The 72,089-nt window shown below is 32.2% G+C and overlaps 1 protein-coding gene across 1 annotated transcript; it reads left to right on the forward strand.

Moving 5' to 3' along the window:
• The first annotated feature begins 7,687 nt into the window (after positions 1–7,687).
• Positions 7,688–33,152, forward strand: LOC124360258. Its single transcript, XM_046813701.1, has 13 exons — positions 7,688–7,821; positions 8,837–9,219; positions 11,599–11,823; positions 12,484–12,645; positions 13,079–13,430; positions 15,969–16,099; positions 16,401–16,628; positions 18,554–18,803; positions 22,955–23,167; positions 24,888–25,059; positions 25,508–25,660; positions 30,032–30,191; positions 30,717–33,152. The coding sequence occupies exons 1-13, from the start codon at positions 7,770–7,772 to the stop codon at positions 31,485–31,487; spliced, it is 3,252 nt and encodes a 1,083-aa protein (XP_046669657.1). The 5' UTR covers positions 7,688–7,769; the 3' UTR covers positions 31,488–33,152.
• Positions 33,153–72,089: the final 38,937 nt, after the last annotated feature.

The raw sequence follows: 72,089 nt of genomic DNA on the forward strand, positions 1-72,089 counted from the left end.
TTCACTGTTATTGGCCCGTTTAAACAAATTGAACTGTAAACAAAAACTTCTCGGAAGTAGTGTACAGCATTGCTTGTTTAATATCATGTGTACACAATTAATTATTATAGAATATGAAAATATAACAAATGAATATTTAAATGTTCCATATTACTGTTTATTTATTATAACTATTAAGTTGAAATATAACAAAGCGTGCAGAGTTGTGCCATATGTTTACTCTCAACTACGACTAATATTTATTGTGGCGTTCGTACCACGTGAATCATGAATATTGCATTCAACTTACATCATGTGAGCAAGATTTATTGCGCGCCAGTTTGAAGTATTACTGGCCACCTGAAGACGTCATTTCGTTATCAGGTCGTGGGTGTGAGTGATGGGAGACATGAAACTTTGAGTGATACATCTACCTGCGTCATATTTCATCAGACACCTGCTTTTTTTAAATTATTTACAATATTTTCAACAAAAAATGTTTTCGGATAATTGTTAGAATGTGATATACCATTGTCAGTGAAATATTATTTTTTAATTTGAAGGTTTTGACATCGAACATTTTTTTAATTGTTGTGCTTTTGTAATATATAGATAGTGCATATTGGTAAAATAAAGAAATATATAGTTATTACTATGAAATTTAATGGAACTTAACTTAAACTGTTTCATTTGAAGTACAGTATGTAAATTTGTTTTGCTATGTAATGATATTTGTTTGCTTGCATGCAATTATTATGGAAATTTCGAAACTTACAGGTCAGTCAGGTAGTGTATTGAGGTCAGAGAAAATAGTCCTACCTCAATACACCTCTAGGACACAATAAACTTATGTAGCAAGTTTAATGTCTCTATCTTTCATTGTTTTTATTAAGAGTTTATGAATCAATCAGCCAATCATAAAATTAGGAAATCACACTTTACAACAGTCATGGTTGAAACTACCGAATCATAAATATTTTTTTCGTAACGATTAGCTTTACTAATGTTTTATATCAATCGCCACATTGTATTGGTATATGAACAAAGGTAAGATAACAAAGAACTGAATCAATTACTACATGGCAAATGATAGGAAACATACAAAAAGTAAGTCTAATGCCACGTCAGTGTTCGACCAGTAGATCATGTTTGTGGTTGGTTAGTGATAATGTGTATATTATGAGCTTACCGAAACGTCTCAGATGTTATAAATTGCTTGTTAACAGTAATAATTAACACTTCAGTTACGAGTTGTCACTGTAATGACAATTTCTCTTGTCACTTGCTTATGACAAAGAAACTGACAAGAAAACGTGTACGCAGGGGATTACAAAACACCCATTTCAAACTTCAGGTTAAAATGAGAATCTAAAAACAATACACCCAATTTTTTAAAAGGCTCAATATTAGTTGAGCGAGTTTCTCAGTTATTAATGTGTATTTCTTCTAGTCAGAGCAGTCTTCTTGCTGTGCACGATCACTTCACACGGAATGTCATCATATCACATGAGAAGTTCATGAGTGCCTAGTGTATAGGATGTAGATGAAAATGAAGGGTCAGGCTCTACGGCCTTATATTACATGATATAAACTTGGAACGTGGAATAAAATAGGCAGCAAGCTGCCGCACATGCGTAGGACAATAATTAATTATTGATCAACCTTTTTACACGCGATAATTGGTTAATTAACTAATACTAGAGATATTTTTAAGTTAGTAATATCTCTAATTACGAAAGATGTTAACTTAGTTAGTACGTACGTAATTAGTTAGTATTACGTACAAGACAACATTTAGTTAGTTTATAACATAGAGCACAAATGAAATTATAACACTAAATCATAAGCATATAAAGAAACCAAGTATTGAGAGAAGAACCTGTCAAAAATTTGTCTCCAATCTTATACGTATATAGTTTAATTTCTGTATGTTCTGGTGATACCAAAAATACAACGTTAACGATTAAATAGTTTATCCCAGGTAGCAGATGCCTGATGTTATCACGAATAAGATAAAGGAAATCACGCTCTGTTGGCGACCTAGTTGTCGTTTGTGGCTGTTATCGTTGTCTGCGCTCAGTGTGTTGTCTCAATTGTTTTCAATACCGTACAAAGTGTCGCTTTGTAACTGTATCGTTTTGTTATCGGCAGTTAAACAAAACATTACATTAACAGTTTGACTGCTTAAATGTTATGATGTATCTGAACTGTTATCGCACGGAGGGCAACACAATATCAGTGGAAAGCGAACAGTTTCTATTTGATCTAAATACTGCAAGCGTAATCAGACTGATCACCAGGGCTGAATACCGCTACGGTTCTGCTCCACTGATAATAAACAGTAACTATAGCCACTAATGAGCTGTCTCGTATGAAAAGTTGTGAGGTAACCTGTAACGATTTACACACAACAGCTGTCTGCTCAGGACATACACAAGCTCCGTAAGACCTTGTCCTCGCATAGAAAAATAGCATTTTCAATACCTTAATCATAGCGTATATATATATATATATATATATATATATATATATAATGTCTTTAAAAAAACTTGTATTTCATTTTTACGTATTGATTTTTAATCAAATGCTATTTTGGCGAGATTCTGCTCTATGGGAAAGAAATGCGAATTAAATATTGGTAATCCAATATGCAATGCAGTAATGACCACCATAGAAATAATTCATAAACTGGATCCTAAACATAGGTGCTCTTATAGTCTGGGTGCAAAATGTGTGAAAGATAAAATTGGAAATATCTTCGTACACAAGTATAGGAGGGGATAGCGCAATAAACAATATTGTCAGACCCATGCTGTCTTGGAACCAACGTAAATTGTGATTTATTTTATGTGCAGCGCTGATGAGCTCGCTTGAATGATAATAAACTAATAAACTAAGGAACACCAGGAGCATTGATATGGCTCAACAGTGATCCTCAGCACTTTAACAATCGTATTGTTGCGTAACGTTTAAGATGTGACTTAAATAGGAGAATTAAAAGAGGATTAAGTGAGGGGGGAATAACTAATAATAGCTTTATTCTTATAGATAATTAGGAATGTGAAATGAGCATATATATAAATTTCCCTTCTAATATTCTGAATGGTCTCATAAAAATAATTTAAAAAAGTACCGACAGTATATATTATGGTGATATATATTGTATGTCAAAGCCTTCAGACGTCTCACTTAATATATTTAACTTACCATAATACTACGAACCGAACCGAAGATAGGCGTAATGATTGAGTGTTACGAACAGGTAGAAATCGAAAATAAGTAACCATAAAAACGTTTTTCTATTTATGATATAAAACTCAATGCAGGTAGAAAAAAGCAATCAATGATCTTATAACGAATGCATTGAGCACTCAAGATACAAATATAAAATACACCCCAAGCTGCAGTATACATTAAGCAAAAAATGAGATTTAAAAAATACTAAAAATCATTTTCCGATAACTTTGTTGTCGGTCGAAATGGATATGACATTTGTGTGTGTGTATGTGTGTGTGTGTGTGTGTGTGTGTGTGTGTGTGTGTGTGTGTGTGTGTGTGTGTGTGTGTTTTCCTAACGCAATAAATCGCAAAGCAAAGAGAATCTTAAACTCACCTTCACTGGTAGTGTTTCTAAGCTATTGTACTAATGCATTAAACTTACAAGCGTATATATTGTAGATTTTACGTTAAAGTTGTTAAAATCAGAGTATAAAATGATAAAGTTTAATGTTCATAATACACAAAGGAAATATTTCAAATGGAGGAAATATTTCCTTGTTTAAGTTTCAAATTCCCTATAATTCAGATTGCTATTTCCTATAATGAATCTAAATAATTCTGGGTATGCATATCTCCCAGTTTTTGTTAACTTTTGTTAAATCGGTTATCACAGTGATTGTAGTACTGCATTAAAAAATATAACTATATATAGCAGATGCACATAGGAATGGAATTTGGGGGGGGAGTGTCTCGCCAAAACACATATACATGCTTTTTAATAGAACTTCTCATCTCGATTACACGTGGTTCCAAACCCAAGCATTCGTTTAAAATTTAAAAAGAGTTTTTTTGTGGTAAAATTCATAAGGAATCTTAACACTTTGAGCTCCCATGTTTTCGTTATTAATAGAAAAATAAAAAAAGTATCAAGGATAAAAACGTCTTAAAATTATTCCTGCTACAAAAAATAATAATATTATACTGGGTATAATACAAATACATAGTTGACTACTATATTTAAAAATAGAAGCAAATTTAGTTTTTTCTAAATTAATTTTGCTGTCAGATTAATATTCTCCAAAACCACAATGCTAGTCCTTTTATAAACGTTATCTGTATACAAATAACTTATAATGTGTAGCAGCACGTATTAGAAAACGATAATCTAGGAGTTTTTGAAACTTAAAATTAGCTGGAGACAAGTTGTTAGTGTATATCAAGTAGTGGTAGGATAATACATACATTTGCAGTAGCGCAAGCCTAGTATTACTGCTACCTTCATTTATCACTATGCTGTAACAACTTGTCAAGTTAAGCATAGCTTATCCTTGAGACCAGTGTCCGCCACTCCAAGGAGATTAGTCTAAATAGAGCATTAAAACTAACCTTTATGGTAGTCGAGTGTTTCCATAGTTTTGAAATCTCACTTGAATAATAGCAACATTCTGTATATAAACATCAAAGGATTATAAACTTCCTACGATTAGAAAAAATAGATTTTCCTAAATGTATAACTTTAAAATATGGTAATCTTTTTGTACATGGTCATATTCTAATATGTTATATTCTCCGGCTCTCCATATATATATATATATATATATATATATATATATATATATATATATATATATACACACAGATTTCCACTTATATTTTTCTCTCCATATATATTCTTGATTAGGATACGGAAGAAACTCAAACACTGCACATGAAATATCTTAATACTAGAAGTTAATTACAATGGCCGAAAGTTGACGCTTTATGATCTAATTAGGCTACTCAGACCTGTGTATGGGAATATATTTTCTTAATCGGAGATATAAGGCAAGCCCAACTATAGCTCCAAAAATACCTTATACCAGAGTAAGTTACAATGGTCACCGTTTTTTATATTTTCAAGATTGGGACAAAAGGGCAAACTCAACCTTGACGTAGAATAACTCTTTCCAATCACAATGCTCATAGATTTACACTCGCAAAGACCTCATACAATTACACAATGGTCATTCAAAATTTAGCTTAACAGTTCTGAAGCTGTTAGCAGTAACCACTAAATAATATGTACGTAAAATATGCCTGCTTATTTTTCTAAATTACGTAGATCGCAGTTGTGATTACCCAATTTTGTAATTAAACTTACAAAATGCATTAAATGTAATTAATATCTTTTACACTGTATTGGATATTAAAGAAAAATCTTGTATCTCATTACTATTATTAATGCAGTGTTTTACAACAGAAAAGTATGAGGTATTTATATAAAAGTAATAAAAATGCAAGATGTGTGTACGTAGGTGAAACGGGATTTAATTGAGCTGACTCTCTCTCCTAATTGAGAGCTCTCTCCATTTCCGTCCAAAGCTATCCAATTACGCGCGTGGTCACGCTACAGCTGACTACACAGACACCCTCCCCTCACCATTCCAGTAACTACAACGCGGGTATTGATCACCAGTTTACTAAACCAGAGGAAATGAAGAGCATGCTATTCTTTTTGTAAGCAATAATTGGTATGATGTGTCATTAAATCTTTTATTCTGTCTGAGTATGTTGAATAAACATGACACTTGTTCAAATCGACATTCACATCGGATTTGATTATATTTAAGATGATCGTAAGGAAGACCCTTACACGTTTTTCAAATAAACTGAAATTACAAGATTAAAAATCTTTGACAATAAAGAAATTAGTTTTCTTATTTATAGTAGGCCAACCATTAGTTCTTATATAGTAACAATGTTACATTACTTTTGCACATTTTACACAATAAAAACAATTCAGTAGTGTTAAAACGCGTGATTAAATACTATCCAATTATTAACAAAACTTACTCATTTAACGTAGTATGACAGTTTTTATGAGGATCACTGCAAAAAGTGAGTATATCAAACTTATTCATATAATTACAGAATAATACATGTTATTATATTTTCATGCTTGTGGGGTCTATCTAAAGTGTTTTGTGTGTACTGATTACATCTCTTTAATTCAAGGAGAACTATTGTACACAGGTGTTATGACTTTCATAAGAATTCAATGCCAGAATCCGTACTGATAACTGGTATCTTTATAGTAAATGTAATTTTCCTAATGTGGTTGTCTGTGAGTTATCTGGAGTACTCGAAAATTTTACACGGATTATATTTAAAATAAAACTACAAGAAAGCTAGTAACAGGCGATAGCATTTTTAATTTAGGTATATTGGATATAAGCATAAATTATTTGGTAAACAATTATATTTTGGGGTATGACATACTTTTTTATGTGAGGTTTAAATCTCTGAAATAGAAGGGTTACCTAGTTTTTGAAGGCGCATCATAATGCTGCCTTCATTTATATTCTATATATATATATATATATATATATATATATATATATATATATATATATACTTATGTGTATATAAAGTGCTTGATCAGTGTAGTGTAATACAGATTGCAAGGTTATTATCTAATTTTAAATTTAGATTGCACCAATGAACAATAAACCATAGAATCCAATTGATATACTATTTATATGCTGTTATACAATTTCATTTTAGGTGCAAAGCTGGGAATGTTGGAACTTAAGGTAATCCGGTCTAGTTAGATCGAAAGTAAATTAAAAGAGGCTAAAGAAGACGCTTTATGATCGAAGTTGGTTTTCGTTGGTATATATTTTCATGGTCGGGGCACAAGGCCAACTTCACAGTAGTACTTGAAGTATCTTAGTCAGAAAGGGAATTTAAACAGGCGGAGTTTTATTCTTTATAACTAAATTAGTTTATCGAGCCTTATCTATATAAAGGTTAGTGCCCTCAACTACTTATCAATGCCTAACAGAAACCTTAATAGATAGAGGCATTAAATTTGGGATATTTCGCTCTAAAGGCTCAAAAACAAACGACTGTTCTATACGACATCAGGGCTGGTGATAAAGATGTGAAAGCTGCCATAAGATATTGCAGCGGGCATTTCATTTATTAAAAGAACCTGTCAAAAAGTAATCAACTGCTCTATTTACGAATTAAATTATTATAACATAATAATATGTTTAAATAATTTAAGTATAATTTTAAACGTATTGATATTTATTTTTTTATAGTCTTAAAACTTAGCGTAAGCGTATAAATAACATAATTTCTTATTTAAGTATATTCTGTAATCATTTTTGGAGCACAAAGGTTATCCTTGATAATAAAACTGGAAATTGTAGTAAAATATACTTTGAACTATAATTCTTAGTAAATATTCAGTATGCAGCCCTTGATCAGTAGTTAAATGTACGAATTAATGATAATGTTATTATATAGCTTTTGCTACAGATTTTAAAACTTTTATAATACCTTACTTTGGTGTTTTTTGTGAAAAGGCATTTCTTACAGTAACAATAGGACAAAGGAGCAGAGATCCCGGTCGAGGAAAATGTTACAAATATGTAGCCAAAACATGTACTTTAACTTACTGTAATGCAATGGGACCACTAATCTCATAATATGTGAATGTTTGCAGGCAGGAGTAGGCCGGTGTGGAGAAAGATGTGACCAACATGTGACCGAGGAGCAGGACCTCGAGCGCGGGATGTCCGCACTATGATTACTGTCACTTCATCTTGGATACTCCTTCTGTTCCTAGCTGCCTCTGGTGAGATGAACTCGTTAAGTTTGCCATTTACATGGTCTAGAATATAAGTTTAACCGCTCTCCAATTTTCAACGTGATATAAATTTCCAGAGCTAAAAATTTGTTCGCTTTAATAAATATAGCTTTAACGTAAAACATAGATTTCAATAAGAGATATATAAAATGGAGATAAATAAAAGCTAATTTATGATACATTTTAAGGGAATATTAGACTATACTTGAGCTTTACCAGAATTGAGTTAAACTGTGGGATACTAACAGTAGTAGCAACTCACGCGGAGGGTTTATCCCTGGCTGGTATATATCTTCCAGTAGAACCTATAATAGGTACAGCAAAAACGCCATGTTTCATCAGGGCAATCTCATGTCTAAGATTGGTACATTGCTATCCTTGAATGTAGAAGTAATGAGGTATAAACGTTGATCGACTGGTGTATTAACTCCTTTTAATATTAAAGCCTGTTACTAGCCTAAACATTAAAGAAACTAAACGCTTTGATTGGAACAGAGCTAGCTTTCCCTTCTTCCAAGGTGACATGAATGGGATATGGTGTCCGCTACAACCTTTTTCAAAACCTTGAAAGGAGGCGGCCCCTGACCTTAGTCTTACTCATATCCTGAAAATAAAAGAAAGCATAAAGGTTTTTTTAGAACTAATAGCAATGAGAGGTTTTTTCAGCATACTTTCTTAAGTAAACAAAACTTCCAGTAGCATACGATATTGTGTTTCTTTAAATAGTTTGTTGGTTAACCACACGAAAGCTTTTAATTTTCAACTATTGGCACCGCAATAAATTGAATGAATAAATCTTATATATTTTTACATTCTTTTAAAGATTCTTGGATTTTATCTTATTCATAATAAATGTTGTTTTTTCAATATCCAAAATAAGTTATATATACAGACTGTGTTGTTGTAATAACTTTCAGTTGGTCGTATTCCGGGTGAACTAAAATACTGTAAGGTAACTATGCAATCATGTAAACAAACACTGTTACTTGTGTCGTTGTTGCAGAGTACACAATGTGCCTTTGTGGTGAGATCATAGTACCTCACGAGTACACCGCTCTGTCCGGAGATCTACAGGTAGACGTACTCGGGGTCACCACGTCCTCGTGTGTCCAGCTGCTCGAGAGGAGCCTGTACCCGCCAGAGGATGAGACAGAGTACTCGGTACTAGGATCTGCGGTGGTCCAGGGTTCGCGGGCCGGAGATCCTTCCCTCGCACTCAGTGTGGTGTTCCCCTGCGGAGTCATCGCCAGGGGTGGTCACTACGGCCTTAGACTCACCACACAACTTGTGGACCACCAGTGTATCTCAGACCCCTCACCATACAGCAGTTCCACTGTGTGGGACAATGAGGCCACGGAGCATCACCTTACAGTTACCACAGAACCTGTGAGTTGTTACACACTTTGTGTGTTGTTTAAGTAATTACTACTTTAATGTATGAAATACACTGTTTAAGTGAGTAAAAGTGTAAAACCTTTTAATTTCTAACTATAATTTATAAAAAGGGGAACATAGATGAGAGGAACTTTGTATCTTGTACCCACTAAAACTATGTATTGCTTTAGCCAAGTGGCTTATATTTTAAAATATTGCAATAGATCCAGCAACACAAGTATTTTCTCACACTTTGTGGAGCACAGAACACACACACACACACACACACACACACACACACACACACACACACACACACACACAGAGTCAAGGCAGTATCATATAAATCAACATCGTGTAGCATTCAGCATTATTACGTTTTATGCAGCCTCTATGAATTCAGTGCCAACTTTATAAATAAAAATGGCGGGGAATTTCATAGTAAAGTTTTATTGTTTGAATGAAGAACTGCTTACTATTATAGCCTAAAAATAAGTTCTTTTGCTATTCTTAGTCTATGGGAAACAGTATTGATAAACTATTTTAAAAGTATTCTTTTACCTTAATACTATAACTTTAGTCGTGCACTGAACACCCGCAAACGTCAAGTAACGTTCTCAATTGAATTTAGAAGCGAGTACGTCCTTGTACTTATATTTCCTTAATAATGCTGAATGCGATACGATGTTGGGTGCTTTATATCACGCTGGCTGTATTGTGTTTGTGTGCTCAAAAGCAATATAATGTTATACAGTCTGGAAAAGAAATAAATTACTTCACTCAATCTCAGGTGATAAGTGTAAGAACTGAAATTTTATACATGCATTTTATGGTAAAATATGCAGATAACCAATCAGTCTAAACTTTGCCTGAACATTTCTATGTCAAGACGAGTTACATTATATTCTTAATATGCACAATATCTTGGTGTGGATCTGCATTAGCAGAGGTTCGGACTTTAAGCATCTAAACTTTTGGATATCTAGTGAAATCAATACAAAAAATTATTAACCTACCATCATAGTTTTATAGCAGTACTGGGTATAAAATCATCTCTTCCAGGTGATACAGAAGAAAGAGAATTAAACAGTGGTATTATTGTGACCTCCAGTTACTATCCTACAATTATTTTCCTTCTCTATGTGCGGCCTTACTTAAATTATTGTCATTTATCTCTAAAGGAATCAATGGTAATAACATAAAAGTAAGACTGAAGGAACCAATGCCCCACAAGGAGCAATAATAATTCACATTGTTCTTGCTATGTGATTCATACTATCACCGAGATAACTGATATACTCATACCGATAATAGTTGTGAAACAGATTATGATATTCAGGAAAATTGTATTACGATACTAAATAATCGTACTTGGAAATTCCCTGAAGTAACAATATGGAAGATGGTTACTCGCACTGACAAAATAAAAAGAAATTTTCCTTAAAATAAATGTTGAAAGTTCATTATGTAGTGAGTTTTGGATTATTTTACCGTCATATTGACAGTTCAGCTTTACGCTTCTATTGAAAGTAACTAACCTCTAGATATAAGATAAAAATATCTCAAAAGATCACATTTTTATTCTTAGAAATAATGCCATGGATAATATACATGGCATCTCACGTACGGCATTTATTTATTTATTTACATTCCAACGGTATATATAATACTTAAGATGACTAGAACAGTAATAAATTCTCATAAAAAAAGTACACTATGAAAAATCAAGTTCTGCAAATGACCATGCCTACGACATAGTGAAATAAACAGATATAACAAAGACAAAACTAAAACAACGTGAAACATAACGAAAGTGGAACCAATAACAATAGTGCAATAACAATAACAAGTAGTGATATAACAAGTAATAAAAAATAATAATACAACAATAACAATAATGATAACAGTAATAGACTCAAATATAACAATGGAGTAACTATTAATGTAATACTGTGCAGGACTCGACAAAAAATACAAAACTACTAACTACTAACTTTTTAATGTAATACTGTGCATTTGATTTAAAAATGCTAATCCAATGTTTGTAGAGGCCATATTATGTTAGACATGATTCAATGTTGGATATCAAGTTTGTAATCAATCTGTTGGATGTGAGAGGCCCGAAAATGATCACTAAAATAACTTTTGTGGCAAAGAGGACATATCTAAAAACCCTGAATAAGGCTATGAGTACCAAATAAGGATAAAGTATATGGTTTTCAGTATTGCACGTATATAACGATATTACTGAGTAGTATTTAACAATTTCTAGAGGGCAAGTACAAAATAAGGATATTAATCTAAAACAAGTTTTATTAATGAATGTAGAATATTCCAAAATCCCGGTGATGATCTGGTCTGGAGCATACAGACACTTATACTTTGTTGCAGGCGGAAGACGAGATTGTCCCTCTGGATGTAAGATGGCCGGGAGTGACGCTCGACATAGAGCCTAAGACAATACAGACATACCCCGAAGTGCCAGTTGTAGCACAGATACGGTTCCAAAGCACTCACTGCCAACCTGCTATAGGCTCTCTGGTACCGGAGACTTGGCTGGACCTCGTCTATTGTGGACATTCTCCTGCCAACTGTGTCAACTCTACACTCAAACAGGTACAACTCATCCGTTTTGAGAATAAATATATTTTTTATAAATATCAAGGTAATAGGAGAATGATTGTTTTAAATTTGATGATTTGAACTATTTTTAATACACTCTTTGCAATGAGTATCTGTTAATTATTATTGTACGGTTAAAACTTATTCAGTATACGAGAACTGTTTGTATGATTGTAAACAATATACTTCAATGAGAGCGTAAAAATCCAACTAATTTCATGAAGTTGCTTTCGTAATTTTTTAATAGTTCAATCTATTTTCGTAAATTTCTTACTTTTAATTACATTACCTTAATCTTAAATTGAACAGTAGATGATGTGCTAGTGACAATATTCACTTAACTTCAATTTTAATTAAATAAAGTACAAGATGTAAAGAAGACCTGATAAATCCTTCTTGAAACCGTATAATGTTTCTTCACATCTGTTCGATAACTCTCACTATAAATTCCCTAATCATGAGCCTTGGTACATAGGTTCAACTGATTTAGGATCAGAGGGCAGCAAAGTTGCACACAATTTATTGGTTTATTTCCAGTTAAAGTGTTATTCATGAACTTTTCAGCATAGAAAGTCAATGTGATATATTGGAAGTAGAAGTTTGATTCTAATTTTAAAGACAGTTATTATGTACTACTTTTGAACAAATTTTCAGCTTTTGTACTCTGAACAAATACGGGGGTATCCAAGCCTGCGAGAAATCACGCTTCCCTGCAACTCCTTCGGGCTGGCCGGTCACTACGCTCTAGCTCTACGGTCAACAATGATGACAATGGGTCCTCTCATCGCCTTCACTTCGCCAGAGAATACAGTTAAGGTATGTGCTTGTTTAATTTTATTTGGTATACATAAACGTCTCGTATGTTGTAATAGGGAACTGCTAACAGTCATGTTTCTCACTTTTACCTTATATATTGTCAGAATTAAGAAACTGTTGTATATGCTGTCATCATAACTTCTTGTTTTGTACTACTATTTTGAATCAACTTAGCCTCGTATAATAAATAGCATGCCCACGTGAATATGTTTCGGCCAGGTGGTTAAGAATCCCTAGTTATATTCGATCTTTCCACTTTGAAAATTAAATTAGGATACATTAATTTGTTACATCTTTAATCACATATGAAAGCATTAGTACATTAACTGATGTTATGAGTTATTTCCACTGTATAGTATATTATAGTATAAGAACTGCTTTTAAAATGTAATATTAATCGTATTGTGATATCTTTATTTTATTTTATTTCCAGGCTGTTTGGAGCGACAAGTTCGTGTTTAACGTGCACGCTAGGAGTATCTTCCCGTGCGACGGTCACGCGGGTATCAATGTGCTCTTCCAGTACCCGGGGTGTATACTGGAGAGCGGAGACCGTGTCCGGGTGTTCGGGCGGCTGCGGGCAGATGTGGCGGCCGTGGCTCCTCCCTCCACCCTCCATTACTTGGCAGAGCACAAAGTGTCTCGCGGGCAGCACGCCCTCACTTTCGACTGCGACCTCTTCACCGAGCGCTACGTCGAGTATTGCTTCGTCTACGTGAGCCAGGCCATCAGCGGAGCCGTGAGTGATGTGCGCATGGACTGCGTGCCCACTCTCCCTGTTCATGGTGAGCTTCTATCGATCTATAAACTACTGTCGACATAGAACAATCAATTTAATTAGAAATAAAGCACTAGCTACTAAATACCAAAGTAAAGTTAAACTTTGCCTTTGTAAACTTTAACCAAAGTATTGACAATGTTATTTAGTTAATGAGTTGGCCTCAAGTCAATTACCATAATTTAGCACCGTCACTAACGTAACTAAACGAACAACAGTACAACACTATAAGTTAAGAAGATTTATAAATCAATAAAAACTAATATCTTCTTAAAGCTATAATATATTAATTTGGGTCGCATAATACTTTAGAGTGTATATAATTATTTCTATGTATCACAACGATATGGTTTGAATCGTAAGTAGATTTAAGTTTTACATATTACTTTGTTTCAATGTGTGTGCATGCAATATTATGCGAGTAAGAATATATTAAGAATATTTATGGAAGTTTAAAAGTATGACGCATAAGCAAATAACAGATTCAACTAGGTTTTTTTTGCTGTTAGTTATTTTGTATACTCGAAAAGTACGGCTTTGACGTACAATCTAGGGTTATGTACAAGATACGAGATACAGTACAAAGTTAATATTACTGAAAACACGTGCTGTACGATCGCAAGATAGGAAATGAGCCTGCGTATCTATAAATCAGATCTAAATCTCCGAAGTCATAGACCTCTCTCTCTTTGTCTTCAGATCCCTTAAATAATTTTAAAATATGCATTTTATATTTGAGACATCATTTCACTCTAACGAAGCGTTTTGCCCCAAAAGCGTGTTAATAAGTGAAAATTAATTTGACAAAATATGCAATACAAATTCTTGAAAAAAGAAACTTAGAAATTTTGAGGCTAGGTTCAGTCCATATTATACGTTCCCATAGCTAACGCAGTAAGAAATTAGTTTATTTATAACTTTTTATGAAAAGAATTTAAATATATCTCTCGTACTAAAATAAATACAGAAGTAAAATACCACTTTCGCTTAAGCCTACGTTAGAATATTTAAACTCGTATGACATGAGGTTTGCATGCTAATGGATGCAAATAAACTAATAAGTAGTTGGATCGAAAACATATATAAATAAATAAAAGTGTGTTTAACAGGCTACTTCAGTTTTATTACCTAAATTAAATTATTAGGTATTACTATAACATAGATTGTCACAATATTAAACTTTATTTTCCCCTTGACATTAGATGATACTTCTTCTCGTATTCAACTTCTTGTGACTAGATGCCAAATCTACCAAGAAAGAAATCAAAATGAGAAATCCAACTAACATTGCCTCTCTTATTTTGAAACCAGCAGGCGCTTTGACCTATGTCTCGGTAGAGAGTACAACTAGGAGGCAGTGTAGATCAACTGTACATGATACCCAATGACTTATCACCGCGGAAACAAGCGCCCAAACGGATAAGGATCAAAGCATCGTTAGTTCCGAGTTTTGTAATGTAAATCCAGCTCTTGGAATTCATTCTCTCTAAACTAATTGTGAGCTTACGAGCTGAGCCAGAACCTTTGAATATCATCGTTCTGGCTTTGTTTTCCTTTGTTCTGTCCCAAGGGAGGAGCTGCGATAAAATAAAATCCTTTGAAGTATAATGAGATTCATTTTGATTTAACAACTTTGCTTATATAATGATTGTTGGTTTCTTTCTGTAAATATAGCTTTCAAATAAATTATCTTATTAATGTCTGATATCTTAAAAGATTTGCAGTGACGGAATGTGGTGTGTTTAGTTGTTTTGCATTATGTCCAACCTAATTTAAACGTAAAATGTTGCTGTAAATAGAAACTAATTAATTAGCAGTGTTATCGTCTAACGAAATGCATTCTTGTGTAGGAAATTCCACAAGGAAAACATAGTTGTATTCGGTTCGTAGTTATACTTAATACATAGTGATCAATTCCTGAGAAACGAACAATTATGATCTCTGATTTGAGAGGTCTATCCTTCCAAATACTGTGTTCAGCGCAATATTTCGATAGGTCCTAGTAACTTATTCAGTATACACTGTCGAGCCTCACTGCTAAACTCTGTTTATCAATCCTAGTACTAACTACAGAGAGGCCTATAGGCTTGGATTATAATGTATTGTACACGAATGTCTGAAAAACTTAAATGTAATAAAACAATAACCGTTTCCCCCAGAACAATAACCCAGAAATGCTGGAGTTTTCATCTCGTGCATGATATTCGTGAGGGATCCATTTTCAGTATTATTCTACTATAATTTATTTTGCTGGTTTTTATTTTGTTTGTTGGTATCGTAATAGTGAATGAGACACTTTATGTTTAAACGCTATATTCCACGGTAATCGCTGATTTCCTGGTGTGTGGGTTTTATTTTATTTTAATTTGATTTTTAACAGTAGGGTTGAACCTCTGGCATCGTTCATTGAAGACTCAGAAATTTCTCACAGGTTCAACCTGAAGGCGAGTTTCAGTAATAATTATTTAAGTTTGATAAACAAATCTTCCTTGCTGCTTTTTTCAAATTATGTATATCTTTTAATTTGAATTTACTAATATTACAGAGGCAGAGAGTGGAGGTTGGGGTTCATGGACCTCCTGGACAAAGTGTACCACGACATGCAGTGGGGGTACCAGGAACCGGTACCGTCTTTGTGATTCTCCCCCACCTCGGTATGGTGCCAAGTTTTGTGAGGTAAATATCTATATACACAATACTATTTTATCACACAGTACTAAAATAAAATACTACGGTGGACTCAGGGGGTCTGGATGTGCCGGCAGAGCGGCCGAAAGTGTTACTTTGTTTACTTAGGATATATCTGATTGTAACTCGTGTAACAGGGTCACGCTCTAGAAACGGAAAGGTGTGGCGTGGCTGTAGGCTGGGACTGCACATTCTACCAGGACTCAGGGGGTCTGGATGTGCCGGCAGAGCGGACCGAAAGTGTTACTTTGTTTACTTAGGATATATCTGATTGTAACTCGTGTAACAGGGTCACGCTCTAGAAACGGAAAGGTGTGGCGTGGCTGTAGGCTGGGACTGCACATTCTACCAGGACTCAGGGGGTCTGGATGTGCCGGCAGAGCGACCAGAAGTGAAGGCCGAGGTGGGACCAGGATGTCGGTGTGGCTGTGTCGTCCACTTGGGTCTCGCCAAGCCGCGGAGACTTGTGGCATCCTCTTCCCAAAGTTGTCCGGGAAGAACGTTTTGGCTTATACAGGTCAGAGATAACTTTAGCTAAGGTTTGATTGTCACGGCCATTTTATGAATGAATGAAACAGTATTTCATATTTTTTTTATTACTACACCCAGTTTAATAATAATAAAAAGAGGTGTCCAGTAATTAATCTGTTGAATTTTCCTGTACATTAGAAGGTATGAAAATGAAATTACGATATTAATATTATATATTAAATATTAATCGTAATATTAGGTATTAAATATTAATCGTAATTTCATTTTCATAACTTTATTCACTGGCAGGAATGTCTTTGTTGTGGTGATTATAATTAAGAGAATTCTTTTAATTATCTAAGATAACTTAAAATATGAAAACATGTGACTGTTCAAACCAACTAAAATAACAAACACCAATGAATTATTTCATCAAACAAAGGTAAAATTATTTTATTTATTGTATGCATTGTAATTCTAAATTTATATTTTAGATTGCCCAATCGCTCTTTTTTCTTCATGTATTGTAATTGTATTCAGTTTCCATAAGTTTTCACACTTTTCAGGCCTTTTGTTGTTCTTACAGATTCTAGAAAACACTTCGTAAACACGTATAATCATATCACAGCCTTTTTATTTAATCTCAGAACTATACGTTATATATTTGTTTACCTGAATTTGGGTTTATCTTAAACTTTTAAAATGAATATAAGGAAAATAAATGTTTACCACAATATTTAAAAACGTTGTTTACTGCCAAATTGGGTTTTTTAGTTCAAATAGTTTACAAAGTAAAATATTAAACAACTGTACTTCAATGCAACATAAAACTATTATAGTTTAAAAATAAATAAATAAACATTTTTTGTGCATTATATATCACGTTTTTTTTAGTGTTGGACCACCATAATGTATAAACATAAAAAATAATCACCCTACAAGATATTATCTTTTAAGGTTTCCGGTGCAGGGTGCTTACACAATTAGAAATTTGTATTCTTGGCGTCATTGTGAGGAGTAATATTTAGTCCAGATATGTTAAACTGAAACCGAAACAGCATAAGTACTTGGTCGGCGTAAGTACCAGAGCTATTATACAATAAATAATCAGACGAGGAGTATAAGGCTTAATTCATAGTTACTTGGAAATCTGTGCGGGGATTTGCAGACAGCAGACAATTAGCTATTTAAGGTAGACATATCCTGAATGATAAAATTATGTGTAAACATTTAGATACATACAGGTTTTATTAATACTGCAACAAGTACTTAAGTAAGCAGATGTTTATAAGCATACTGATACTGTGAGCCCATACAGTGCAAAGTGGGTAGTACTGAGAAAAACTTTACCGGTCTGAGCAGAAATAAATATCTAAGCTATCTCAAACCTAGACTTGAAGTGGGACGCTTTGGAATGCTCGGCAACAAAACTTTATTAATTATTTAAATTTATGCTAGGATTAATTCTTCGTTTGAAACTATATTTTAGTAAAGCAGATAATTATTAATATAAACACGATAAGCTGATTGAACCAAGAAAAGAGACCACTTGTTGGTGGAAGATAAGCCGACTTAGACGTGGTAGTTATGAAAAGCTACACTCTTTTACAAGATCTATTTTTCTTATTTTTAAGAGAAAATTGTCTAAAACAATATTTTATTGTTTTTTTTGGGATACAGGATTATAAAATAACGATGACTGTCAAATGCTTGGCCTGCTTAACTGTTTCGTAACTAAAACGCAACAAAATAAGGTTCCATGTTTTACTAAGTATAATAATTCGAAATAAATGTTAAAAAGACTGTGAATAAGTCTAAAATATTTTACCTACAGTCACAAGACAAATTACATTGCAGAGTATATGTACATGATAAATAGTTCTTGTATTACGTATGATAAGGAAATTAGCTTTTGTAAAATGAGGGATGCTTAAATATTTAATCATTATGTCATATTTCGTATATGTTTAGGCTGACAGAAATCAGGTCATCCGCCTATCACTGGAACAATTTCGACTGCCTTGTAGCGCTCAGTGGCTGAAGATCAGAGACGGAGATGCTCTCTCGTCCACTCTCCTGGCTCATCTGACGGGTGTCCTGACTCACCATCCCGTTGTCAACTCTTCATCCAACCTCCTCCTACTGGAGTTCTTCTCTGATGAACTGGCTGCTGTGGGCGAGGAGTGCTGGGGAGGCTTCCTTGCTCACGTACAACAACTCGGTAATTCCTGGTTTTGTTGTTTGTCAATGAAATTTTTCTAGTTCAGGAAACTTAGAAAAAAGATTACTACAAAAACAAGCCATTCTGCTGTACCTTGTGACTTATACTGCATGTGTATTTAAATTAAAACTAAAGGTAATAGTACATTTTGTTTTTCAATAGTTCAGATTTACATAAGTGACATACCTGACATCCTTAAATTAAAAAAAAAAATATATATATATATATATATATATATATATATATATATATATCAGCCCACAGAATGACACACAAACACATAACTACTCATTTGTTCATCAAAATAAAAATCTTTCATTAGTAAACCAAAATAAAAAAGAACTCGTTCTTTAAGAGTTTTGAGAATTTTAAAATAATAATTAAAATATTAACATTTCCGTATAAAATTTAAATAGTCCTATCTCTTGAATAAAACGAAAATCTAATTTTAATTCAACCTGTCATTTAAAGGTATTTTACAGTTACTCAAAGCATTTTCACAATTATTAGCACTTTACTTAAGTAAATATGAATACTCTGTTGTTCCTAGTTATATTTATCAAAATGGATTACTAATCACTCTCAAAGCTCACATTCTGAAAGTAACAAAAATAGTTTTATAAAAACAGTAAATTTCTCTAGAGACGAGTATTTTAAAAACAAACTAACAGTATTATAAAAGAGCGAAAACACATATTTATATAGATCTTTTATCGACATTTGAAATTAAAATGTAAAATACTTACGCTTATAGAGACGACGCCAGCTCACTATAACATATCTTTATTTAGTCTGCCGCTTAACTGGCCTTCCTGTACTTAACTAACGAGATCTCTTCAAATAAAATTTTTTTTCCTTAAATTAAACCTTATTTAATACTTTCCTTGGTTCTACGACTTACAGTAATAATGAGCCTAACGTCTCTAACAACAATATTACTAGCATGAAAACGGTAAGCATCATCTAAATCATTACGCCTAAGATCCAGTTTCTTGATTTTTCAATCAAATGTAGAGAATATGAATGTAAATATGAATATGAATATGAATGTAAAAATTGAATTTTTTATGTTATATGAACTCAAAATATCATTAATTACATTATAATAAATAAATTATATAACTTATAGTCATTTAAGTGACGACAAACTGCTAAGTAACAATCAATATGGTTTCTAAAAAAATAAAGGCTACTGAATAAGCTTTGGAAAACTTTGTAAATATACCACATAGCGCGCTGGATAATACAAGCAATGCACCAGCGTTATTTGAAAACTTTCCAAAAGCCTTTGATACTGTTGACCATAGTGAAATCATAGCATATTTAAGAAACATTGACATAGAAAGAAATTTCTTAACCTGGTTCAGAACGAATTTATAAAACGTTATAGAATGTCTGGTTAAAATAGGAAACCAATATAGTGAAAAAATTTGTAAAAATTGGTGCACCACAGGGAAGCCAACCTGTACCTATGATGTTCTTGATTTTTACGAACGATATTTTTAGAATTATTGGCGTTACATAATATCTTACTCTGATAACTTACTCCTTATAACAGTTCACAGAAGACTACTTGAAACTGCAGCTAAAATTATTGAGGATGAATTTCAGTTTTTATCTAAATGGGGACATGACAAAAAAGTATTATAAATACTGTATTATAATAAAAATAGTATGTGACTGCTTAACTAGGTCAAGTAATAATGAAGATAACTACACCTGCGAAGCAGTGCAGGAAGTAAAATTATTTAAATACTTTGGATTAAAAGTAGACAATAAGTTAACATGGAGGGAACATTCTGCGGAATTTAGAAAGAGATTAAGGTCTTACATTGTTTAAACTTGATAGGTCATTAACTCAGTAAAAACCATATTTACGTACTAAATAAGCTACCTTAAACCTGTGCAAAAAGGCAGTATATTATTGGCTTTTAATTTATTAAATATAGTTCATACTATCATCTACTCCAGTAAAAACTCACAGGCAGGTTCAAAATTGTATTCACACATTCCTGATTTACCCTTTCATGGAAATGGTTTCACACAATTATAAACATAACCTAGAAATGGTCATGTATTTGCTCTCCAATAGTTATAAGCTGGTACTTTCATTGTTTATGTAGGTATTTTAAGCATATAACTATCGTTTATACAGGGTGCGGCAAAATAACAATCCTATTACAATCCTATCGTAAGATAATTTACTACAAATTAATAACAATTTACTTCAGATAAAGAACCGTTCCTATGCAAATACGGTTTCTTTATATCAGTTATTTTAAAAATCTCACTACAAATCACAGAATTTCATCCATAAATAGTGTTGACTGTTGAGTTGTGGAAAGTAATGTTGTGGTGTATCAGTGTGCCACCAGAGTGCACTGCATGCAGTTAGTGAGCCGTGTAACGTGATTACCTCCCTCACTAGACGCTCACTGGACTGACACGGTGCGGGTTGTTACAAGCCGTACACAGAAATTACTTTATAACACATGATATTATATGTCGATAATTCAATTCAGGAGCAAGTTTTCAAACACTTGTAAAAATGTTTCACTACTTATTTGACAATTTTTTTAGAGATGGGATTCTACTATCATCAGGGGACAAAAACAATACTTATTGATATCGCAGTATTCATATTCATACTCAAAAACAGTTTTGAAGAAGCCTATTTTCGTATAAAACCAGACTTTGTAGCAATGTTTTTACGAAAGTCACAATCTGGATTAATAATTATTATTTTGTTTGAGTTAATTTATTCTGATTCTTATCTACATAAAAATATATTTTCTTTCATGTTCACATATACTTTAATCTTCACAGATTATAAAATCTCTGAAGGATTGTTTAGAACATCTCATTATACTGTACTTGGTCATCTATATATTTGGAGCCTGTGGAATTCCTGGTCCTTTATAATTTGGAATTTACGGTGAAGACTGTCTGAACAATTAATGTTCCTTGGAATATTGAGAAGGATACAGACAATGTGAGTTTTATCAGTTTAAGCAATGTTTCCCAGCTATATCCTGTATAATACTCGACTGGTTTACTGGGTAAATAAATGATATGTATTTATTTCAATAGTCATCGCCGATTTTATAGGTCCTGATAGTAGGATAAGTATTCCCTATTCCTTCTTTGTTCTAGATTAAGAAACTACAGAAACATAGACAATGTAATACTTATTTTGTTGTTGTTTGCTTCGGTTACGCATATCTGTTACGAATTCGCTGATATTGTGGATATATTAACTATAGCTGCTGTGTTCAAAACTTTTGTTGTTTGCAGTTATTATTACAACTATATTTAGCTTTGGTTATTCATTATTTTTATATTGCTGTTTTATTTTACTGGATAATTATATTCTATTTGATATTACAAACATACACACAAATGTATAAATATATATATATATATATATATATATATATATATATATATATATATATATTGTGTTACATTACGTCAACACTAGTAAGGTTGTATTTTTGTATATAGTGAAATCTTTGCACAATGAAATTAATTCATTAAGTGCAGTTGTTATGAGAATATATTACAATAGCATAATTATTTTCGATATGAGTTCAGAGGTCCAAATTAAAAGATAATCTTTTAGAATATGTCCTATCCACAAAGAATAGGCACTGCTAGCTACAGAAACTGTTACAGCAAAAAATATAATAAGCTGAAATACGAATTTGTACATAACACTAAGGAATTTGTCAGGATATAATAGCACCCTGTAGAAGCAAATCTAATGCCACGTTTTTAATCTCGACGTTCAACCGATGGAACTTCACATAGGTATATTGCAATTATACCTCTATTTTATCATACTGGGCATTGTAGATACTATTGAGCCTAATTAATTATTAACGATATAAATGAGTACTATGTTTTGAAATATTATTTTATATTTTAGAATACTACCTCTACATCTAAAAATATCAACGCTGTTCAACAAACCTAAAGGAGTACGCCGAGTTACCCTTTGTAAAAAAATACTCCATTTAATATTTTCTCACTGTTTTATGTAATGTAATATACCAACAGTTTTATTAGTAGTAAACTAATAAACGTTGTTGGTAACTAAACCTACACATATCTCATGGTGTTAGTATTGAAATGTAATGCTTGTTGTGTAGCGCGGACAGTGAACAGCTTGGCTCATACCGAGGTATCAATGGTGCCGGCCATCAGTCCCTTGGAGCGGCTGGCCCTGGTCCATATCGCCGTCATTCTCCTGCTTATCATCGTGCTGCTGACCTCCACCTGTCTGGGAGCCCAGTATATGGCACGTTATCGCAAGTACCAGTTAGCAGCTGCCAACGAGGACATGGAGTCCCTCGCCATCTCTTGTAAGAGGAAATATTTTAAATCCGTGTTCTATAGAGAAAGGCATGCATAGTTTTAACTGTCAATTTCAAAATATCACGAATACAGACTGGTTTAATTCCTGGGGCTCTGTAGTTTAATTCATCTACTTAATAAATATACCTTAAATACATTTACCTGGATGTTGGCCTATTTTTAATATTATCGCTTTAATTTTAATTTATAGAACCCCAGATTTAAACACGATTTTAAAATTGATACAAATATCATAATAGCTCTAATAATTCGATGTTCAATTTTATTTTACACAAATATGATGTAGTTGTTACAACAAATTTCAATCAAAAGTCAAGAAATATAAAAACATTAAGATTACCAACGTAAGAATAGCGATGCAATCAATACAAACATTCCTGAGAATTTTTTCTTTAATACGTCAAGTGGATTTAAATTTTGTTTCAAATCCTCCTAATGTATTATGTGATAAACTGTAATAAATCACTTTTTGGTGGACTTCTCAAAAACCTGGATACTGAAATTATCCTTAAAAAGAAAATTTACAGATATTTGTTACGTTTTAGGCAATACAAGTATCCAAGATCATAAATTTTCCCTAACCTGAAAATATGTAATAGACTCTATATTTCTATATTTATGGACTTAATACAAATTTCCCAATGAATGGGTTTTATTGACTACCTTATTTGTAATCTACTAAACATAAAGTACGTACGTAGATAATAGCCTACTTATACATAGCTGGAATATACAATTTGGATGTAAGTAATTGTTTCAAGATGGCGTCCGTTTGAGTTTGTAATATGTGTTTTACGATTTTTCTACAGAGACTATAATAATATGTATATTAGAAATTATAAGCAATTCCAAACAAATATTTTAGTAGTATTTTACATTTTGTATTTTCTTTAACAGTTTATCCCAGTTTTTAAGCTCATATTTACTTTTTTACACAAAGATTTTATATTTAGTGTAGCGGATTAACTCATATATTAAAACTATCAACACTCAACAATCTCTCTAATATACCCATTTCATTTATTGTCATAAAATTCAGGTGTTCGGTTTATACCATAGTTTTGATGGTAATTTAGATATTCTTTTTTTAATCACTCATTATTCTGACTTGTAGTCTACTTATGTGAGATTAACACTATAGTATGTATACATACTTATATGTTATAAGTATAGTATCACTAATTAATCAATATATTGTTCAGATAAGCAAAGATGAACTCTCTGCAGCTATTAACTAATTACTTCTGGTCTCTGAAAACTTAGTAAGAGTTTATTTTGCCTTTAACTTCAGATTAAAGTTTATTGACAGCGTTGTTAACACCAACAGAGAGTTTAGCGTTTCTCTAGAATTACCTCTTTCTACTTAGTCACGTAGCTGAGCTTTGGTTTGGTATCGAATAACTCTTTAACTGTCATTAACATCATAATCTTGTAATAAGACACTTTTAATATAGCCTTAATTATTACATTATTATTAAACTTACAAGATCTGTAATTACTCATCCAACATACAACCAGAGATATTAATGAAGGTTATAAGTCGAGAATTGTGCTCAATGTTTAGCTCATAAAACACAGTCAGGTTTCAACCCTTTGTTTTAACAACTGTCCAATATAAACATCTTTCATCTATTACCTGCTTTCATTCTATTTTTTTAAATATGAAACCTTCAGTGCAAGCCTGTTTATGACGTTACTATGATACAGTAGGGGAATCAGTTGGCAGCCTTGTACCGGCCCGTAGTCGAGCAACCTCCAGCACGACGTTGCTGTCCGAAGTCATCTCCCTGCGGCGGTTTCGCCCCCACAGACACATGCGTCTCGCTGACCACGACGCTGAAGAAGATGAACACGAATTCGACTCTGCTGAATCAGTGAGGTAAGTAATGCAGAACTTCTTCCCTTAGTTTAAGTGTTTTTATCCTGATTTTATTCATGAAAATATATATTCATTTTCTATAACTGTAAAAAAATATTAAGAAAATCGAAAATATACTTCATAGACAAGGCATATTCCAGAACTATGATTCTTTCCTTAATTGTGTCATCTATTAAGCAACTTTGACAATGATGTATGTAGGCTGAACCTTTCACTAGCATTTATTTGTTCGCTCAGGATTAAACCTTTTTACTTTACAGATAGCGGTGATTTACTTTAATGTAGCAGTGATTAATAAATAAACAAATTCCTTGAAAGAAATGTAAAACAAAATATCACAGATAACTACTTTTTCTCTATATCTCCGAGTACATTTCCGTGAAGGTGTACTATTAGTTCTTTCTGCTTATATCTATTGTACAGCTATTGCAATACTTCATTGTATTAGGGACGATGAAGTGAGAGAAGGGGATGGTGACGCGAGGGTGGAGTTGTCAGAATCTACCGCTGACGTGGAGGTGAGACCTACCTCACTGGATGTACCTCAGCAGCGGGCACGCAACCAGCCCGACACTCCAAGGATACACAAGCCATATAACAAGTGAGACTTGTAGAAGTTTTATCTTTAACAATTAAGGATATTGTAATAATAAGTTTTATAAGACTGTAATAGCAAAAGCATTTTTTTATAAAACTACCAATATCTTTAATTATATCGTAATTAACATTTGAGTTACTGCAAAACTAAACAGTTAAAAATAAAGCAATGCACAAAAGTTAATACTTCAACTTATACATTACTGATTTCACAGTTCCATTTAAGATTCAGTTCAAATTTGATGTAGTTTTATTTCTACCAACACCAGATTTTGTAGAACTTTACATTTATACAATTTTGTTATAACCTGTGCGACTATTAATACCTTGCATGTATTATACTTTATACCTTCCCCGATAAGATGTTCTGTCATTAATAGCAACGTGTGCTCGTGTACTTGCAACAATCCGAAACTATGAATATTTTATAATTGAGGGTTTAAAAAAACTGTTTTTAGTGAATAAAAAAATAAGTTAATTTGGAACTTTGGTTTTACATTTTAATAATGAAATCAAATTGCGCCACAATTTTTCAGTAACTCCAAGGATTGTGAAGAAATTAAAAATATTATTAAATCATAACTGGATTTCCCTCTAGAGTAGAACATTACTACGCAACCGTTTTATGTTATTTTTACTCAGAACTGATCGAATATGAGTTCAAACCAAAAAGACGTTTTCCGTCAGCAATGCACTTCAATTCTGATTAGATTCATTGTTTTCTAGTACATGTTTTTTGCTTTGCTTTCTTAGGACAAGAAGCTTGTAAATTGCACGTAGTTCTTTTAGGACCTGTACTCTGCTTTCGGAGTGACAGGATATTCAGGATGGGTAAGGTTGGGAGTAGGGCTGCCTTCTATTGAGGTCCATGAGGAAGACTTTGGGGCACTAATCTCAAAGTCATGATGTCTCGAAAGAAGTGGAGGCAAGCTCTGAACCAGCCTCACCAATCAAAGCAGGCAGAGGTAGCATACCCTTGTTGAGGCTAGCAAGAACCTCTGGCTCTTAGGGAACGAACCTCACCAATTCCAACATCTCTCGTTGTAGATTAGACCTATGGAATTACCGTCAAACAGGCTAACTTGGGACAGTAGGTTAACTTGGGACGTTTTGTTGTTTTGTTTATTTTTTTTTACTGCTCCCACGTGGAGTTGAGTTAATGAGCTTTGAAGAGTTTGAGTGTGCTGTCAGTGTATTTTTACTGGTTTTTTTCATCACATTCTGTACTTTTAATCATCAGGTAAGTGTCATTCAGTAACTAAAACATGTACTTATAATCTTATCATTAAAATTGAACCTTGCAAAACTTTGCTTGTACACACATTACTCTTAAATGTATTAGGGTTTGAATTGGTTCAAAACATAACCTCAAATATGTAGTACACTTTCAATGTCTTGATCTTGCAGTGCTGCCAACTTTTATTGACTAGTAAAAAAAAATTTCCACAGGCACTGAGTGGTCTAACTTGGGACAGTGTCCCAAGTTACCCTGCTCTGTCTTTTTATGTGTATAAAAGTGTATAATAACTAATAATGTGTTTTATTGTTCCAGATTGACTAAAATGGATGGAAAAAAGAAAGAAAAGAACTTAAAAAAGAGAAAATATAAAGACTTTGATCATGAACAAATGGAAAAAGCACTTACGGAAGTTGGAAAAGGCATGTCCTTTCGTAAAGCTGCTGAAAAGTTTGGTGTGTCGAAGTCAACTTTAAACCGATACAAAAATGAAAAAAAACACTGGGAAGGTTGGGCCGTCCATATGTGTTTTTGATCAAGAAAGTGGAGGAAGTAATAGCAGAGTGTACAGCTTTGGCTGGAGATTGGGGATTTCCCTTTACCATTTTTTTGATATTCGACTAGTTGTGAAATCATTTTTGGACAGGCAAGATGTAAGTGAAAGGCGCTTTCAGAACAACATTCCAGGCAGAGATTGGGCTATTTCTTTTGTTAAAAGATATTCAAATACCGTGACAAAACGCTTATGTCAAAATGTTAAAAGATCCAGAGCAGGTGTGAATGCTGAAACAGTGAATCAGTACTTTTGATGAACTTACAGCAACACTAAAAGACGTGGACCCTCATCTAATTGTTAATTATGATGAAACAAAACTTGACAGATGACCCGGGAAGAAAAAATGTTATAGTACGGCGTGGAATACGCCACCCCGAGAGGATAATTGATTCGTCAAAGTCCAGTACCTCAGTTATGTTCAGTGCGGCTTCAGATGGAAGCTTACTACCACCATACATAGTGTATAAAGCAGAGAACTTGTATAGCTCTTGGTGTGAAAATGGGCCAAAAGTTACTGTGTACAACAGATCAAAAAGTGGTTGGTTCACTATGGGAAATTTTTGAAGATTGGTTTAAAACAATAGTTTTTACCTTACTTCAAAAACTTCAAAGACAGTCCTAAAGTTCTGATTGGAGACAATTTGGCGAGTCATGTTTCGCCTTGGGTTATTGATGAGTGTGTAAAGAACAAAATAAGATTTGTTTTTCTACCACCTAACAGCACAGGTATTTGCCAGCCGCTTGACGTAGCATTTTTCAAACCCCTAAAGGTTGAAGTGGAGAGAAGTTTTGGATGAATGGAAGAGCAAAAAATCGTGGAGGAGTTTTCAAAAGATGTTTTTCCCTCGTCTACTGAATAAATGTTTTAGTTTCTATGGGCCAGGAAGCAACTGTCAACAATGTTAAGTCAGGTTTCAAAGCATCAGGTGTTGTTCCTTTGAACAGAGATCAGGTTTTAAAGAGGTTGGCTAAGAAAAAAGAGGCGCAATCTAAAGACAGTGCAATAAGTGGTTCTAATCACTCTGTCATTGTAAAACAGCTTTGAAGTTTACCTTGAAGAGGCACGAAAAAGTGAAACAACTCCACTAAGAAAACAAAAGAAGAATAAAATTGATGTTGCTCCAGGAAAAAGTGTGATCCAGGATGACTTAAATAAGAACTCTAGTGAACCTGAAACAACAGAAGCAAAAACTACTAGACCAATCAAGAGAAAAAAGCCTACAGCTGAAGAATCCAGTGACGAGGATTCAGATGGACACTATTCTCTTCATGATATGTCTGAATGAGATGCACACTTTTCCTCTGAGGATGAAGATGTCAGCGAAGAAAAGCAGCTTGAAAGACCAGGTTGTAGTGGTGCGCTGCCTAAAAAAACTGTGCAACTGCAAGATCTCACTCTTGATTCTTTCGTAGTGGTTGAAGTGTTGTATGACAAGGGAACTAAAAAGGAAAGTGTAAAAAAGTTTATTGGCAAGGTTTTATCTGTTAAAAACTCTGATGTTGTAGTAAAGTTTTTTAGAAGATCAACCAAAGCCATGAATGTGTATATTTTTTCCAGAAATCGATGACATTATGACCGTGGATTTCTCACAGATCTTTGGAGGAAGTTAAGCCCATCAATGTGTCAAGGGGAAGATATATTTTTTCCATATGAAATGGACTAAGTATATAGTTTTAATTCCCATGTGTACTATGGAACACTTTGTTTTTTCAAATTAAAATAATTATGTATTTCACACTTGAGTCTTAATTTATTTTTTCCACACGTTTCTTTGTTCGTTTCATTTGTTTCCCAGTGGGGAAAATATAGTACTTCATTATTTACACCATTAACATACTGTAAAAATTGGTTGAATCAATGTTATTTTAGCATGAACAATGTTTACCACAAAGTTCTCAGTCCCAAGTTAGCCAACCTTCAAGGGTAACTTGGGACACAATGTTTTAAATTTTTTTTTTATCAACCTGGGTAATTTAGCAAAAATTTGAAAAATGTGTTTTTAAAGTTCTAACTAAGACCTAAGTTTTACATGAGAAAGCAAAACTTTCCACTAAATTAAGAGTAGACATAAAACGGCGGGAAAAGTTGAAAATTGTCCCAAGTTAGCCTGTTTGACGGTACCCCTGCATCCCAGAATCTCAAAGTTTGCAATTAGTGATGTGCCACTCCTGGTCATCTATAAGGTTGCCCGGATTTATGTGATATGTCGGCTTTTACAGTGCCCAGTGGTAGGTTTATCTGGAAGGTATAAACCAGCCAGAAGTGATCCCTGATGGCTTAAAAAAGTAGTTGTTATTTGCATTCAATTCACTCGATTATCGGGCTTTTCTTGCATTCATTCTGTTAGGTCGGGTTGAGTATTGACACGTTATACCAATATGTTACTGCAACTTGGCTCTTGATCTCGCGAGAGTATTCATGTATCCTCATCCTATCCTTGAATTCAATACAACACTAATTAAAAAAAACATTTTCTAATCCTAACCCATATATATTGTTTCTGCTATCTTCAACTTTCTATTTTCATGCATATATTTTTTTACTGGAACAGAGATTTGATTGCTACAATCATATGATTTAGATACAAGTCACCCGTGAGTCCAGTGGAAGAGAAGCCAGAGTCACCAGAGGCAGTGGACACGGACAACACACAGCAGCAATCCAGACGTTCCAGCAATGGCGGCGGTGGGACTGTAGTCAGATCTAGTGTCAGCTCCAGTGTGTCGTCATCCTTGACTAATGTGAGATGGTTCTTTCCATAAATACAGTCTTTTGTAGATTATACAACAATTGCACACATACAGTCTCATATGTGTGCAATATAAAGAATATAAATTTCAAATACAAACCCAACAGGTTACGTCACTATTAATAAAAGTACAAGTTTTAAACGAAAACTTTATAATATGTTTAGACATGACATGATAAGATTTATGATAATCATAAACAAACTTTATTAAAACTTAAATATAACAAAATATAATTCAATTACAACTTTCATTACGTAAAATAAATCATTAACAATATTAATAATGTGGTTTACGTACAATACAATACAATAAAATACAATAGCAAAATAAAATACATTTGTAAGAGAAGCTCTCTGTTAATTCCAGTTAAATCATAGTCATTTTACAGTAATTTAAATAGCAATTTGCATTATTAACCAAATGGATATCGAAATTAGGTTACACTTCAATCAGTTAACAACAACTTTATATAGTCAAATAACAGTTATAATAACTATAGCTTGCTGTTATTTACAGGCATTATCATCTCCAGCTTCCAGTCTACGCAGCAATCCCAAGGAAACTAAAGACAAACGAAACCGTGAGCGTCTGCTAGCGGGTTCAGAGTTCAGTTTAGCGGGGGACCTGGAAATGGATTACTACGACTACAACGTGTCCAACGCCAGTACAGTGCCGGGATCGTATCTGGGCATGGATCCAGCTTTCTGTCTCTGGATCCCTCCTTTTGCACCGGGTCGCTGGGATGACGACGAGGACGATCGTCTCCTGGGACTCTCGGATGGAGATGACACGGAGCTTCATGACCTCTCCAAGCTGAGTGAGCGCACCGTCAAGGAATACTTGGGAGACGAAGGGTTAGACGCCACTACCGAGTTCAGTGGGAGAGAGAAAGACGAAGGGTCTGGTGCTTCTACTCCAGTCAATGTTGATCAGGACAAAGACGCCAAAAGTGAAAAAAGCTACCACGATTGTTACAGCCTGAAACAATTTTCTCAGAACGCTCGACAGCAAGAGGTCTTGGAAGAGATCCCGGTGATAATGGTGGAGAAGTTGGTACCCAACTCGCCCGTTAAAGTTCACAGAGCGTACAGAGTGAAGGAGAAAGAGACGGGACTAGAGAAATCTCCAAGTGACGAAAGTGAGTACTACGATCTACTGGACAACGAGGAAGAAGACGACATTAAGTTTGCTGATGATGATGACGAGGAAGATGTTGTCAAGAAAGGGGCGTTGGATTTGGCGGTACCACAAATAAAGAGCAACAGAAGCTCCTATTATGACGTATAGTATAACTCTTAGAAAATGAGACTTTTTGTCAAAGTCAATATTGCAAAGATAGAATTATTTTTATCAATTAGGTATTGTTTATATTGTGTAAATTTATGTAAAAATAGAAATGTACCCCACAAATAACATATTGTATTAGCTGAGTTTAGGTTGTTGAATAGAAACCTTCAACTAACATTTCTAAGGTCTGCTTTGGTTAAGATATAAACATATTATTATTGTATGTAAAATGTTTGATATTTATTATTTAATTCAAAGACCAAACATTCAGTGCATCTGACTGCATATTCTACTTTGTGTTATCAAATTATAATTTAATAATAACACAGTTAAAATGATTAGACATTAATACAGAGGAAAGGAAGTAAAAATTAATTTGACATGATCATCACTGAATATAATACATAAATCTTTGTGAATTATCATTGTATATCCCTAAATTATAAATCACACAACTCAGTACTTATAAACCTTTTGTTTAAAGCCTTTAAGCCTCATCTTTAACATAATGTATTGGTAGCATATGAATAATATTTCTGTGAATAAAAAAACTAAAAAGGAGAACTCAGTGTAAATGATGCGTTATATAAAATAGGATCTATTTTGTTTAGTTTGTTCTTAAATCACGTTGACATAAATTAATTAATATAAATTAGTTTATTGCTTCAAAGAAAAATTAAAACTCAGTTCACACAATGCCATGTGTATAACAAGATGAGGTCTTAACACTTTTGAAGTTTAATATTCGGAATTTTTCACACTGAGGGCCAAAATGTACTGCAATCATATATTTCGTCATATCATTAATTCATTTTACGCAATCACATGTGCTTGTTTATACCAATGATGAACGATCACATATGTACTATATTAGTCTCTTCTCTAGTATCTCAAAAGTATGCCCAATAATATACTTTCTTAGGATTGTTTAGTTGTTATTCTAGTTAAGTTTGTGGTCCATCAAAGTACTTCATTGACTGTGAATAGACTGCCTTTCGAGTCCTAGTCATGTATGAGTGCAATGTTAGTGTAAGTTTGACTGAACCTTGACTGATTGTTTCTTGGTTTGCTAATAGAATTATTGCTAGTTGCTAAATATTCGCTAATTGTTTAAAGTTAGTGAATTACGATCTCAGTTACCATTATAGTTGTTTAGATCTGTTCGCTTTCAAATCACTTATTATTCATTGTACAAAATATCCCAGAGATTATTTATACTCAGTTGAAATTCTAATAATTCGAATTCAAAACACAGGAAATGGGAAGAATTATTTAATAGAAGCGTATAAAGGGCATTATCAAAGTTTTTATTTGAAAATGTGTTATTGTTAAAACACAATATATATCAGTTCATATATTGAATAGATAAAAATAGTTCATTTCTTTTTACAAGGAAACAATTGTATTGCAAATGTGAATATGCCTAATACAGTTTTTTTTTCAACTGAATCATTAAAACTAACCCAATTGGACGGTGGGTTTGTCATATCACAGACTAATACCTTGGTAGGTTGTGATCCGTCATATCTTAAACAAGAGGTAACGCTACTATCACTCCTAGGGCTAACTCAGTGTTATCACCTTCTGACTGTAAGTATTACTATACAAAAGAAAGTGTTGTATACTAAATTGTTTATATTAAAGAAATAAATATTTATAAATATTTATTGTAGTATTCATAACCTTCCCTTACTTATTTTTAATCACTAGTTAATATTAATCTGTTTCGTTGTTGAGATATGAAACAAATTAAGTACTAATACTTAATTATCGTATTTCGTAGGTGGAATTTATAACTATTATTGTAAATAAATCTGAAAAACTTCCTTTATTCTCAAAACGTTAAAAATTAAAATTTATGACACTATACGATTATATTACCATTTTAACGGACACTAATTAATTAATTTTAAGTACTCACAAATCCAAATTGTAGTACCAATAAAGTTCTCATTTGGAATCGGTACATCCAAATACTCCATATAAAAGAATTAGTATTTATACTAATTTTCACTACACGAGTATTAAATAATATAGCATTACTATATGTTATTTGGAGGAAATGATCGCGGATAAAATTCAACTCATCGTATTGCTTTTTAAAAATCATATTTTATTTCTTCTGATTTCTATCAATACTTCATGCTGAAATTAGGACTTATTTGTAGAAAACGTTTTAACTATTTATTTATTATGTCTAATTAAAAAAAGTTATAAAATAATAAACAAGAGATATGATTTAAACAAGACTCGACCGCTGAGCGGTAACTGATGGAGTATAAGAGTAGAATTGATGGTCTCACTTGACCCACCAGCCCAGGTCTTTGTAGGAGAAGACTTATGGGTCAGATAAACTTCGCTGTTGTACCCTAAAATATTACAATACCAGTGTGGTTTATACAGTCCAAAAACAGCTTTTCATATTTCAATAATTTTTAGGGGGGTTAAGATCTGTGTTTTATTGCTACTATGGGTCAGATAAACCTCGCTGTTGTACCCTAAAATATTACAATACCAGTGTGGTTTATACAGTCCAAAAACAGCTTTTCATATTTCAATAATTTTTAGGGGGGTTAAGATCTGTGTTTTATTGCTACTGTGGGTCAGATAAACCTCGCTGTTGTACCCTAAAATATTACAATATCAGTGTGGTTTATACAGTCCAAAAACAGCTTTTCATATTTCAATAATTCTTAGGGGGGTTAAGATCTGTGTTTTATTGCTACACAAAATAATTCCCCATGACTTCTAGTCCCTCTTTAGGTATGGAGACCATCCCGTCCTGACTTTTGCTACCTTACTTACAAAATACAGAATCTACTTTCCTAGCAAACGACACTCTCTGGTCTTGCAGCACGCCTACACACACCTCTTTGATGCATAGTATGCTCGAGGCATTACGAAAATGGCTAATACGAGAGACCATGATAAACAATTTGATATAAAACACGTGTCTAATTACAGAGTTCTGCATTGTCTGGATTTCACATTAGCCTTATTTTGAAATATTGCTTAGTTTCCATTATGCACATAACGGACTTATGTAGGTAGGGTAAAGTGTTAGAAAATGTATTAAATTATTTTATAGTACGTTACAGAGAACACGTACGTATATATTGCCTTATTATTTCAATAACTATAGGATAATAATAATTAATTGAAATATGACTATTGCCATCGCCATACTGACAAAATTTTCCAGAAGATTGTTTACAATCTCCGTTCATGACCGCCAGAATCCGAAGGCTCCATAATGAAAATAATAATAGAAATTCATATATATGTAAATGTTTTTTGTTAGAAAGCCTTTGGATTCTAAGGCCCATAAAGTATATATGGGCTTATAAAATAACACGCAAGCTTGTGAACACGTAGTTTTTTTCATTTTCAGATTGCATTTATTGCGAAGGAAGTACTTATACAGTACATAGTTGGATGAGTTCGTTAGTTAGTCCTTACCAATTACAGATTGCGGCGAATTGCATTTGATAAGACTTTTATCTCGACCAATTCCTAAATTAGATAAGAAAACTTTAACATTTAAAAATATCTAAGCTCAGCATAAACAGCTTATTATCAAAATTGTTTCCATATTTTTAAAGGACACTTCCTTATATTTAGGTTATTATGCAGTAATGAGGCTAAATAAATACAATTTTCAAGTTTGCATTTGGACAAAATTATAATCTCGGGCATTTCACAACATAAATAAAAATTAACACTTTTCTTAAAACTGTAAAGCAATTTTACCATTTTGACCACTATGAAGTAAGCGTCATATATGTTCAATAGAGTGCTCTATCGGCAGCTGTAATATGTAAATGTGAGTACGAGAGTTTTTAAAATTAAGTTTTATATTTACGAATATCAAAGAAGTAAGGTTTATAACGATCAAATCATTGTATCTGTGTAAAAACCACTGCAAGCCTACTATAATACTTTTATTACTCGAATCATTGATTTGTGCATACACTTACAATAGTGGATAACTACTAGAACTGTTTTAATACAGTTGAACTGTGAGTTTATTCTCTTTAAATTATTAATATAATATGTACACATTCAAAAGAATTAAAATTTTAACTTAACAATTTGTCAACTTGAAACAATATTGATTTTAGCGTATTTTAAAATGAAATGTTGACAGGCCGTCATATTGTACTAAATTTAGTTGAATACAGCTGTGGTTTGCTACATTGATCTTATTTTGTAACGACCATTGCTATGATATGTCACTAACACTTTAAAATTTTAAGTTATTCCCTAAATCTTCCATTCAGAATTGGAGTTGAAGTTAGCAAATGCAACCCCTGAAGTAACATGAGAATTACAGCAAGCCTGTCAGAAGATGTAAGCTGATGATATAAATTCAAATAACTTGTACTATTGCAAGCCAGGAGCCTTATTCAGCCAACTGACTCCATGAATTTGAAGAGGACTCGAAGTTGACCCTGGTCTGTACTGACAAGTGCTACAAATAATTATTACAATTATTGGTTTGATCGTTATTCTTAGTCTTCCTAATAATATCTAATAAATTGGTTCCCATGACGCTTAGGGAAATTCATGCACTATCATACAGCTTATCCTTAACTGCGTACAAATGCGTTTCAAACGAATTTTAAAATTTTGGGATATTTAACTAAATGATATATTCATATATTGTTCATTGAGTTCCCGTGAGATAGAGAGGATACTTTTAACATTTATTTTTCACCTAATTTTCTTCTCTATTATGACTTACATGTCACAAGTAAAAACCTCATTTGATTTACAAATTGAATTATCTGTTGCCCATAAAACCCAATTGAACATATTTGTTAACTCTCAGCCAAATTTCATGGAGTGACATTATCGAACTCATTGTTGCCTATATAGAAAAAAAGCTCCATGCGAAATTTCAAAACCATGGGCCATTTTGTTTTTGACAGAAGGACAGGCAAATGGACTTTTCCAGTCCCTTGAAAGTAAGGCTTTGCTAAATTTATACCAATTATATATAAATATCAAAAGCAATCTATTATATAAATGGAATACAAACAAGATAAAAAGTATGACTACTTATTTATAACCATGGACATTATAGTAATTCATCAAAATGCTGTATGAAATAAAGAAGTAAACTGTTTTTATAACATATGAACCGTTACAGTTAGTGACTAGGCCAGTAGATTGAATTGAAGGAGAGCATTATTTGCAGAAAAACGAAACGTTGTTGCCTTTAGGTACTCGAACTTCTACCAAAATCAAGAAGTATATGATTGATGACAGCGAGAAATAAATAAACCCCCTCCCCTAAATGCCATAGCTTCTCATTTCTTATGACGTCAAATAGGGACTTTATTTGGAGCTATAGAAATCATGCATGAAAATATTACTATGAATCTATACATATTTTTAGAAGGGAGAGAGTTTGGAGATTCAATTTTCATATAAAGTTTAAGGTACATCTTTTTATACGAATTCAATTTCAATTTTCAAGTGTGAAAAATAACTATGAGTGTGGTTAACAAAGTTTGTATGATGATGTTAGGCACGGAATTAAAACACATACTGTTAGTGTAGACTACATTTCAAGTTTTGTTAACATTATACAAATTTTTAGTTTTATGTACATGTTATTATCTAGCTTTACTTGTAAATTTTTATAATAATAATAGATATCATATTATTAATGATGTTATACTTTGAAGTAATGTTTCAAGTTTTTTTCCCTAACTTGTAGTATTTATGCTTAAAAGTTTAAATCTAAAATGCACCTATTAATTTCCTTTTGAAATTTGTAAAGTATAAACTCATTGCTTGAGTAATGTGTCTCACGTTTATAAAAAGAAATTCAGTATACTGTATTTTAACAATTTATATTCATCGGCCAGTAAATCGAAGTCCATAACATATTACACGATACGATTAGGGTACACTAAATAGTTTAAGGGTATTTCAAACTCAGAATAGAGAGAGAGAGAGAGAGAGAGAGAGAGAGAGAGAGAGAGAGAGAGGAGAGAGAGAGAGAGAGAGAGAGAGAGAGAGAGAGAGAGAGAGAGAGAGAGAGAGAGAGAGAGAGAAGAGAGAGAGAGAGAGAGAGAGAGAGAGAGAGAGAGGAGAGAGAGAGAGAGAGAGAGAGATGGTCACTGCAAAGTATCAGTCATGTTAGGTAACAGAAAGCCAGTATCAAAACCATCGTATTGAAGAGATCCTTCAACAGAGGAAATTTCCACTTAGCTTCATCCTTTACTACTTATCTCACTCTCTCTCTCTTTACCCCCGCTCCAAGCTTCTGCTTCTCTATACTTGGTTGTAAATCCTAAAATTTATGTCTAGTATTTTATTATATTCCTCTATACTACTCATACTAAATACATACATTTTTTGTATTACTGTAATTTAAAAATTACAACAATTAATTATAATAACTAAATGTAAAACTATTTTGTTTACAAATCTATTAAAAAATTTCCAATCCATTAGTTACGATTTACTGGGTTTCACAATTTTGAATACAAAAAGTAACTTATTTTATATATTTTAATATTTATGATTTTATATACATATATATATATATATATATATATATATATATATATATATATATATATATATATAAAATTATAAATAATAAAATACAAACATAACTTACATTTTTAATTCTAAATAGTTAAACACAGTAAATCGTATATATATATATAATTCTACTAGACGGTAACAACAATACAGTAACAATTACATTAATTTAATTATATTTAAAAATTACAATACCTAATATATGAAACTTTCTGATAAACATTATAAAATAAGACAATATCTGACTCAAACATAACTTTTTAGTGTGAAGGTTGTGTCTATTAGGGATTACTTTTTTAGACCTTTTCAGTCGATCACGGCAAATTCTAGCAGTCAAGTCTGTGACAGCCTCAGTTTCAGACGCTATACTAAGAGAAAGTTGAAATTAGGCTAAAATCAACGTTCACATAGAATACCTACGTTATGCATAATTTTCAGTTACACAACTAAAGGGGGTCAGCTAATTAAACTATTACAGGTCACTAGGTTAAAATCTTGATAATAATCTATGTGCTAAGCGGACCCGTCAGACTATGTAGTAGGTTAAATCTGTGAACTTTGGCCTCTTCTTTGAAATTAAGAGAAAGCTTGTCGTATCTTAATGAGATATGTAGTCCGCCAGATTTCTAATCAACACGAAAGTTGGACACAACACAACACAAACACAAGGACAGTTTATGACCAGTGAAGTTTTTATTTTATTTAGTTTTACACATTACTACAGCAAACCCGTTAACACATGACAATACAACTACAAATAAACTATATGGATATTCAATATTTAAAAGTATGCAAAATAAATATCAATATGCAAAAATCCCAACGAATCCTACATGAAATCACAATCATAGAAGACTAAATAAAACTCAACAATAACAATTTAAAAATATAACTGAAGTAAACTATACCACAAAAACAAGTTATAAAGACCATTGAAAGACTGATATATGAGTGAAAATATAATAACACTAAAAGGTAACTGCAGAAAAAAAAAGAAAAACTATATTTTATACGGAACTGAATAATGAATTAAAAGAACATAAATAAAAAATGCAAGTTAGGAAACAAAAAGAAACATGATGTATGATTTGTGGATGATGACAATATATGTGGAAACAATATTTCATTGTATACGTCAGGAGATCATAAAACTCCATCTAGTTATGATTCAGTCTATATTTGGGAGAAAAAACGTTATTCACATGAGTAATTGAACACATGAGTAATTGAACACATTAGATACACGAAACATATGATCAAGATACGGGTGATAATTGCACATTGAAGAACATAGTTTCTAGACCAAACATACAATAGAATTAGCTGCAACAGACAAATGAAAGTAGCTTCGAAAACTCTTATTATAGGCCACAAAGGTAATAAGAGACAATTTAGAAATAATCAGGAATTAAGGCAACAAACAGAAAAGATTATGATACAAAAAATAACAAAATAAACAAGTAACTTCCAAGTAATTGCTTTTCTATCATAGAGGAATTGGTAAAAGTACCTTTTTAATAACGAACTGGTAATTTTCAATAATTACAAAACTAATGAATACACCTTACAATATACCATTATGCTAATAAGAAATTTGTACATATAAGGAATTAATGATGTAACTGTTTTATGAGTAAAAGAGTGATATGTGTAAAAATAGAAATAAAACATATTATTTACGCCATCATGTAAAATATCTGAAAAACTCTATATTATGATGGGGTCAAATGTATAATGGTCAAATCACACATCCCTCATTTAGATCTTTCCATCTTACTTGAATTAGTAGCGACCTTAGGACTCTAATTATACTGTTATATTAGTTATCACACGGTTATAATAAACTTCAAAATATGCATTAGTATATATATTAATAAATATATAATTCAGTATTGCCTTAATTATCTTGTCCCAAATTAAGATTTCTGTTTTACTAGGGATCATATATTTATTAATCGGTTGTTGTACTTATGTATTCGGTACTTATGTATTGAATAGTCAAATATTACGTGTTCGTTTGGATGTACTTTAATAAAGTTGGAAAATTGGGAAAAAATGGATTCTAATAAGTTTTGTACAGTTTGGGGAGCACAAGTAAAGAGTATTAACCTGACATGCAGATTGTTCCATCTTCCCAGAGTGGTGAGGCGTTGACACCAGACAAGATGTGACAAGTTGTTACAACTGCCTTCTTCCAGACGTTGACAAAGTAATCGATATACTATCTAGCTCCCTTGCCGAGATTGAGAACAAACGTAATTTTTGAAGTGAAGCAGGAAATAATGTTATATAAAATATTTTATATAAACTCTACGTATTGTCATGAACTATTATAAATATCAAATATTTATTCATAATTTATACATTGAAAGTTGCACAACTAAAGATTTATACTCGTAGTTGATATTTTATAAAAATATGTTAAAAGAGGAATAGAATGGGCAGATAAATTATATTCATGATGAAATAATCATTATCATTGGAGTTGGTAATGCCCATGTAAAAATATAGTTTCTTGAAAAACCTCAAGTCTATAAATCGAATCATTATTAAGATATAGTGTGAATATAAAGACATAAAAGAGAAGACACATTTTTATGTTCCCTTATAAAATAGATAAATACGACTACATCATTTACAACTTCATAATTCAGTTACCATTTTCATGGCAACTGATATTTTGAATTAAATAATACCCAACGCTGACAATCGAAAATTCAATAAATGTTCTTTCAAAGGACCAAATTCTTGCACCACACAGTTGGCAAAAACGTAGCCTATACATGCTAGCAAACACATATGAATGGTGTAATGCAAAAGCCTCTCTTCTTTTGAGAATTAAAATTATAAACTGCATGCTCCAATTTTTCTTTTAACGTAATAATTATTCAAGGAGAGCTTACTGTCAAATATCATGAATAATAATGCCAAAATGTGGAAGTAATGTCTCAAGACAACTACCTATTTATGCTTCTTCATTCTAGCGTAATTTCTCATGTATTGCCGGTAACAGACTAGTGATTACCAACAGACTCTCCATATCGTCATCTATAAGTCATAGCTATCATAATATTCGGTAAGCGTGAACCTTATACCATTTAATAATTTGTGTATAACTAAATATTTCATTAGAATAACAATGTAGATTAAAATATAAATCTGGTTTACCGATTTTATAGAAAAGTTTGTATTTTAGGTTTTTACCGAGCAATGTGTATGCTCTGCTACAGTCAAACCTCAATATAACGAACCTCAAGGGACCGGACAGAAAACCGTTATTTCGAGTATTTTGTTATAATGAGGGTCGTTATATAGAGGTTAGGTTAGGTACAAGTTCGCTTTATCAAGGTTCACAGACCATCGGCTCGGTCGTCTTAAAACGTTGTGAAATTGTATGATGTACTTTATTTAAATAGTGTGTAAAACGAAACAAAAATAAATTCAATTTGGAACAATGAAACTTTATTTTTATTTTTGGTTTCAGTTAAGAAAGAAGAAAAACTGTAATACCGTAGCTATGTACTTTGAAAACACATTATAAGAAAGTTGAAAAGCAAACATGACCTGAACAAAAGTTAAAGATCTTACGCTACAGATAGTAGAAAATACAGTAAAATAAAATACAGTACTCGTACTGTACAGTATTACTAAACTGAAAATTATGAACTGTTAAAGGTTAAATAGCCTAATCTACATTTTGTGTTTCAATGACATCATTATTGATGCTGTTTTCGCCCTGTTTGTTAGAGAAAAAAGTCAGTAAAAGTAGTCTGCTTACGTGATGTGACGTTGATAATATCCAATGAGCAATCCAATTCAGTTATAGATTTTACCACACTTTCACTCAAACCACCCTTTTTAAGAAAAAAAAATTTAGAACACAAACAGCTTCACGAGCTTCTTGTAAATTCGGGCCGGGCATTATACAATCTGGTTCATCTTCATCGTCATCTTCGGCAGCCACATTTCCGTCCTGAACAGAGGTCACAGAAGAAATGATAACCAAAGGAAAACCATGTAAGGAGCTCTGCAATATTCAGTAGTCGATTACTCTTGTTTGACAGCTGCTACCTACACTGCTGATTTCGTATTGTGTTCATGCAATATTCATCTATCATAAGAATTGTGCTTTAATGAATCTTTTTGGAACTGTATAATAATAACGGTTGTAATTGATTTACTGATATTTTAAAGTATGTATACCTTAGTGCTAACATGCCTACCTCTGTGTTCCATAACATAATTTATTAAGTATGATAACTAAAACTAAAACTTTTGTATTAGGTTATAAAACAAAGGAATTGGTTAAACAGACTCAGCTGCAACTATTAAGTGTCCCAAATGTCTCTCTCTAAAAGAGTAAATTCAAATCGAACATCCGATTGTCAAGGATAATATATATCCACAGGTAAAGTATGTCTTAGGGCTAAATGACCAAGGAAAGTGAACTAGACTGTAATTATGTAGAATTTATTTTTAAGTTTTGTTTCCATTTAAATTGTTCAAAATTGAAAAGAAGACTGAATCTTTTTGATTAATCATACACTATCTTATATGCATCAAACTATTGGAGTGTTATACATCGGATACAAATCAACCTATCAACATGCCCGTGTGTATTTAATGTGAACCCATAAGTAAAAATATAAAATAAACTCAAGAAAACCAGGTATTTTAAAGAGAAGAAACAGTAACTGATTCAAAACAAATGATATATTCAAATAAAATGCAACAAATTCAAAAGAAATGATAAATTGTAACTCATCTACATCAAATGATAAAAATCAAAGGTAAATATACACACAAAAACGCGTTAGTTAACGCGTTCCCTAAAATATTAGTTTAGTATTTAATACCTTACTGTGACACTTTAACTCATTCAATCCTACATCTCAGAGCTCATTCCAACGAAATCAGTAGACCCTTTAGAGATCGGCGGTTCTGATATCCTTAATGCAAAGGGCTTTGTCAACAAGTAGTGCGAGATTTATCAGTAGATCTTTTTTCTATTGGAAAATATGCTGTCAAGTTTTTGTAACTTTGAAACGCCTTTATGAGATGAGAAACATTCAAAAATATAGTTTATGAAATGAAATCTGTGTACCACTTTGGACCAAATGAAGTAAGAATTATATTTTAAAGTCAGCACTTTATATTCAAAGACGATACCATTTTGTTTAAGAGTTTTGTAATATAAATAGAATAGAATTTAAAAGTTAGCAGTATTTTACATAAGGCAGTAGTGCGACGAGTAATAATTAAGATAGGTCCATATTTCAAATTGTTATTCATAAGATTGCAAACAAAAAACATTTCAGTTGAAATAATCTTGAACATTTCTGTTGAAGTATTGCCTGAATTTGAGTCTCTGGCCGTTTAAAATAAGTGTATAATGTACAAAGAAAATTATGCACTTATGTTGAATATTGGATTGATACAAAAGAAAAGATAAATAGATTCATTGAATAGCAGCAAGAGGAGTGTGAAAAATAAAATGACAATATAAGCTAAATATGAATATGTAATACGATTGTAATTATGTTAAAGAGTTAACTTCATATTGAAATAAGCTCAATAATTTTATAATTTGTAAATTAAAATGTGGTTGTTCCATTATTTTAACGTAAACAATGAAGCATAAAATGTACAAAACTTATAAATAGTGACACACATAGCCTCTATAAAACAATACAACTTCAAATAGGCTATTCTGTATTTGTTAATGTAAAGCATTTTTACCCTAAGTTTACAGACTAAATATTAATCATTGATTAAATTTTTACACGACTTAGCTGAGATTATTGTGTTTTTTGTAACAAGTATTATTTTTGTTTAAATTAAATCTGAAACTATAGTTATAGATGTAATTGTATACATAATGTATCCATTAATGATTTTAAACCTAATCATTGATAGTATTTCGAGAGAGTGGTTTACACAATTCTAAATGTTAAATGACTACTTTCATATTGCAAAGGGATTACCTTCATTTTAACACACATATGAAGTTGAAATGCAGGAAGTGCAGAGAATAGCACTGAAAGCATTTCGTTGAAACAGAGTTAACTTAGTTGTCGTAATGGCTTTGGGAAAATTAAGTGGAGGACAGGAGCGAGATATAGAAAGAGAGAGAAAGAGCTAGAGTTGATATAACTGCGGTTGGCTGAACATTACATTCCACTCGGGGCTGAGCTGTACACGTATCCGTGTGCTGCGTCTTTGTAACTCTGAGAAACTTTATTAACACATGACGTGAATGTAAAGAACTAACTTGATCTATTGTAGTAACTGATGGTGAAATCGTGTATTTTGTAAATATTGTATACGTTATCATTACTCTTAGTCACATATCCATTAATTGTAATATTATTCATTCATTATATCCAATAACAGATATCACTAATGATATTCGTTCAATAATATACTTATCTTAGTTTAACCTTCTTTGTTTTATTAATTAATTACGTACACCATCCTAAAAAAGTTAATTGTAAACAAACAAACATCTATAACTCGTTTTCCGTGTATATTAGATATGGAAACGTTTAACCAATTAAACGCCTATAACTGAATAAGTTATACTCCACACAAAATTTCAAAAATATTTGGCTACGTTACAGAAAGTTTATGTGTTTTTCGACTAGAACGAATAATAGCAGAAAAAGGCTTGAGAATAACTAACCATTGTCCACGAATTAAACATACTATAATATCAATAATAATACTGTCCCAATTAATCACATACGTAAATATAATCACATCTAAACAAAGTGCATAGGGCATTACATTTCGATTTACATAATTTAAAAAATGTAGGCCGCTACGTAAATATAAAGTTTGAAACCTATAAATTTAAATTATAAATTTGAGAAGCCACTTATAAATTATTTACTTGTTATTAACCTTACTCTTCACTTTATTTTCAGGTTGGCCAGCTATGTGTAATCTAAAATTCTATGTCAACTTAGATGGTTAAAAGAACGGTCCAAGAGTGTATTTAACGATATTATAAGTTTTTTATAAACATCTCTCTATATTGATCTTAAAACTTGTAATAATTAGTAATATTCTTTCACTTTAGAAATAATAATGAGTAGTTCCTTGTGTAACAAGGAAGTGGATACATAATGTCACTGTCATTTGTAAGAAAAGTATGATCGCAGTAAGTGGAGTTGATGAAAGCAATTTCCTCTTGGTGACAAGAACCTTTTACTGTGATAAACACTCATTTTATTCTCACCAGTTTATATCCTTAGTTTTATTATTTTAAATTAAATGGTTTTTATCAGAACCTCGTTGTTTCAAAAATATATTTTTATTTTCCTTATAAATATTTATTCATCTAAACATGATATAACTTAAGTAGATTATATACAACTAAAAATAATTAAGTTATATCGTTCAGATAATGTTTGTATTGAAAACGAAAGGTGTCACACAAATAATATTGTTTTATTTTATATTGATTGTGTTAGATTGAATTGAAGAATTCCAACAAGAAAGAAGTTTCTACAATTTATTTTAATCTTCTTTTATAATAGTTTAAAGCAGTATTAGTTTTAAATAGTTGCACAGGATTATGTCTATAAATTCACTTGGATGCTATCCTAAAATGTGTTGTTTACAAAACATAATATATATTAACGTATGAGATATTTAATGTTAATGTATAATTAAAATGCCCATCGCTGTTATCTGTCAACGTTTTAACAAATGTTTATTTTTAAATATAAGGCAGCGATAATTTAGAGCATCTTTGTGAAGTTTTTGTCCTAAATACAGGAAATATTCCATATTTTCTGAGTACACTAACAGTCTTTGCTTCGGGACACGTTTGCTTTTTACTGGAGAAATTCATTATAAAATAATTTTAACGATCACCGCCTGGAGGAACGTGTATATCATGTTGTACAGGGATCTTGGTTAAAAAAATAGTTTTCGCTGGCGTTATATTTACTTATTTTTTTATTGTAATAGGTTACATTACAAGTGTTTATACAGTGTAACTAGTAATAATATTATGCTGTGATATATTATTGTTGTAATAAATTGCTCTTCAAATACAATATCACATACATCAATATTATTTGTATGGTTAGTTCGTTACCCATAGTGTGCAGTTTTCAACAGCAACAGTAATTGCATAATAATATTATTACATCGTTATATAAAAAAGTCTTATAACGGCACATTTCCCTTATTGGTATCTGTTCTCATTTTCCGATTATAAGCCCCAGTAAAATATTTACTGAGTAAAACTGTGTATACTTTTATGAAATTTCTCTTTAAAGCGTTCAAAACAAATATAAATATACTAAATATCAGAATTCGTGCTTTTAAATTAAATTTTTTTTGTAACAATAGCACGATTACAAACAAAATATATTTTTACTTACTAGTATAGAACCATCGAAAAATGTATAATTGAACAAAAGAAAAAGAAGAAAATTAATCTTTTAGTTTTCTGCATCCGTCTTGCACATGAAGAAAGGATATTTAATTTAACAAATAGTTATAAGTTCATATAATTAATAGGTTCCTTCCCTATTTCTGTTCACCAAAAACGCATATTTTTATGCTTTTTAAATAGTATAAAATATTTTTAATATCTTATAGTTTCATAAAATATCATGCATTACATATTTATGGACTTAAAGTGCATTAAGAAAAGAAACAACGAAGCAAGGCTGGGTATTTGTATCCACCAAATCCAGCAGATTGATGACAGATCTGGCCATTATCTATCAATGCTTCCTACTGTAACTTATTATTTCTGAATTAGTGATGTCCTTCAGATCATGTGTATATTTAAAATAGAAAAAAATAAGTTTTAATTATTATAAACCATAATTTCTCAATTTCCATTGTGATTTACTAAGATTTAAAAACATTCTTTTTAAATTTAGTTGGATATACGATCATGAGAACACATGTAAAATACTGAGTAAATATCTGCATTTTTTTACATTAGCAAGTTATGTTTAGAAATTAATTTAAACCAATATTGAGTTATTTAGATTCTAAATTGTCTGATCACACATTTTGTATTCTTATCAAAATTATAAAAAATCTTGTTAACGTACTATAATAGATAGAATAGGGGATGAAATCTTAAGGGGAAATATAAACTCTTACACTGATACATTCAAAACTTAAAATTAAAGCCCTAATTACATATTAGATGCCTACTTAAACACACACGTAACAATAAAACCCGATTACTAGCATAAGCACTACTTTCTGATATTTAAACTTTCAAACATTTCCTCTTAACAAAAGTAATAATCAATTTACTTATCTAATTTACATCATAATACGTTTACTTATCCATCTATCAACCTAAGATTAGGTCATTAATAATTGTTTTATTTATTAATTTACTAAGATATATATATATATATATATATATATATATATATACTAGCAGACCCGACAGACGTTGTCCTGTACACACGTCTTTTAATTCGAAAATTTTAAACTTTGATTAATCTGTAACAATCTGGGCTGTTTTGATAAAAATGTCTATTAAAAAGTTATTACAATATCTAACTTCATCACATGTACATAATCACACCTCGACCAACCGATAGTGTGTGAGTATAACATGAGTGATGTGAAATGTAGAGGATGTTTTAAATGAAAACTTACTTAATCTGAAGGTAAAAAAGTTGCAACAAACTATTTTATAACAGGTATATTTTTTCAATTTACAACTTAATTTATCGTAATTGCCATTGAATGTACAATATTTTTTGTTAATCCTTCAGGAGTATACACAAACAAATCAGATTATTTTCCGATAGGGCTGAAGTATAATAAGTGACCTCCATCACAATCGAATTATTGATATTTCTGAATAGCCTATATAACTACTATCCGAATTAGATTATAGTTATGTAAAGGCCTGAAGTATAATAAGCGGCCACCCTCCACAATCGAATTATAGATATTTTTGAATAGCCTAATCTAAACTACTAAAATGACGAACTGAATTAGATTATAGTTATTTAAAGGCTGAATTATAATAAGCGGCCAATATCGCATTAAAATTATTGATATTTCTAATTAGCCTATCTAAACTACCGAATTTCATTATCTTTATATTTCTTGTGTGCGTGTGTATGGAGCTGAACTCCTCCTAAATGGGTGGACCATCTTGGAATGTTTTACATTGTACCCAGCAGAATGCGCTACGATCACAGTTTCAAATGTTTTCTATTTTAATTCCAGGTTTTCCTGACAGTTTGTGCTGCTATCAAATATGTGTGTTGTTTTTGTAACATTGTGTAATTATTGTGTGAGTGCTAATTGTAAATATTACATTAATAGAGATTGAAGATGTTTGAAGTACATAAAAAACTATAGTCATTCATTGAAGTTATTGAACTAATTTTGAAAATTTATTGAACGAAGTGAGTATATTGGTCGCATAACCTAAGTAGCATACAAATCAAAAGGTTGTGTTTTTCTATGTGTGAATAACTATTGTTAACAGTTTGGTCACATAAGTTCAAATTAAGTAGCATATAAATCACATGATTGAATAACTATTCGTCCTCTTCCACGAAGACGTGGCATTTTTTCTGGAAAAATAAAATTCCTGTATAATACCAGTATATAATGAAATATGAGTATCTTATTGAATATGTAATTTTAAATTAAGTAACTTCTAGATAAAAATGTATAACAACATAGACTACGGTATCTAAAATACTAAAGAAGTAATTCCCTATAGGTCTGAAGTACAATAAGTGGCCACCATCACAATCGAATTATTGATATTTCTGAATAGCCTATCTAAACTACTAAAATGACGATCCGAATTAGATTATAGTTATTTAAAGGTTGAAGTATATATATATATATATATATATATATATATATATATCTAATATACTAAATAAAGTATTCCCTATAGGTCTGAAGTACAATAAGTGGCCACCATCACAATCTAATTATTGATATATCTGAATATCCTATCTAAACTACTAAAATGACGATCCAAATTATAGTTATTTAAAGGCTGAAGTATAATAAGCAGCCACCATCTCAAATAAAATTATTGATACTTCTGATTAACCTATCTAAACTACTGAATTTCATTATAGATATTTAAAAATTACAGTATAGTATCAGAACTGGCCAGTAGAATGTAATTTAAAACTAATTCCTACATAAATTAACAATAGTTATTGACACATGTGATTCACTATTAAATTAATATTACAATTAGCACTCACACAATAATTACACGATGATACAAAACAACACACAAATTTGATAGCAGCACAAACTGTCGGGAACTAAAATAGAAAAACATTTGAAAATGCGACGTAGCGCATTCTGCTGGATCCAATTTAAAACATACCAAGATAAAAAAACAATTTATTTATAAACCAAAAATTAACTGATCAATCACTGCACACTTAATATTTACGAATTTCAGTTAAAAGTGTATTTTACTAAAACTTCCAATTTTATATCTGGATAACCTCTATTGATATTCCTGATTAGCCTATCTAAACTACCGAATTTCATTATAGTTATTTAAAATTACAGTATAGTATCAGAACTGGCCAACAGAATTTAATTTTAAAACCAATTCCTACACTATTAACAATAGTTATTCACACATGTTATTTTGTATGCGACCTTAATTTGAACTTATCTGACCAATTTTGACTGCAGATTAAAAATGTAAATTACAACAAATTATTTGAAATCCATTAGTTTAAAACTTGATTATCTAAAAATGTTAACAATAGTTATTCACAAACACATAGAAAAACACAACCTTTTTGATTTGTATGCTACTTAGGTTATTTGAGGTAATGCGACCAATAATCTCTATTAATGTAACTATTACAATTTTAGCACTCACACAATAATTACACAATGTTTTATTTTTTATTTTCTTCTTTTTACCTGTTGGCTGGCCTTTATAAACTTATAACGCGGCCACGTAGTACACTTTTTATAACTTCATTCTAGTATATTTTAATGTTATTTGCCGTATTTACTTTTGAAACATGAACCTTACAAAACAACACACACACATTGATAGCAGCTCAAACTGTCAGGAAAACCTGGAATAAAATAGAAAAACATTTGAAACTGCGATTGTAGCGCATTCTTCCAAGATCAACACTTAATAATTTATTAAGAATTTCACTTAAAAGCCTAAAACTTCAAATTTTATATCTGGATAATCTCTATCCTCCAAAGTGAGTACAGAATATATTGAAATAAGAAGTGGTGTTATTTTTATATGTTTATGCTTACTCTATGCTTTCAAGACTATAATTGATTAAACGTATGGCTGTGTTGTAATATTATAATGTTTAATATAGAACAATTGGTGAAAATTTAACTTTGCAATCTGCATTAGGCTACTGATCAAGCACTTTATAAGGGTACGGTCCAATATGCGGACCCGGTTTTTTATATCGAAATTGGCAAACGATATGACTTAATCATAACCATCGATATAATCAATCGATACTGATGAATTATTTTTTTAACAACTTAAATAATCTATATGAACAGCTGTAAAAACACTTTCAAATAATACAAGGTAATATTTTAAATTTCACGTAACATTGTGTATTAAAATGGCCGTCAATCTTAGGAAGCTTCACGAAATTGCTTTAAAAGACGATAAAATAGGTTTTTTATGGCTTCAGGATGTTGGGTTAGTACCTAGAATCCACATTATGTGATATTTGTGGAAAGGTAACAAATGTAACTGTCAGAGGAAGCTAACATGGTCGTCTTTCAGATGCAAAAAAAGAAGGTAATGGTGGACACAAACTTTAGTAAAAACGTTTTCGTTCTGTTTCATTTAGTTAAAGTTATGAGTTTCCCTGATTTTGGTTATGTTCATTTATTATTTGTTATCATTAAATTCACATTTTAATTTAAACATATGATTGTTATTACTTTTATATCGATTGATAGTCTATGATTCGATATGCGAATATTAGGTATCGATGATTATATCTTCGATATAAAAAACCGGGTCCGCTTATTGGACCGTACCCCTTTATAATAACGTAATCTAAATGTAAACAAATGTTTCTCCTCTTTGGTGAACTTCAGCTGAAAATATTCACAGCTGTTAAGTATCAGTTCACTTTGTATTACGTGTCGTAGCACAGTCTGTCGGATCCAATATAAAACACTCCAACATCAACTACAATTTATAATTAAAAATTTAATTTAATTTGACCGAATAAATAACTATAATGAAATTCAGTAGTTTGGATAGGCTATTCAGAAATATCAATAATTCGATTGTGATGGTGGCTGCTTATTATACTTCCAGCCTTTAAATAACTATAATTTGGATCGTCATTTTAGTAGTTTAGATAGGCTATTTACCCTTAGTATGATGGCTTCTTGCAATGCCTTTGGTTATTTTTGGAACATTCCCCATTCTTCATATTCAAGGGTTCAACCATTTTAAGATTTTGGAGCTACAACAGCATTGGAAATATCATGGGGTCCTGAGGCAGCTTTATGTGACAAGTAATGGAACTTGGAATGTTGTTGCAGGAAACGTATCCATCGACACCACCCGTCTGGTTCGCTGACTCCGAAGGAGACCAGTGTTTACCAATGCAGTTCAAATTCTCAGCAACACTACCGGTCGGGACAATCAAGTGAGTGAAATCAGAGTAAATTTAATTTGTTTATGTACACTCCTGAAGGAGATTAACAAAAAAATATTGTACATTCAATAGCATTACGATAAATTAAGTTGTAAATTTAAAAAAATATACTTGTTATAGAATTAGTAATTTAAAATTACAGTATAATGTCGGAACTGGCCAACAGAATTTAATTTAAAAACCAATTCCTACACTATTATAACAATAAGTAGTTATTCACACATGTGATTTGTATGCTACTTAATTTGAACTTATGTGACCAATTCTGACTGCAGATTAAAAAATGTACATTACAACAAATTTATTTTAAATCCAATTAGTTTAAAAACTTGATTATCTAAACTGTTAACAATATTCACACATAGAAACACAACTTTTTGATTTGTATGTACTTAGGTTATTTGAGGTATGCGACCAATATACTTATTCACTTCAATAGATGTGCAAAATGAGTTCAATAACTTTAATAAATAACTATAGTTAAACATCTTCAAATCTCTATTAATGTATATTATAACAATTAGCACTCACACAATAATTACAGAATGTTACAAAAACAACACACAAATTTGATAGCAGCACAAAATGTCGGGAAAACCTGGAATTAAAATAGAAAAACATTATGGCTGTGTTGTAATATTATAATGTTTACGTTAGAACAATTGGTGAAACTTCATCTTTGCAATCTGCATTACACTACTGCTCAAGCACTTTACAAATTTAAAATATGATCTTTCTAAATTTTAAATGTGAAACAAATGTTTCTGCCTCTTTGATGAACATTCAGCTGAAAATATTCACAGCTGTTAAGTATCAGTTCACTTTGTATTACGTGTCGTTCGTGGCGCAGTCTGGCGGATCCAATGTAAAACACTCCACCATCAACAACAATTTATTATTAAAAAATTAATTAAATAAACTATCAAAATTGGACCGAATTATGAATCTAAACCATTCTCGGATCCAACTGAAGACATACAAAAAGTTTCATTAAAATCGGTTCCACCCGTTTAGGAGGAGTTCATTAACATACACACGCACACAAGAAATATATATATATATAAATATATATATATATATATATATTATATATATATATATAAATAAGAGTATATATTTATGGTATATTTAGTTATATTTATTTTCGTACAATTCCATTTTTTGTATCAGTTTTTTTATTGTTGGAGAAACGTTCATTTCATCGATTAAGGAGGTAAGTACAGTAGCTGAACATTAACTGCTCGATAAAGACAGGAAATTCACATGACCGGCTCGATCTCCGGACCTATATCGGTGGCTTTTGTCGGTTGCGCTTTGATAGAGAGGAACCTAACTTTACAGCAAACGTACCTTTATACTGCATGTACTGCATGCCAACTTCAGTCAGAGAGTGTTTTAATAATAAACTGCGAAATTACAACTGTACGTACGTTTTACAACACAATATCACAATAGCACTAAGCATTAGCTTAGAATGCTAAAGTTTCGTGTGTGACATGTAATTAATTTCATCGAATAAAATTTCCAAATCAGTTTAGGATTTTAGAAAAATACTGCAACGTAATTTTGTTCATTCATAACAAAATACACTGAACAGTGTACACATTACGCTAAACCGGCTTTCGTAATACTTTTGTAAAGCATTCGTATGTTATTAGAAGCTTTAAGTTTAATTCATTCCCAACATAGAAATAACTTATTTTATAATTTAAATCCATATGAAACCAATGTATATGTAATATAAAAACATTAAAAATAAACACTGAGGTTTCATGAGTTTTGTGGTCTTTTATTGTTTCTGATAAAAAAGAGAGTAAAATCCATTTAGATTAACATTAACATTGTTTTTATGGATTTAAGATCAAGTTTAAATGCAAAGCTCTTGGCGAACCAAATGGTATTATGGATCACTTTCTAAATAAAGATACAAAAAATGTACTATATACTTATATACTTGGAAGGCCTTTAAAGGCAGTAGATGTGACAATCCTCCTCGTATCAGAATCACTTGTTTAAATTAACAACTGTAATTTTAATATTTTGACAGTTGAATTTATATCTAATTAACTCGCGTAAACTAACTCCAGCGCAAATTTTTCTTCATGCCTCACACTATGTCAGTGTCTGTTGAATTGCCAGTAGTTTGGTAACACCGCCATGGATTAGTCAACAACGGCTGGGCTTTATATGCACAGAATAAATCTTCACTCATCCAAAATGCTTGCTGGCAATATAATTAATTGTTATGTATCACTGATAAATTTCAAATATGAGACCACACTGGCATACATCGTGAGGCTATATACAGTTTAATCAACCAATAGTTTTAAAGTACAATATTATTATAAAATTAACTATTTCTTAATAGACATCTATTATGTATGCAAGTGTTTGCTTAAAGTACCCACGCAATATCTCTCTATTTTCCGTCCATTGTTGACAGTTCTAATCTTTTTAAGTTTTGCTGTACAAGTAAAGTACAATATTTTTCATTATTAAATACTGGTTTTCCTCGTTAAATATTCTAAAATGAACCAAAAGTATCTTATTTCGTTAAACTTAAAATGTTTGATTAAAAAGTTTGATTTAATGAAAAAAATGTATTTTTTATGCATCGTATATACCACATTTATTAATTGTCATTCAATATATCTCAGTAATAGTAGAGGTATAAAATAAAAGCGTCTTCCAATATATACATTTTAGTTTGATGTAATGGTTATTTTAGTATTGGTTATAAATGGAATGAAGCACGCTTTTCGCAATAAACACTATCGATCTGGACAGGCCACAGTGTATGAAAATTACATGATTTTTGATATCTTAAAGTGGTTTGTTATAATTAAATTTATTATACTCATAAAACTGCTATTAATCAAATAGAACTGTAAATACTGTAATATAACTGTAAATTTATATTTCTATTTGAGATATAAATTTTAATTTTTATGGTTCACACATACCTAGTGCATATGTTATCACAGGGAAATGATAGGTCTCCCTATATCACACGTAACTGTTTGAGAGTAAAGTTTTAACTGCACTGTACTATTATTTCTTTGGATTATCTGAATGAGAATTAATAAGTTGACTTTCTTGTGTCAGTATCTTTTGTGTTTGCTGTTGTTTATTTATTGGGCTTAGATTACCAAACGTGATTGTGTTTTATTTTGTTTTGTTTGTAAATAGTTGATTTTGATAAAATTGCATCCTAAATGCTTGCTGGCACTATAGAGGATTGTATAAGTCACCGCGACATTGTAACTCCACGCTGGCATATACTTTGTAACATGTAATTTTCTACAGGGGGTTTAAATAAGGCATTTTTTTAATTTTGAAAGGAAAATATTTTTAGTTTTTAAATGACATGTTAAGATCTTTATTTCTTCCACCTACAATTATACTCCAGTAGCTCTACATCAAAGCAGGAGACGTCAGCTGGCGGGGTCCGGCTTGACCGGGTAAGACACGGAGTTTCAGGATAAATCCGCCGGAGTTCGCTTCAAGGGCTGAAGCGCCTTACAGCGGACGGCTCAGGTACTACATACACTACGTAAGTACACTGTGCCTGGCTGACTCGCTCTCTCGGTGGGAGTCTCTCAGTCGGAGTGGTCGTCGAGTCGGAGTCACCGCCCACACATTCGATAAGGTGCACGTAAGTCCTAGTCGAAGTAGCTAGTATTTTACCTGCCAAAACACGTTTTTGCCTGCACTTGCCCAGTCACTATCTTATCATACGATAAGTACATGATATTACGTACTTAAGCTGCTAATAGAATATTATTTTAGATATAAAGTATAGCAAGATAATAAAGCAGTACGAATGAGATTAGATTCTATTACTAGTAATGTAAGTTACTAAGTTACTTAGTAACGTTGCTTGACGTAAGTTGGCACTAGCGTTCCTTAGTTTTGGACTAGGGGTGATATAATTACTTTTATTTAGATTATCGTTTTTTTCCAGGCCGCTGGATCGCTTGACGTACGTTGGCTCCAGCGTTCCTTAGTTTCGAGCTGTAGTCGAGCTAGGCGCGATATCGAGCAAACTAGTGTTCGCATTAGGTTTTTATTTAGTTTATTGTTTCTTTTCGAGGCCGCTGGGTTGTTTGGCGTAAGTTGACACTAGAGTTCCTTAGTTTTAGACTAGGCGTGATATAATTAGTTCTATTTAGTTTATCGTTTCTTTTCCAGGCCGCTGGATCGCTTGACGTACGTTGGCACCAGCGTTCCTTAGTTTCGAGCTCTAGTCGAGCTAGGCGCGATATCGAGCGAACTAGTGTTCGCATTTAGTTTTTATTTAGTTTATCGTTTCTTTTCGAGGCCGCTGGGTTCTTTGACGTAAGTTGGCACTAGCGTTCTTTAGTTTTGGACTAGGCGTGATATAATTATTTTTACTTAGTTTATCGTTTCTTTTCGAGGCCGCTGGGTCGCTTGACGTACGTTGGCACTAGCGTTCCTTAGTTTAGAGCTCTAGTCGAGCTAGGCGCGATACCGAGCGAACTAGTGTTCGCATTTAGTTTTTATTTAGTTTATCGTTTCTTTTCGAGGCCGCTGGGTCGCTTGACGTACGTTGGCACGAGTGTTCCACGTTTTCAAGCTTCAGTTGAACTAGCAACTGTCATATTAGGGAACGTTCAGGTAGTGGAACAGTCATCCTAAAGCAAATGCTGACGCCTTCCCTTTATTTCCTTTTGTTTCCGAGTCGGCGATGATGAAAGCCTGTTGATCCGTGGATCGTTGGTGCTGTATTTGCTTCGGCTTTTGGTTTTACATTAATTCGGGTCTGAGCTGAACTTGGAAACTACCTCTCCATCTCGAACCCTGGATTTGTCCCCTCTCGACTGTTCTATATGTTGTCTTAGGGTTATATATTTTTATAAACTATCCCTGACCCGATTATACGTTATAACTTAATGCTATAGGAAGAATTGGCGAATAATCCGTAACCCGTATTAACATAAACTAGAAACCATGCCCAAATTACTTAATTAATATTGTTCCAGAAATTGCTCTTCAATAGATCATATGCTGATTTTTTAATTAAAAATGCACAACAAACTGTTTTAGCCTTTTTTTAACAGTTTAGCACCTATGATTTAATCTGATAATTATTTAAGTATAGTAAATACTATTTAATGATTTATATCTTTTCGGTTTTGACTACGAAGTTGGTGAGCTGGTAACAACAACACAATAATTTATTTTCTTACTCATTTTATGTCCGTATTTTATGTAAGTCAAGGACAGGCTAAAATTTTAGAGGGTATTTTATATATATTCAAAATATAAGTATATAGTTTTTATATACAGTGTAATTTATAAGTATACATACGCCTTGTTTAGTTTTTTATAGGTACAGAAGGAGGGATGGAACTCGGGAGGCTCCAAATTTTTAAATATAAATATCCATTAAGTGATGTCGCATTTAAAAGATCATGATACAAAAAGAATAACAGTAGAAACTAGAGCTTTGTATTTCAGTCCAGTACAAAATGGCAGCTCATGGAAAAGCATAGTTCGACCTTCGATGGACAAAGATTGAAAAATGAAACTCAGGACACCCGCCTAGGAGACAAAATTGAACCATTTCCCGAAAAAAAGATTTTTGGATAGCAGTTTGTTAAATGTATAGTTACAGTGGCACCAGTAATTAAAATTAAGTTAAACAATGAAACGCCTAAAACTTAGTAACCTGTTTATTTTATTTGCGATGTTAAACTGCTGTCCCAGAACAGTCAATGTTCAAGCCTGTTGTGGAAACTTGAAACAACACGTTTTATGGATTCCTGCGAGAATTTTTGAATTTTTTAACTCTGGCGGTCTTTGTAGCCACTTGATACTTCCTCCTCTGCCTATTCAGCGATTTGAAATATTGTTTAAATACTCGCGGACATGCAAGCCATAGTGTGGAGGTGCTCCATCCTGCTGGAACCAAACTTCATTGCAGTTGCTGATTGCTACTTGGATAGTTTGATAATCTAATTTTGTAACATTTCTTGGTATACCTCAGCATTAAGGTTTCGATCCATAAAAAAGAGCCCAACAAACTGATCCCTCACATGCCAAGTTAAACGTTTAATTTTTCAGAGCGCTGGATATGTTGCTCTCTCATCCTATAAGACACAATGCTCGTTATTTAACATCAGCCATTGTGTATGGTAAACTGGCTGTACTGGTAAAGTTACCATTGAACATGGAAATTGCTTCATCTGAGAAAGCAATGTTGTTTAATCCAATTGTATCATTATTAATGTTTGGCATCGTAATTTAAAAAATTTTTCTCGATAGTAAAAATCGTCCTAACTTAGCTCATGAACTTAATGTATTTTGTACGCTTTATAACCACTGTCATGTAAAACTTTACAAACTGATATTTGAGATATTCCTAATACATAATAAACATAATACATAAGACATGAGGATCTTCTACAACAGACTGTAAAACGTAAACTGACAATGCTCCGTTTGTAGCCAAATTTGGTCGTCCAGGTTTGGGGCGATCTTTAACGCTTCCTATTTCTTGAAAACGTTGGATATTTTTCAACTCCCAATTTAGACACAGGGTTTCGACTGTGACATTTGTCATTAAATAAACTCCTTAATTCTATATAATATGTCACCTGGTCCCCGTAGCCTCGCATCCTCAGCATCATAATACGCTTTGTTCACTTTATCACTCCATTTCAAGTATCACAAAAACAGGTCTTAACTTTGTTAATTTCATCCAGAAACTGAAAATGATGCTGAACTTCCTCAAAACTGATAAGGGAGGCCTTCCCTGAAGCAGGTATTAACTGTAAAACAGGCTTTAATTTGAATGGAAAGTTGTTGTATATTAAAGTATTTACCTTCTGAATGTGCATGTATATGTTTTGCCTCAATTAATGTTAAATTAATTTCAATGAGCTGCCATTTTTTACTGGGTTGACATAGAAAGATTTAGTTTCCACTGATATTTTTTATCAAGACGTTTCATGTCACTTAATGGGTCTGTATATTAAAAAGTGTTTAGCCGCCCCCTAAAATCTCATTTTGGGGAAATGGGCAAAGTTGTAACAGTGACTAAAAAGTGTCCCGAGTTCCTTCCCTCCATCTTTATCCATCAAAAACTAAACAGAATGTATCAATACTTTTAACTCACACTGTATATATATTTTTTATATGTTCATATATAAAATTTATTGTTTAGTATACAATATATTTATCTATATAATTATAGTATCTAATAAAGATCTCATTAGATCTCATAAATTTGGAATTTGTTTACTATTTTTTATTACTGAGATGGTGTTATTCTTACCCTTAGGCCAGCTATTTCCAGAATGAGTGATATAAAATGTATATTTTCCTATATATAGTGCTAATGTTAACATTGCTTCTTATTTCCTTCATTTTACTCCATTAATTGTCATGGTAGGCATATTATAGGTGATACTTTTCACAAGTTAAAGAACAAGTATGGTTTGCGCAAAGACATCTGAAAGAGAGAGAGAGGAAATGAACTGAAAAACATTTTAATGGAAATGAATAATTCATCCATTAGGCTTGTAAACATCCGTCTTATAGGGATATACAGATTTATATCCTCTTTACTATCTCATAAAATCGCAATAAAGGTGTCGTAGTAACTAACAAATTTTCATCCGTTATTCTTATAAAGAAACTGGGCCTAAACAAGCTATAGTTTTAAATATCTTTAATAAACACATGTTTTAGGACCAGATTCAACATGCATTCATTGCGTGGTATGAGTTTTATGCAGTGGAAAAATAGCATATATATAGTTTATCGGTACAATACATTAAATAGTTTAATAGATTGCCAAGAGACCATCAGTAGGCTACAAATTTTAGCAAGAAATCGGAAGGTTATAATACACAAAGTCGCACTATAGCCATAAGACGGTCGGCGAATGAATGCACACAATTGTATTAAGTAAAAAACTTCCTACTTACCTGAAAAATATTTAGTGAGTGAACACTCTTGATTTAAAATGTTTACTGATTGATATTATTTAAAAAATAAATCAACCCAAAACACTAGTACAACATTTTTTCACAACCTAAAATTTTTAAAGTTACAGATTCATAAATTCGATCTTGGAAGGTTTTAATGTAAAGATCGGGCTTGTAGAACCTAATTAAAATGTTGTAAATAAAATTTAATGTTGATAAACAACTAACAAATTAACTCATTTATCTTTTTGGAAGATTTTAAGGGTCTTAAATCAATAATTAACACATTTAAAATAAAAACATGCATGTCTTTTTATGTTTCATATAAAAAGCCTTCATTCAGTAATCCTTCAATGGACATCTCATGGAGTTGAGATTTTAAAGAATGTGCCAAACCAATAAATTTACGGTATAATGAAACACTCAAGTCATGTTATTCCAAATATTATATGATGTAATAGGTTTGTTCAACATAAAATGTATATTAAATTTAAAATAAACATAGTATTTTATTGCTTTTATTCGGTAAATTAATAAACAGATTAAATATAAATTAATTATTTGGTACAAACGATAGGAATAGTTGAAGAAGAAGCAATACAATTCATTACAACAAGCTATGGTATAAGACTAGTAATTTATGAAAAAATCAAATAGTGCACTTTACATACGAAACTAGTGCCATTTTACCGCAACGAGGGATAAAAAAGTAACATTAAAACCAACGTTTTATTGTATCCAACTAAGTCAAAACTGAGTATATTATAGAAATCACTACTGTTGTTACCTTTCCTTAAATCGTGTAAGCCCCTGATTTACAAACAAATTACCATCGTATTTCATCTAATAATTATTTTTATATATAATAATTATTAATATAAAAATAACAATTGTAGTTACGAGTTTAGCATTTCAGTAATAGACCGTTTACATACTTAAATAATTTGATGTATCGAATCTTAAAGTGATCCTTTGGTGGCTACGACAGTTAGGATCAGAGTATGTTTAAACGACCATGAGTATGTCTACATCCAAACCCAAGTCCGAGGTGGATTTATAATTTTAGGGTGTTTTCGGCCCTTAGTAGGCCTACTACTGAACTAGAAACTTGAGATTGGTCACAAATTGAGAAGTATCAAGTTCATAAATTTATACATGTTCTTTTCTTGAACCATGTGGCAAAAAAATCTATTGACAGATATTAACATTAAAAACTATAGTTGTTTTCTTACGAAAGCCTTCTTTCGTGTAGGGGTTAAATGGTAGAATGGCAATAAACGTGATAGAATGGACACAGTACATTAAATAGTGTTTAAGTAGTTCTAAATTGAAACGGGATTAAATTCTGAACAGCCTGTACTTTCATAATTTATAACGGTATATTAATAACACATCGTTAGGGATATATCCCGTAATTTATATAAAATTAAAACAATAATGCTTTCAATATCATATACATACAATGATAAATTTTTATTCCAATTGGTATTGGAGATTAAAATGTATTATTGGCATGAAGGATATGAAAGAATCTGCGTTAGCAGTACTGTAGAGTAACTGAGGACAATCATTCAAACATCTTCTCTCTGTCCTTTTGGAAACCATTAGCCACAAGAGTGATGTTGGCAGAATAAGAATAACGGCAAATGGGTTAATGTTTGTTCCACTCCTTGATGTAACTATCCTGATGTTCTTCAGAGAGTTGCAGAGAGATACCTGACCGCCCACATATTATACACACATGCCCAGTCACTTGTAATTCCAAATATACTATAACTATTACCAGTTATAGTTTCCTAGAATATGTGAACATTGGCTTAATGCGGTAATATAAAATACTCGTACCTGTAATACATGATCTAATATATATTAACTTACATTTTACTCTAATATTGTTATACGTTGTGAGACTTATAAAGCAAATGAATAGTTTATATTTAGTTTGAAATTGTTATACCATACTAGCTGTTATCTGCAGACTCGAGCGCGATTTTCAAAATAATATTTTATATGATGGAGTCCCAAGGAAACTTTTAAAACGTAACTAACAATACATCAGGTACATATGATAGCAGTGTTTTTAAATAAGAGAATCAGATTTGTGATCTTATATTATTATGTGATGCTTTGCACATATAAGAGCATTTCTTGATTGAATTAATTATACAGTATTTCAAACACAATGGCTTGGTTTTCCTTGTTGCCCCGATAAAAAACATACAAACTCATAGATCTCAAAAAACTGCTTCAGTTGAGTTTGCCTTGTAATCCCGATGAAGAAAATTTAAATACATACGGAGGACTGAGAAGTCTATAATGGGGCAGGCGATACCACTCTCTTCATTCATCATAAGGATAGAACTCTTATTAAGTTCATGCAATATTTCAAAATAATTATTTTATATGCTTATACGTTTTAGAAGTCTTGTTGTTTTCGGACTCTATTATGGGAAAGAATATATCTTTGAGGCATATTACTGTATATGTCTCTGTTCTTCCTTAAGCCACTGTCATAATGCCATGTCACAATGCCAAGGAGGCTCACTAGTTTGTGTATTTCAACTGAAAACATCCACTGCTTTGTTCATAAAAATGATATTATAATAGTGTTTGTAGAGTAATTACAATACAGTAAAGTTATAACGTACATTTTTCTTTGATATCTGAATCACTATTGATGAAGCACTGTTCTAAAATGTCAATTGCAAACAAATATTTCGGCCTCTTTTGTCGAACTTCAACTGCTGTTTAATGTCACTTACACTTATATTATACAACGTAAATATTAAAATTATGTTTTGAATTAAAACTAATTTAGGTAATTTTTCAGATATTTCCGTTCAGGTTAAGTCCATTTGAGTGAAAACGGCAAAGAAGTGTCGAGCTGTAGTTACACTGGTAGCCACGTTCTTAACTTAAAATAAGTGATATCAAACTTATTCAAATAAGACGTACTTTCGTGGTTTCCTATGAATAACAACTATTAGTTAGTTAGATATATTTGATTGGAAACGGCAATATAGTGTCAAGATGTAGTTATACTGGTGACCTCGTTCTTAACTTATTATAAGTGACATCAAACTTGTTCAAATAAGAAGTACGTTTGTAGTACCCTATGAATAAATACTATTAGTTAGTTCAATCCATTTGAGTTAAAAATACAATGGAGTGATATACAAAAATCGTTCTTAACCTAAACTGATTGGAAAACATGTCCGCCCAAGTCTGAAATGCTTGGTTTCTTATTTATAATAACTATTATTTATAACATTCAGTGAAAACGTGCATAGAGTGTCTCAAAATATCATTATACTGGTGGCCTCTTTCATAACTATAAGTATAACTGAGTACCGACAAATTTAGAATATACTGAGTATTATACTTTTAATGAAATATTTTTACACCAATTTATAGAACAATAATAATTGAGCTTTATATTTGTGTAACCAATATAGAGGAGCGATTTTTAAAATTACCTGTCTGTTATTAATTTTCCAAAAGTCTGCCCGTTTGTGATAACTATTGATACTAGAGACGTATTGAAACAAGGGTTCCTCTTGAATCAAGGAAGAGCTCTCTAGTTTTAAGATAAAAAGGTCAAAGAACTGTGTCTCCGTCTGTCCCACAACTCTTTCATTATTTTTATCGCGTTCTTTGATACTCCGTTGTATCAGTTTAGTTAAATAGATTATTGGACCATACCTGATAGCGTTGGATTGTTATGTGTTATTAAGCCAAACATTTTAACTGGCTTATATTGAGCAAAAGTACGGATTTTTATTTTGTAAGTATACATGACTTGTGCAACCAGAAAATATCAATAAAACGGTGCTTGTTTCAAAATGGCATATTTAGTGACTCACCTATTTCTCTAAATGCTGTAACAATATGCCTGAATTACCCGACATTGGTTGCAGTGAAAAGACTCGGCCTGTTATATTGATCATCACACAAAACCATTTATGAGTTCTGGCCTACCCGCTGCGCCCACATTTCAACGCTAACGAAGTTTTTTATCTGTGCAAAATGGAATGTAAATGAGCCATCTATATTCTTCTCAGCAGTGTTTGGAGTAATCCAGTACAAAACGATGTTATCGCACCTTCTATAATATGAGATTTAAACTGGAAAAATCTAGATGCACTTCCAATTCATTAGTTCATTCAAAAGTTCACTCTGGATATACTATAATATAGTGACCTAGATCAATAAAATTGTAACTACGAATAGTATCTTTCTTTTTCACGTTAATTTTTCGTATTTATTACAATCAATTCATTCATAACTGTGCATGTTTTTCGTTGAGGCATAAACTATATACGGTACAGTTGCAATGTAAGAGTAAAAATCAGTACGTGATTTACATAGAGAGCATAGTTCATAAACATGTATTTTCATTTACTTTGAAGGCAGTATATTTGTAAGTATGCAACTAATCAAGTGATGTTATGGGCAATTAGTTATAAAACTATAATTTTGATAACTTATACAATAAGAAAAGGTTATTAATGATTATTAGGAATTTAAAAAAAATGTTATGAATGTGAATCAGTGCTAAGTATTAATAGTAACATGGACTGAAAATAAATAAAAGGAATATTTTAGACAAATGACAGACACGGGCCCACTAGAGAGTTTTACATGGAGTAAAATATACCTAAAATAGCTTGCCCAGTGATTTAAACATTTTGCATTTCAATAATTCAATTCGATAAATTTTTTATTCTTTTGTTATTGATATTACCCTCACTAATGCGCTGATTTCATAACGGGTTGAAATCCAGTTACTGGTAGGCTAGAGCTTATTGATCATTGATATATTCAATATCACTCTAGACCACCTGCCCTGGCTAACCAAATTATGTTGTACGTGAAGCCTTTATACCATCTTGCGAGTCCGATAGGGCATTGATTCTATAGCCACTATATAGTATACTTCTATTATATGTAAGTAAACAAAAATATGAGGAGAGCACATTAACTTCAAACATTGCTATTTTTATTGGGACAATTATTACTTTACGTTTAGATATAATATACAAAGTAAATAAGAACTCTGAACTAAAAAATCTTGACTTTTTTCCGACTTTTATTCCACCAAAATCACGTAGAGGGCGGTTGCCGACTTTGAGGTTAGAAGTCAACGTGTTTCAGTCTTTATGTCTACAGTGAAATACAGTGCTTTATATAATCAATTTTCATCTTAAACTCATCAAAATTCATCTACAAGAAGTCACCTCAAAAAGAAAAGTGCCATCCTACACATGTAACCCAAGTAACACCGCAATACCCCACCCTTCTAACCCATAGCCTATCCTGCCGATGCCCACGACTTTACCCCAACCGAAAGGAACCTAAAATCCCTTCTAAATTATTTAATTGGCTCAAACAGTTCAAAATTAAAAACCATCAACAATAAAGTCTCAAAATAAAGTCTCAAAATCAAATCAAATTCTCAAACTTAGCAAACTGTCATTTGGCCTAGCCTGGGGCCTATAAAAAGCAACCAAAAACAGGGTTTTTTCCCCAGAGCTATTTCACTCTTGGTTTTGTACTGACTGCACATTAGTAGTAAATTAGTTGCTGCTTTAACATCTTATGCTAGCAAACAAATAGTAGTAAGTTACTTAGGCTAGGACCAAGGATGACTGTTTATGACATGCGCTGCCTGCTCACTACAGATTGACGACAGCGAATGCAGCTCAACAGCCTGTGATATCTGTGATAAGTGGTTTCACTCGCAAGAGAGTGTAGTAAATTAAAAAAAGACTCTGTTTAATAATATTAGGAAAGGTGACAAATGGGCCTGCCCACTGTGTATTAACTATTAACCATATCCTAAATTTCAAAAATATTGACACAGACCTTCTCATTGAAAACCATAAGAAGGAACTATTAGTTTTAAGCAATCAAAATAGTTTTTTAATAGAAGAAAAACAAGTCGCTCAAGTCTGCGCTGATCTTAAAATAAAGATAGATCGATGAACTTAGGGTTTCTTTTACAAACAAAAAAAATCAAAGGATGAACAGGGGGTGGCGGAGAGTTGTCAATGGGGGGGATGGTGCTTACTTCGGAGACGGGGACCAGGCACTCAGAACCTCAAACTACTTTGAGACTTTGAGTGCTACCGAGGTAGATAACTTACCAATGGTGGAATTCCCTTCCTCTTGGAGATAAGAGGAACGGAGCTCAGAGGGGAAGTCAACACAAAAGGGGGGGTCGGGTAGAAAGAAAAAAATTCACCTTGTGGGGGACAGCCATGGCAGACGTTGTTATGGCAGAATAAAGAGCGAAATGGACGCCAAAGTGAGAGCCAGTGTTTTTCCGGAAAGCCTCTTTCTTTTTTGATCGATCATGCAAGCGAGGCCGAGGGGGTCAGTCCTGCGGATTTACTGGTAGTAGTGGGGGGGGACAAACTAAGTTTCAGAGGTATCTGGGTCTGACGCAAAAATTTGACTCGTTGGCCGGCATCCGAAAGGGAGACGTCCTGTGGGTCGAGGCGCCTTTCAGGTTTGATGACGTATTAAAAAACCCTTTAATTCAAGAACAAAACGAAAAGATAAAACATGAATGTACCAAAAGAAAATGGGCATATCTAAGCTTAAACGCAATGCTTTGATAGAAGATGTTACAACCACTCATGGCCTACATTTGAACCAGGCAGGTAAAGATGTCATGTGTATTGTGTAGCCTAATAAATAATTACATAAGTTTAATGGGAAATCAAAATTGTCAAAATCAAAAAAACAAACTAAACACAACAGAAATAGAAAACAATAAAAAAAATTGGCACACTAAACCAAAAAATATCAAAATCTATCAAATTACAAATTTAAAAGATCATCCATCTAAATGTAAGAAGTCTTCTTATGAAAATGGGTCAAATTGAAATCTTCCTAGAAGAAGAAATTCCTGACTTTTTTGTATTGTTAGTGAACATGGGCTAGACTCTGAACAAAAATCAATATGGTAAAATTTCCAAAATTTTGTTTTGGAAAGTAGCTATGAGAGAAATAACATGAAAATTGGTGGAGTAGCTATTTACAGAAATAAACACACAATTCTAAAAACAATCCGTTCGAACGTAGGAAAGAATTTATCGGAAAATAAAGTGTTTGAATGTTTTGAAATAAAACTATGACTCCGGAATAGAAAAATTCCTGATAGCTGGTATCTACAGAAGTCCAGACAGTTGCATAAATACTTTTATTGGAAAACTAAACCAGTACCTCTCAAAAATTAAATCGACAAAGACTTTAAACAAAATAGTAGTTCGAGGAGACTATAATATAAATATTCTTCAAAATGACAACAATGCCGTATTTAAAAAAAAATTCTTTTAAAAGTTATGGATTAAAAACCAAAAATAAACTCAGCTACAAGGATCACTGAAAATACTGCGACTTGAATAGATAACTTTTTTACTAATTTAGATCACACTACCAGCAATATTATTGAACCACTAATATCTGACCACCAAGCAATAGAAATTACGGTAAACAAAAGCCATAAAGACAAACTGAAAAATAAAAAATCAAAGATCAGATCCCCTTAAACCATGAACATTTGCAGGAACTGAAACTTAGACTAAAAACTGAAAACTGGATGGAAGTATTAAATGAAAATGACCCACACAAAAAATATCAAACATTTTTTGACACTTTTGTATATTACTTTAACACCTCATGTCCGGAAAAAGAAACTATTTTAAAAAGAAAATATTAAAATTAAGTGGAAAAACGATGAGGTGATGACACTTAAAGCTGAAATGGCCGAACATTACAATCACTGGTTACAATTTAGAAATACTGAAAAGAAATATACAAAGGCTCACTGAATAAATATAGACAATGTATACTTGATACCAAAGCAGCCTGGTTTTAACCAGAGAATTGAAAATGCCCTCAAACAAACCAAAAGAATCTTGGAAAATTGTAAACCAGCACAGAGCCTCTACATCCACTCATGCTAAAAATTTAATTTTACGTTAAGGGAATAATGTATTAAAAAATCCTAAAAGACAACTGTGATATAATTTAGCAGTTATTTTGTAAATGTTGCCAGTACCATCAGGCAGGAACTTTGACTGCAACAAACAACATAAAAATCCAAACATAAAAACCAACAAGATTTTTTAATAGATTTGAATTGGTAAATTGAAGAAAAAATTGAAAACATTTTTAAAAACTTTTTCTCCTAAAACATCAACAGGACTTGATGGTGTGTGTATGAAAGCAGTAAAATTCTGCAAAGACGAGTTAAAGGTACCCTCTCGTCGGCCTGATAAATGCCTCACTCTCAGGGGGCGTTTTTCCGGACGGTTGGCAAGGTGGCCAAGGTCAGACCACTTTTTTAAGGGTGGGGATGGGTTGGAGGTGTGCAACTATCGTCCGATATCCCTCCTACCAATTTTTTTTTCCAAATTTCTCGAAAGAGCAGTTTCCTGACCAACTGACTGCCTACCTAGAAGATAATAATCTCTTGGTTGGCAGGCAGTATGGTTTTAGAAAAAACAAATCGACAAAATTGGCACTCATTGATTTCATAAACGAATGTATCGATGCAGTTGATGCAGGGGAGATCGTTCATGGTTGCTATGCCGATCTCTCGAAGGCTTTCGACTGTGTCGATGCAGACACACTCATCCAAAAATTGAATTCCTTGGTCATCCAAAATCCAGAGTTGGGTTGGTTCTCCTCCCTCATACCTGAGAAACCGATTCCAGGTAGTAGAGATCCAACACGAGGTCAAAATTCAACAAAATTAAAAATTATCGCTCAAACCCTGAACTGATCCAGTGTGGGGTACCTCAGGGATCAATTCTAGGACTATTGCTTTTTTTGATTTATATAAACGACATCGCAGATGTCGTTCCCGAAAAAAATCTTTTCGTTGTTGCAGACGATACCACTCTTATCACCAAACAAAGAAGTAGGGAGGTTCTCGAAATTGACTCTTTCACCAATATCAACAATCTTGCCCAATTATTTTTCACAAAATTTTCTCAAACTCAACCCAGAAAAAAACAAAATGCATGGTCATTCAGACCCAGCAAAGAAAATCCAAAACTGAGCTTTCAGGAGCTCCTGTCATTTGTATTGGTGATGTTGAGTTGGAAACGACCTCAACAGCAAAACTGTTGGGGGTGATGTTGGATGAGGGTTTGTGTTGGACTGAGCAGTTGGTGGCATTAGAAAGCAAGCTCTCAAAGGAATCTTTGTCATTCAAAGCCTCAGTGCTTTCAAAAATCTGAAACTCCTGAAAAATGTCTACCACTGCTTGGTTGAATCGCACATCTCCTACTCAATCGCCCTGTGTGGAGCAAAGGAGTCAGCCTTGAGCAAAATTTTCATTCTTCAAAAAAAAGGCAATCAGAGCAATGCTGAGACTGCCCCCTCAAGCCCATTGCAAGCAACACTTTCAAAGGCTGGAAATCTGTACTATACCTAGTCTTTACATTTATGAAATGGCAAACTACATTAAGTTCAAACCATCTTGAATTTGTTTAATGACACCCATAGGTACAATACTTGAAACAAACGTTTGTATTCTGAGCAGCATAACCTAAAAATGTTTGAAACAAAACCACTCTACTCAGGTCTTAAAATTTATCAAAAACTACCACTTTCCATTAGAAACATAATTCCTGTAAACAAATTCAAGAGTGACTCAAAGATTTTTTAATAAAGTCAGAGTTTTTAACAGAAAGTTTAACACACCCCCCCCGTGACCTTTTCCTAGGGCACTAATGACTCGTCCCAACGCCGTTACCAGGCCAACTGGACATGACATCAAGTACAAGTACAAGTAAGTAAGTACTCATACAGAAAAAATCCAATGAGTTTTAAAAATAAAAAGAATAGATTTCATTATCATTCGGAGTCCGATGGACCATAAAAAAGCTCGAATTTCACTTAACCTATATTGGTTCCTCTAAACGAACATGTTGAACTGTATTTAAATTGAAAAATTTTACAGTATTTGTAACACGTATTTTACATAAGGTTTAAAGTGAATGGGAAAAACTTTAAATGATGATTTTTTGTTTGAATATTATTTCAAAATATTTATTTGTATTGAAATATCATGATGTGTGCAGAATCGTGCCATTTGTTTACACTAAACAATGACCAACATTTATCCTTCCTATCCTATTATTATTTATTTTAACCTTCGTAACACATGCATCATGAATATTGCATTCAAGTTACACCATGTGAGCAAGATTTATTGCTCGCCAGTTTGAAATATTACTGGCCACCTGAAGACGTCATTTCTTTATCAGCGTGAATGATGGGAGACACGACACTTTAAAGTTACATAGACCGGACTTTATATATATATATATATATATATATATATATATATATATATTTATTACAATTATTTAAGATATTTGCCACAAACTTTTATTTTGTAATTAACTATGTAAACTTGTATTTTATCTTTGTTAGTGTACTATTATTTTTTTTATTTTCTAATATTTAACATAAAAAATGAATTATAATTATTCATTTAGTTATGTAATTGATTTATATTCATTGATTTATTATAATATAGTTATTTTGTAGGATATGCATAATGCATATTGATAAATCTTTAAAAAATGTAACATTTATAGTTTTGAACTTTAGAGGAGCTTAACTTAAACTATTTCTGTATGAAATTTGTGTTTTTAAACATTTGTTATGGAAATTTCCGAAATTTTAGAGGCTAGTAAGTTAAAGAAATAAGTTCGTAGAGAATAATCGGTCCTTAATGCGCCTATATGATACAAGATCAACTTGTGTACCTAATTTCATATCTCTATCTTTCATTGTTTTTGATGGGAATTTATTAATCAGTCAGTCAATTAGAATATTATGACATCAAACTATAGCTGTTGTGTTAGAAAATAACGATCATAAATATTTTGTGGCTTTGCTAATATTTCAAATCTAGTGACAAATTGTAAGGAAATAATTGTAAAAAATAAAAAAAATACTAAATTGATTTTTACATGGTAAATGACAGAAAACATACGAAAGGTATCTCGATATCAGTGTTAATGTGTATATGTGCTTACGGAACATCGTTATAAATAATTGCTTGTTAGCAGTAAGATCTTCAGTTACGAGTTGTCACTGTTACAACAGTTTATTATTTGTCATTTGATTATTCTTAAAAAACAAACCTTTCGATATTCTATCAAAAAGAGAACCCAAAAACAATACAGCTGATTTCTGAAAAGGCTATATATCCATTTAACGAATGAATATGAGTTACGAACGCCTAAAAATAAATTTCAGTATACTTTTTTGTCAAAGCAGTCTTCTTGTTGTGCATTATCACTTGAGACGGAATTTTATCATATACCATTCAGAAGATCGTAATGAGTTTGTGCCTATTATATAGGATGTAGGAGATAATAAAGGCTCGGGCTTTACAAGCAAGCTTCCGCACATTCGTGAGACGAGAATTAATTATTGATCCACCTTTTTATTCCAGATAGTCGTTGAATTAACAAATACTAGAGATCAGACTGCCAGTGGCCAACCTACTTAATATGTCATAACATTATCCGGACTTAGCAGTGTCATATTTATAATAATAGCTAATACAATGTTTACTTATAATTATTTATTTAGGCGGTCGTATTTTTGACAGAGATTAAATTGACAACAGTGGCCTCAAATTGTTAGGTCTTTTTTAAGTCGCAAATAGCACTATCAATTTTTACGATGATCATCTGATATCGACAAATACTTGTAATTTAACTAGTAACTTGTATCAATAGTTAGCATTTTGTTTAATTATAACAGAGGTATAAAAATTGTGAAAGACTGAACCAAAGACTTACCACGGAACCAACCTTTTAAGGGCTGATGAGTCAAAAATATGTCTTCGATCTTATACATACAGGTAAAATGCTTTAATTATTTATGGTCTGGTGATGATAATAATACTACATTAACGATTCAACAGTAGTTATCCCAGGTAGCAGCTGCTTGATTTTATCACGAATAAGATAAAGGAAATCACGCTCTGTTGACAACCTAGTTGTCGGTTTGTGGCTGTTATTGTTGTCTGCGCCTGGTGTAGTCTCGACTGTTTTCATTACCATACACAGTGTCGCTTTGTAACTGTCTCATTTTGCTATCGCAGTACAAACAAAACATTACATTTACAGTTTGACTGCGTAAATGTTATGATATATATGAACTGTTATCGCAATGAGGGTAAGCTAATAACAGTGGAAAGCGAAAATTTTCTATTCAATGTGAATACAGTAAGCGTAATCAGACTAATCACCGCCACTGAATACAGCTATAGTTCTGTTCCACTGATAATAAACAGTAATTATTTCCATTAATGATCTGTTTCGCTTGAAACATTTTTCATCTTGTAGGGTAGTAGGATTTGCAAGAATGTTTAA

The sequence above is a fragment of the Homalodisca vitripennis genome, chromosome 4, assembly GCF_021130785.1.
Source record: "Homalodisca vitripennis isolate AUS2020 chromosome 4, UT_GWSS_2.1, whole genome shotgun sequence".
In the NCBI taxonomy this organism is placed as follows: Eukaryota; Metazoa; Arthropoda; class Insecta; order Hemiptera; family Cicadellidae; genus Homalodisca; species Homalodisca vitripennis.

Bases quoted from the DNA above. Each gene is read 5' to 3' on its own strand.
- LOC124360258 (XM_046813701.1), top strand. From the start codon at position 7,770: ATGATTACTGTCACTTCATCTTGGATACTCCTTCTGTTCCTAGCTGCC. The intron at 11,824-12,483 runs GTACAACTCATC...ACAAATTTTCAG, and splicing joins TCAACTCTACACTCAAACAG to CTTTTGTACTCTGAACAAAT. The intron at 25,661-30,031 runs GTGAGACTTGTA...CATATGATTTAG, and splicing joins ATACACAAGCCATATAACAA to ATACAAGTCACCCGTGAGTC.